Source organism: Oncorhynchus mykiss, chromosome 15, assembly GCF_057628025.1.
Source record: "Oncorhynchus mykiss isolate SJ-2025 chromosome 15, ASM5762802v1, whole genome shotgun sequence".
Lineage (NCBI taxonomy): Eukaryota > Metazoa > Chordata > Actinopteri > Salmoniformes > Salmonidae > Oncorhynchus > Oncorhynchus mykiss.
In genome coordinates this window covers 52,210,972-52,271,190 of record NC_143036.1, presented here as the reverse complement: position 1 = coordinate 52,271,190, position 60,219 = coordinate 52,210,972, and the positions used below count along the sequence as shown (strand labels likewise).

Sequence of the window (60,219 nt, the reverse complement as noted above, 5' to 3'; positions counted from 1 at the left end):
CCCACATTGTTCCAGCATACTAGTGCTGTTGCCTTAGGTCTTGGATTTCCGAGGCTACATTCAAAACACAGAGTGGAGATTTGAACCCACAACCCCATAATTGCAAGGCAACCCCAGAGCAACAAACTCAGGTAGGGATTCAATCAGATCACATGTTATAGACACTGCAGCTTCTAAAAGCAATGTTCCCGTGTTCCCAGAGATCCCATTCACAGTAAAAAAAAACTGCATGCTGGCTCAATTGCAAGTTATATGCCTATAACCCACAATCGGATTGAACCCTGGCCTCAATCTGGGTGCCCTATATCCTAAACAGCACAAATCCCAGATCCAGCACATCTACCTACCAGCCTTTCTCTCTCTGTCTGAAGCCAGCAGAATGGGATGGAAGTCTGTAGAGAGTCCAGTGTTGACTGGTAACCATCTCTCAGATTCTTTCTTCAATTCTCAGGATTACTGCTAGATGGCAAATGCTGGGAGGTGAAAATGCCTAATACTGTCAACTGATCATGAAAAAACACGAGACATTCACAACTCTATGATCATGAAAAAACACGAGACATTCACAACTCTATGATCATGAAAAAACACGAGACATTCACAACTCTATGATCATGGTGTTTAATGGCATCAAATAAAGGGTGAGATATTGGAACTAATCCACACTGGTTCTGTATTTGATTCTGGATAAAATGTAAACCATTCTAAAATGAGTTTCCCTCCCCAAATTAAAAATTAAAAAATCTTGTAACTTTTTTTCTCTTCACTTTTCTGCCCTGAGATGAATACCTCAATGTCAAAGTTGGGGTCAATTCTGAATTGAGTTGCACATCCTCTTCAAACTATTTGAAATAATTGCAGTGGTGTGAAATACTCTAAGATCGTGTTGTGGGTTGTCTATAATCATTTCCTTAACGTCTTTACATATCCGAAAACATTTCCCAGAATGCATTAGATCAAACACTAGTAGGAAAGGGAATTAGCTAACATCTCATGACAAAGAAAAATACTGGTTTGAGTTCTAATCAAACTAAAGCCTATATTCAATCAGATTAAGCGTTGACCGGCGATAGTCTCATTTGCATTAGAAATTCAGAACAAGAAATTGTAGGCTATATAGAAATAATTGAAAAATCATTTAACAAAATAATGACGATTTCTATCATCCTAATCGAGGTGTAGATTACATCTCAGTGTTCAAACTCGTAAAAAAGGCTTGACGGGATTTCTGTTAATGCAACGCCATGCAGCCAATGGCAATGTCCGCTTTAGGTATAATGCTGGGAGTCACTTGTTGATTTGGCAGTTCCACCTCCGTTGTCAAAACAACCGCTATGGAGAAGTCTGCTAAAGCGGATCTGATTGAATAGAGCCATAGTATTTGAAATGTTATGTGTATTATGTGGCATATGCTTTTTAAAAAATATTTGTCAAATTAAGAGACTTCCATGTCTTAGTATAATTGGTTTGAATTCAATTCTACTTCCTTCAATTCAAATTCTGCTTCCTGTGGGCTGTGGCAAATTAGTTTGAATTGAAGTAAATTCAATATTGACCACAACTCTGCTCGACGTATCATAAACCTTAATGTAAAACAAACAGAAAAAAGACAATTCTGAATAGCGGCCGAGCAAAGTAGACAGTTATTAAAAGTGGGGGTGTGACAAAGCTTCTCTCGAGCTTTCTCCGGTTGTTTTGGGCAATGGGGTGTGTCCCGGTAAAAATGCCGGTCTCGGAGTGCTTCCGGTGGGGATTCCAATTAGAATCAGGTGCTCTTGCCAGTGTCCACCTTCAGGTCCTTGGCCACCAGATTAGACGTCACTGGGTGCATGGCTGCCCGGTGGGCTATGAACACACGCACCGCCTCCTCGCGATACTTATCAAAGTTGTACACCTCTCTAAAAGAAAGGGAGGGAGAAAGAGCGGGATTAGATAGGCACCCTTTGTGTGTGTGTTCTAAGTAAGAGAATAGGACTTGTGTCTTTAACAAGATGCTGCCTAGAAATAATTTGATCCAGAAAGCACAACAACGAATGGCATCTCATAACAGAGATTGTCTCAGATAGTGGTGCCGCTGGTTACTTGAATAGCGGCCGTGTGAACTTCATCCTCCCCTGCTCTGTCGCCATCTTCAGCGCCATGGGAACGGCATCCTCCCACTTGGACTTGACACACAGCCGCAGCCACCTGGAAGAAAGGAGCCAACCGTGAGAGCCAATGACACACACACTTTGCCAGTACATACTGAACGATGGGACCCCAGAACAGGAACTCACCTGAAGCGGATCTCTGCGTTGTTGAGGGCGTTGAGTCGGTACACTTCCTGCATCCTCTTCACATGGCTGAGGGGGAGGGGATCCTAGGGCGAGAAGATAGGGGTAATTGGTCTGCTGAGTCCAATAGAACGATCACATGGCTTATGGAAGGTTGCTATGATGACCAGGTGAGTGCCAGTGAGGCGTGTCTACCTCTTGCAGGAGCAGAGACAGGAACTCTATAAGCTGGTGGGTGGAGAGAGTCTTCATATCCACTTCACTGAAATTCCCCAGATCCCCCTCTTTGGTCTAGAGAGGGAGAGAGAAATTAACATACAGTAAAACCTGTAAAAATGCTGTGTTCTACCATCATGAGGTTCTAGAACATACGCATTATCAATGTGGAGCATGTACCCTCACCTTCACCCATCTCTTACACAGCGCGATGCAGGCATCTGCCATGGTGGTGTCATATCTGGGGGGGGAGGGTGGCATTGATTTAACACACACACACACCTCAGATTGTGTGGACAGGTAAACGGTGACACAGACCCACAAACTAACAGAAGTGTGGCTCAAAAGGGGTAACAGGCAGCCACGGTGAGTGATTCTCGAGTGAAATGGTTAGGTAAGGTAAACCCACTGTGGTTTGACGGGGGGCATCCCAGGGGTGTGCATCCAGGCGTTCCAGTCCACCTTATTCAGGATGTCCACCTGAGATCGGACAGGGAGCGGTAAAGGTGACACAGAGACACGTTCAACAGCCACAGCTACAGGGCTTTGATAGCAGCTTGGTTAGGTGGAGAGTGGCGGTTACTGTACCTTGTTCTTAAAGTAGGTGAAGAGGTACTTCTTCCATTCCTCAGTAGTGACGCTGCTGTAAGCAAACATCTGGATGTACGACTTCACAAATCCCATAAACACCTCTGTAAGAGACACAGCCAATTAACACGAAGCAAGTGTCTTCAATACAAAAAATGGACTGAATGAAAATGTGTGTGTGTGTGTGTGTGTGTGTCTCTCTCACCAGGTCCTCCCATGAGCTCCTCCAGGTGGTATAGAAGAGCGAAACCCTTCTCGTAGGGGACAGAGGAGAAGGCATCGTCAGGGTCCACCTCATTCATGTTGGGAACCAGGTTGGTCAGAGGGTTGTTGGCCCCAAACGTGTTCACCTGGGAGACAGAGGTAACAGATCAGATAAGGTCAGGCATACAGAGTTACACACACACACACACGTAGAAGTGAACATGTAAGTGGTTTGTCTTTCAGTGAAGTCAGACATTACTTAAGCCTTGTTCACACTGCAGGCCTCAACGCTCAAATCCGTTTTGAAACACTGACTGTCCAGACAGCAAGTTACAAGTGACAGAATCGGATTTCTGTGGGTTCAGACAGGAGTCATTTGCTGACATGTCTACGTTAATTGTTATAGTAACGAAGGGTGTGTCCACAGTGGTGTAGGCTGATTGGCTGCGGTGCTCGTTCTTCCTATCACTCAGAAGTTAAGTAACAATCTAAGGGGACAACAATGCCTGCCATGGATGTTTCCTAGTTACTTTGAACGAGCAAAATCACAGCGTTTGAACACTTTTAAAGCCTCAAATGACGAGACGATTTAACTTTCAGAAACAAGTCCTTTTTGGTTAGCCACAGCAGTCAACTAGCTAGCTAGGTAGCTGTTTCGCTCTCTACCGCTGACTCACACATTTGTTGGTGAACAATTAACAAGCTAGTTAGCTACCACATGTTCTTGTGAAACTGTCAATAGAGTAGCTAGCAAGCAACAAGATATGCCAAATAAAAAACCACTTGAGAGCAAATTCATCCAATTTGACCGTTTAGACAAGTCGCATGGCCAGGAATCAGATGTATATCTGACTTCAAACCACCTACGAAAGTTGGTTTGAAATGTGACTTGAAATATCCGATTCCATGTGGTTTTTGGCTGTTCAAACTTCCGGAAAAATAACAGATTATATAAAAAAAAATGTGATTTGAGTCACTTCAAACTGCCAAACGTGAACAAGGCTTTGTGTACTAGTGTGTGTAACAGTGTTACAGTGTACTCATGCATGTGTGTGTGTGTGTGTGTGTGTGTGTGTGTTCTCTCACCGATTCCTGCAGGTCCTTCCAGCCGCCCATGGCCTTGAACTGTCTGAACTGTTCACTCTCCATAGACCTGCCAATCATTCTCTCAAGGTACACCGTGTGACCCTCGTTCAACCTGGAGAAGGAAGGGTCACACACACACTAATTATGAACTCATTAACTCCGGAAAGCGATCTGCCCTTTTCTATCTCTCCATCCCATAAGTCCGATACTCAGTTAAGGCTCATTTCACTAATTGACATGATATCATTCCCGTTCATTCAAGTGAGAAAAGAAAAATGGATAGAATGTTTTTTCTGTGCCATACCAGAAGTGCTCCCAGGTCTTGTTGGTCACCAGGTTGCCAGTCCAGCTGTGAGAGATCTCATGGGCTATGACCTGGAGAGAGAAAACAGGAGGACACAGGTTAACACACCCATTACACAGATATAAAACACATACTTGAGAAGACAAGTACACCTGTGAACTGTGTTTACTTACATTGGACAAGGATCTGTCTCCAGCCTAGAAGATAAACATAGGAACAAAGGAAGGTTAAAAAATGGTTGTATATATATATATACACACAGGCAGGTGGATTTGGTATTGTGATGTGTGTAAGGTGTTTCACCAGCAGTGTGGGGGTGGCAAAGGTAAGGCAGGGGTTCTCCATGCCTCCATACGGGAAGGAGGGGGGCAGGACCAGAATGTCATACTGGCCCCACACATACGGACCCGCAAGGTCCTCAGCTGTCTTCAACATGGTCTCTGTCTGAGAGGGTCACACACACACACACTTCAATATTAAACTCTGCTGATGTAGAATGAGTGGGACATAGACAAATCACCAACGTACCTCACAGATACACTAAATACTGAGAAACTCACCTCTGAGAACTCAAAAGCTGCCTTGTCCACAAACTCCTTCTCTGACCAAACACGAGACCTGGGCCCAATCTCTCTTGTAAAACAACAAGCAAACATCTATTACTAATATTTCACGGATCATTTATTAATTTAAATAATTAGTAGGAAAACAGGGCAATAGTTACATGTATGGGTGTGTGTGTGTGTGTGTGTACCTGCTCTCCAGAGCTCCCACCACGATGGCAATGAGGTAAGAGGGCATGGGCACCTGGGAGGTGTCAAAGGTCAACAACAGCGGTCAGACACACACAGCCATGCTCCAACACCAGTCTCTGAGAATGGGCTTCATTCAGATTGCAGGCATGCTACGACTGGTTCCTTTTGTTATCTGGCTGTTTCATCTCAACTTTCCTTGTAATTAACTCCTTATTGCTTGGTCAGCAGCTACTTTGGCAGCGCTGTACCTTGAACAGTCAAGCCAAAAAAGCAAGACTGGCAGCATTAAGCTATGGATGACAATGGACGGTTGGATGGAGAGATGGATAGAAAGTGATAGAGAATAGAGACACTGACTGGTTGTCTGAAGCGGTAGATGGCCCGGCTGCTGTCCTGGGGATCAGGCTCCTGTCCATCCCGTACAGCGCTCATCACAGCCACCAGCTCCTTGGGGACAGACACCTGGGCATAGTAGGTGTGTTTCATGGCGGGGGTATCCTGACAGGGTACCATGCTCCTGCAATGGGTGGCCTGGAGGGGTTTGAGGTGGTTATTAGCACATTGCTACATCAGCCACCTAATCTGGATTTATCTCCAAGAGGGGACAAATATACTTAATTGAAGTAAACAAAGACATATTGAGTGCAGTAATATAGAAGTCTGCTATCAATATCAGCGACAAAGGAGCCAATGATCAAGGTCCTCTCATAAAGCTTATCTGTGCCGCAGCGGAACACTGCACCTTTGGACACACAGGTGATACAGGAAGAAGAGGGAGAAGAGGGATGTATAATGGAGAAAGAAAGCAGGGGCGAAAGCAACCTCAACTGGCACAGGTTACGATCAAATTATTACATCTTCCTTCGGCTAAGAACTTCAAAAGAGCAGCACAGGTCTCTGTGTGTGACTACAATACAACTGGCCGGATGTTGCAGAAGATGGGGTTGGGAAAGTGTTCTTTTGTGATGTCTTTTGAGGCGGTCTTACAACTACTCTGACAGTTAAAATGACCGTTGAGCAAGACTGGCATCCAACCAAAAATTAAGACTTTTTATGTTTGTAGAAGTGCATTATTTGTCTCACATCCGGCACTGGTTATAACCATTTTACAGCACTTTTCCTCTGATAAGAACTTCTAGCTACAGAAGTGGTTTCTGTGCGTGATTACAGTTACACTGGGAAGATGTTGCGGAGGAGGTTGTGTAAACGTTCCATTTTGATGCCACAGCAACAACTTTTACCATGAAAGTACTGTTTGTGGCGCAGTCTTTTGTAAAAAAAACAAAACAATAAGACTTCATGTTTATGCATGTCCATAAACTCACACAGTGTGTGTGTGTGTGTGTGTGTGTGTGTGTGTGTGTTACCTGACACTGGCTGAAGAGGTAGGGGTGTTTCTTCCCAGCAGTCTGTTCAGGAGTGAGCCACTGCAGCGCAGAAGCACTAGGTGCAGTCTCATAAGTCACCTCCACGATCACATGCTGGCCCCTGAGAAACAAACACACACACTAAATATTACCCCTAAACCAGCATCCATCAGTTCAATGTCTGAGGGTTGAGTTGCCTGGGGTGCAATCAGTCATGTGCAGTCTTCTGAACGTTACAGATAGAAATGGAGTGAATGGAGAAGACACTATTCCCCTACTCTATATGACAAACAATCGTATATGTTCTACACAATCCATTTCTATCTTCACGTTCTGTAACATTACATCCGTCTGAACAGGCCCCTATGGTGTGGTTACCTGGAGAGGTCAAAGGGCAGTGTGATCTCCAGAGGGGTTCCCATGAAGCTGTGCTTGGGTCCCAGAGTGAACTTTGCTGCCTGTCCATTGGCTGTTACCTTAGAGACCTTCAGGTCCTTCGTGTCAAGGGTCTGATCATAGGAAGGATGGAGAGAGAGAGGAAAGAAAAGAAGTGGGGAAATACGTTTGGGTAACCAACTGTGTGTGTCAGCAACTACAAGAACCACATCAACCATCTACCCCCAGATTGTGACTGAAAACAGCTGTCCCCATAAGAAATACATAATTCTGTCTCTATCTGGCCCCAAGTCGCGGACTACATTTCCTACACCTGCTCTGAGAAACACAGTATGGACTCAGTTCTAAAGTTCACGTGCCTGGTATCACATGTCAACTCGACCTGTCAAAGTCTTACCGTCACTGAGCAGAACAGTGCCACAAAGAGCATATGGCTAGCTAGATATCATTCCTGAATTGACCCACTAATGATCAGATTTAAAATGAGTGATATTCAGACGTGTCTTGCAGCAGGGTGTGATACGTTGTGTCTGATAAACTCAACCAAATGCTTTGTAACGGTGTACTGAAACAAGTGAACTGAAACAAGGCTTCCAACTGAAACAACGTGTACTGAAACAAGGCACGTCAACTTTAGTAGCAACATAAAGGCATTTTCTAGGAAGAGTTAATGAACTTGGCTAGCTAGTTTAATAGCTTGCTGGCGAACCAGATTGAGAAATGAGATGAATACTGTACCAAAGACGTGAAATTATCCACTAAAACCTCCACGGTGAGCGCGACCTTAGCTTTGATGACATGGCTGTCAAAATCCACATGGTAGGTGAGATTCAGGTGCTTGGTAACGCACTTGGAGAAGGAGGAAAATGAGCAGGGGTCTGTAGCTGAAGCCATGTTCGGGTCCAGGATCATGAAGAGTGAGCGCAAAAAACTTGCATTAGCAATGAACTACAACCCGGCTCACCGCACGTCCATGTGACAGCGCCCTGCTGCATGCATTGTGGGGGTTGTAGTTTAGTCTGGACCTGAACGTGTTGAGTTTCTTTCTAAATTAATAATCAAACCACTACATGTACCAGAATGAGCTGGTACATTTCCGTTCCCTTTCAACAATCTATTTATTTGCGTTATTAAATACGTCGTGGGGAAAACATTTGAATCATATGAAAAGTGATGTAGATTTCAAAGCAGTCTTTGTATTTCGCTTGTTTTTTTAATATATATATTTTTAGCTTTTATCAGAACAACTATCTGTTAATACAGGACGGGGGGATTCAGCTGTCACTTCAAGCCCTTCTCACCGGAGAGCGAAGCAAATAGCCAACAGGGCAGCACAATAATTAAGGGCAATGAGGAAATGGACCACTGAGTCGTAATGGACCCTTTAGACAGCTCCGAATCGCGTCTTGTTGAGTCGGCGAATGCGGCAGAGAATACAGAATCGAGTTTGCCATGGGCCCGTTTCTCGTCGTGGCTGGAGTGTGTCTGCGTCGTTACCTTCGACCTCGAGCTCGGCCAAGCCATAGAGGTATTGTGGGGTTGCAATGTACTGTACTGTAGCAGGTGTTGTTGACATCCGATCTAGCTAGCTAGCGTGCTAATGTTCCTGTGTACAAAGTCTTGTTTGCTTGCAGAAAGAAATCAACATGATCCAAGTAACCTGGCCCACATCAACCTCTCATGTGTTTCATAATTTGGCCTGCCGGCGCATGTGTGGAATAGTGACATGACATTTTGGCACTTTCTCCTCTATTCCAGCTTGTGTACCCACACGATGTGAAACTAACTGAGAAGGAGGTAGGAAATTAGTGTATGCTCTTTTTGTGATTTCCCCCCCATACATAACAAGCTAGTTGCAATAATTGTGTATGTCCTTGATTGTGCTTCCTCTCCTTTAAACTCCAGAAAACTAGCATTTGCTACCTGTCCTTCCCTGACTCTTACTCAGGTTAGTGTATTAGATGACACAAACTATCGTCACAAAATACATTACGGTCATAGGCCCAACCCCAAATCGATCCAGGACCCTAAGCACTTGTGGAGATCTGACATGATTTGATGGTTTTTAGCAATATGGTGAAACTTCCACCGATCCTATCAGAAGTTGGAACTATTACCATATTGCAGGGTTCCCCAACTGGCGGCCTGCGAGCCGAATTTTGCCCACAGGGCATTTTATTTGGCCCCCAAAGTTTTCTGAGCAAAAACAAAAATAGTTTAAAAATGTTTTTATTTTAATTGCTGGACACAAAATACTGTTAAAAACACTAGCAAATCAGCTCCAAGTGACTTTAACTTTGGAAATCTGTTCCAAAGTATTCCCACACATAGTAGAGAGATACATGTGATCATATATAAATGTAAGCAAGGTTTGAAATTATTAGGTTTTAGTCAAATATTATATCTGTTTGGGCTACGTGCGGTCAATTTGCAGTCTACAAATGATTTGTAATCATGTTCCATCCCTCTGAGCATCTGCTCAAGAAAAGATCAGCCCGCGGCTGAATCAAGTTGATGATCCCTGCCAAATTGCTTACACTGTCAAATCCACTCAGATCTCCACGTGTTGGGTCGATTTGGGATTGGGCCAAAAATCTATATCAGTCACATGACCTGTGAGATGTGTTTCCCAGGATGCCTTGGAGACACCCAGTTCAGCTTCAGACTGCGTCAGTCTGTGGGCCGCAGGGGCTCCTGGTTCGGAGAGGAGGACGCCTACAGCAGAGACGCACCTGTCACACTACAGGTGAGCCCTCGGTCTGGCCCAATCCCAAATCACACTTTTGGAGATCTGATTAGATTTGACAGGTGTAAGCAATAGGGTAATACACTCTGATAGGCTAGGTGAAAGTTTCACCATATTGCTTATATCAACCAAATCCTCTCACATTGCCACAAGTGTGTAGGGTTTAGTCTTAGGGGGTGATTTGGGATTGGGCGTCTGTCATCGGCCTGACTTAATAAGTGGTCCAGGCCAGGGACAGTTTGGTTGCTTACCTTTTAGGGTTATGGTTGGTTCTTTGGTAGGGACCGCTAATCTTAAATCAGTGACTGGAGTGGAATATAATGTCAGCCACCACTAATTGTCTGTCATTGCAATAGCTTGACTATTCTCATCTTGCCCTTTCTCCCTCAGCGAGAGCTGGCCCATTTCTATGGCTATGTCTACTTCAGACAAGTCAAGGACGCCGCTGTCAAAAGAGGCTACTTTCAGAAGGTGAGAAGCTTAGGTTACAGATCTGATTCGTCATCAGAACCACAATGTATTCACATTTGGTTTTCTCTTTCATTCTCTTTCCTGCCTTTTCTCTTTCACTCTCTATCTCTCTCTAGTCTCTTGTACTGGTGTCCAGACTACCGTATGTCCACCTCTTTCAGTCCCTGCTGCAGATCATAGCTCCAGAGTATTTTGAGAAGTTGGAGCCTTGCCTTGAAGCAGGTGGGGAGATATAACTTCTTGTCTTTTTTTTTCCTTCCCAGTCTATCTTATTTCTAATTAATCTCCCATTATAGTTACCTAGGGCTCTAATGTACAGCCTGGACTCTACATTCCTAACCTTTTCTTTCTCACTCTCCCACCATGCAGTGTGCAACGAGATTGACCAATGGCAATCTCCGGTGCCAGGGCTGACACTCAACCTGCCTGTGATGGGCGTGGTCATGCAGGTCAGGATCCCATCCAAAAACGACAAACCAGGGGGAAGCCCGGAGAAACAGGCACAAAAGGAGGTTGGTGTAGCTTTCTATGTAATGGGCCACATGCCCATAAAAATATGACTTCTCCATGATGTTAGTAAAGTTGATGTTAGTTGATTGGTATCGCTGGAGGACTGTTCATCTAAAAAAAAAAAGTATGTTTCTGTTATATCAGAATCTTCTACCAGCCCCTATGATGCTACCGACCATACATGAGCTTGACCTGTTCAAGTAAGTGAAAATCTAAACTTCATATACTGTAAATAGTTATGTATCTGTTTGTGTTTATGTAAATTACATGGCTTGAACTTTAAGCTGTATTTTCAGTTTAATTTGAGGATGCATTGTATTAGTGAAAGCAGCATCCATCGTATATGAACTGACCTTTGCCCTCTGACCTGTCCAGGTGTTTCCAGTCCTTCCTGATCCACCTGCAGATGCTCTGGGAACTCATGCTGCTCGGGGAGCCTGTGGTCGTCATGGCACCCTCTCCCACTGTCTCCTCGGAAACCGTGCTGGCCCTAGTGAGGTAAACAGAAAATGCATGAAATATGCCATATGATGTATGACATTTAGCGTCTCGTGTGTGTAACGTGACTCAATGTAATTCGGGGAGTTTGTAAAATGAAATTCTTATTTCTCCCATCCTACAGCTCGATTGCGCCACTGCGGTATTGCTGTGATTACAGGCCCTACTTCACCATACACGACACTGAGTTTAAAGAGTATACCACTAGGACACAGGCACCGTGAGTAGGGCCTACTCTAAACACTGTTTATACACTATCATACCTGGGGGGCAACTCACCCTGCTCCCTTTATCTCTCCAGTCCCAATGTGATTCTGGGAGTCACTAATCCCTTCTTCATAAAGACCTTCCAGTCCTGGCCCCACATTATACGCCTTGGAGAACTCAAGATGTCAGGTGATCTGCCCAAGCAGGTGAAGGTGAAGAAACTAGCCAAGCTGAAAACACTGGACACTAAACCAGGTAAAACATCTGGAGGTATGGAGCCAATATGGTTTGAGAGAGTGAGTTATTAGTGTGTAAAAACATGTTCTCCCTACCTGTAGGTATCTACACAGCACATAAAATGTTCCTTCAAAAAGACAAGTCCCTCATCAAAAGACTCCTAAAAGGGATCCAGAGGAAGAGGCCGTCTGAGGTGCAGAGCGCCATCTTGAGGAGACATCTGTTAGAACTCACCCAGAGCTTCATCATCCCACTGGTGAGGGGACTGCTTTCCCTATCACACTAACATCCCACCCCTATATAGACTGTCTATCTGTCCTGCTGTGTGTCCCACCTGTCTCTCTGGTTGTCTCCCCCAGGAACGTTACCTGGCCAGCCTGATGCCTCTGCAGAGGTCTGTGACTCCTTGGAAGGTGGGTGATATTGATAACAAACCGGTTTCTATAGTATGGTGATACTGTTTGAATATGGTAATAACGTGTGTGTGTGTGTGTGTGTGTGTGTGTGTGTGTGTGTGTGTGATTCAGACCCCTCCTCAGATCCGGCCCTTCAGTCAGGAGGAGTTCATGGGGACTCTGGAGCACGCTGGACCTCAGCTCACCTCTGTGCTTAAAGGGGATTGGGTGGGCCTGTACAGGTATGTTCACCTGCCACCTCATCTGTCATTTCTAACTATTGTATCTTGTTGTGGCATATGTTTTTCTAAACAAATCATCCATAAATGCATTGCACTTCAATGTATGGCCTTGTAGGAAATTTTTCAGGTCCCCCAACTTCGATGGCTGGTATCGCCTGCGACACAGGGAGATGACCCAGAAACTAGAATGTCTCCACCTAGAGGTCGTCTGTGATGCTGTGAGTTGACCCCACAGCCTTCTTCACTCACACCTCAAGACATTAGTTTAACTCTACTTACAGAGCATCATGTGACCAATAAACTCAACCACACGACTCCACTGACTTCACTTCAGTTAGGAGTCCTTTCCCTACCCATAAGAGTTGATTAGTTTAATGTTTTGTTAATGGTCTGCTCGCCCAGGACCTGCTGGGTTGGACCAAAGACAAGTCAGAGGTGGAGATCGTGGACCTGGTTCTGAAACTGAGAGAGAAACTGGTCAGTAAAACCCATCAATATGTCCATTACACTCACCTCAACGGGTGCCATTTGTAACATTCTGTATTTAGTGTTGGGAAATGAATTCTGTGCCGCAAACCATTGCCTACTCTAGTCTCTGTCTGTGCCCCCCACTCCAGATGAAGGCTGGAAAGCAGCAGCTCCCGGTGAAAGAAGGAGTGCTGGAGAAACTAGAGGGATACCTCCAGACTGTCATCAGCTCTCTACCAGAGGACCTGCAGACTGTACTACACAGATACTGACGCTAACACTGACGCACTTCTGAACATATATATATATATATATATATATAACGTCTTTTTAATAACAACCTGAAACTAAAAGTATTGCCATCACCCAAACCACTACCCCCTCTGAGTAAGATAATGGAAGATTTATAACTAGAAGTGTAGGTAATATAAGAAACGTAGCTGTTTCATCATGACAGTAACATTAGGTCAAGTGGAATAGAGAGTAGTTGAAAGGTAGGCTTCATGAGATTATGCCTTCACTAAGTATCGTGATTGTTGCTGGAGGGATTGAAGCATATACCTGGGAAGAGGGACATGTGAGTATAGCCTTTTGCTCTAATCCAGATATTTAGATGTAACATGCATAGTTGTTAGCGTAAAATATAACTAGCATATGCACCTTTTACATTTTTATTTATTTGTCATTAAACCCATAAAAGGGGTGAATTACATCTAAGTGACTACATTTTGAGTCTTTCATCAATCTCAGTATTTTATATTGGTCAAGCACAAACAAATCACACTACATTGAAACACCTCTAAATATCCAGGTTACGAAAGCTTAGAATGCAGATTTCAGTTTAGATTTGTGTGTATGTATAAAAGTATGTGGACACCCTTTCAAATTAGTGGATTTGGCTGTTTCAGCCACACTCATTGCTGATAGGTATATAAAACCGAGCACACAGCCATGCAATCTCCTTCGACAAACATTGGCAGTAAAATGGCCCGTACTGAAGAGCTCCGTGACTTTCAACGTGGCCCCATCATAGGATGCCACCTTTCCAACAAGTTAGTTTGTCAAATTTCTGCCATGCTAGAGCTGCCCCGGTCAACTGTGCTGTTATTGTGAAGTGGAAATGTCTAGGAGCAATAACGGCTCAGCTGCAAAGTAGTAGGCCACACAAACTCATAGAAGGGAACCCCCCCCCTGTACTGAATCGTGTAGAAATCATCTGTCCTTTGTTGCAACCCTCACTACCGAGTTCCAAACTGCCTCTGGAAGCAACGTCAGCACAAGAACTGTTCATCTGGAACTTCATGAAATGGGTTTCCATGGCCGAACAGCCACACACAAGCATAAGATCACCATGCGCAATGCCAAGCGTCGGCTGGAGAGGTGTAAAGCTCACCGTCATTGGACTCGGGAGCAGTGGAAACATGTTCTCTGGAGTGATGTGGCTGTTCGCTTCCCCATCTGGCAGTCGGGCGGATGAATATGGGTTTGGCAGATGCCAGGAGAACACTACCCACTCCAATGCATAGAGCCAACTGTAAAATTTGGTGGAGGAGTAATAATGGTCTGGGGCTGTTTTTCATGGTTCAGGTTGGCCCCTTAGTTCCAGTGAAAGGAAATCTTAATGCTATGGCATACAATGACATTCTAGACGATTCTGTGCTTCCAACTTTGTGGCAACAGTTTGGGGAAGGCCCTTTCCTGTTTCGATATGACAATATCCCCGTGCACAAGCGAGGTCCATACAGAAATGGTTTGTCAGAATCAGTGTGGAATAACTTCACTGGCCTGCACAGAGCCCTGACCTCAACCCCATCTAACACCTTTGGGATGAATTTGAACGCAGACTGCGAGCCAGGCCTAATCGCCCAACATCAGTGCCCGACCTCACTAATGCTCTTGTGGCTGAGTGGAAGCAAGTCCCTTTTCCAACATCTAGTGGAAAGCCTTCACAGAAGAGTGGAGGCTGTTATAGCAGCAAAGGAGGCACCAACTCCATATTAATGGCCGTGATTTTGGAATGAGATGTTCGACGAGCAGGTGTCCGGATACTTTTGACCATGTAGTGTACTTGGTGCACAGTAGACATATGGCTGAAACTGAGCTTATTTATTTAACGTTATAGTGGTCAATGAGTGCATAAAAAACATGTAGTACATTATCTTGTGGGTATGTGCAGGTTGTTGTTTTTTTACAAGGTTGACAGTGCCAGTCCTAGCCAAAGCCACACCAGCTCCAAGCTAATTCTGCTTAGATATTCATCCATCAGCTAACATCTTTCCTAAACTACAACCACTCATTACATTGCAGGTTAACAGTGAATGTAAAACAAATGCAGCTGATCAGGGCTTCTACCTCACTCCCTTTTGTCTGTCTACAAGGCCTGCGTTTTACATAGGCAGTCCAATTATGATCATTGAACTAATTGGTCTTTTGATCAATCAGATCAAAAGATATGATTGGTCAAAAGACCAATTAGTGGAAAAAGATCAGAATTGAGCTGCCTTTGTAAACGCAGCCCTATTATTTCTCAAATAGGTACAGTATATGTGGTACTTAAGTTTTCAGTTTGTTTTGTGAAGTACTGTAAAGGCATTTGGTCACTAGGGAAGCAGTAAACTGCAGTTTGCAGATGAGTATTGATAATACTGATCTACTATTTGGATCCTGGTGTTTACTTATTTGTAATAACCTATAGTTTTTTTGTATATAAATAAAAGTTTATGGTTTCTGATGCAAATATACTGTTAGTGTTACAAATAAAAGTTGGCAACTGTGCTAAAAGATAACTCAGAGGCTGTGATACATCCATGCACCCACACGTTAAAAAAGTTTAATTTTCATGTTGAGGGAATCAAAAATATGCATTTCATCAATAAACATTGTATTATCCACAACTGTATACTAGAAAATACTGTAATTACCAACCAAAGTATTCTGTTTTTTTTATCATACAATTATGTACAACACATCTAGCATTAAAGGGATACTTCGATATTTTGGCAATGAAGCCCTTTGTTTACTTCCCCAGAGTCAGATGAACGGATACCATTTTTATTACTTCATTTAGGAAGTTAGCTCAGCGAGCCAATGCTAACTAGTGTTAGCGCGATGACTGAAAGTCTGTCATTGCGCTAACGCTAGTTAGCAACTTCCTTCAAACTGCAGACAGAAACATAAAAATGGATTCCATGAGTTCAGGGAAGTAGATAAAGGGGCTTCATTGCCCAAATCCTGAATAATCCCTTTAAAACTGATAGTAGCTCAATATTAAAAAGGAAAGATTTAAAGTTACCCATTTAGATGTTATCATATTTGTGCATCTCTGAGCAACGTTCTATCGATTCCCAGAGTCATTTCATGTTTATCGGAGCAATTCGACCTTCAAGCAGACAGAAAGAAATACAGTCGGTATGTAGAGTTTTACACATTTTTTTCCACTAATTGGTTTTATTTCAATATGATGCAAAACTCATCATACCCGGCTGTATTTCTGCCTGCTTGAACAGGGAATCTTGCCTTTAACGTCATTATGGCTGTGCTTACACAGACATCCCAATTATTAGTCAAATATCTGATCTGACTGGTCAAAAAAAATACTTGTAGAAAGATATCAAAATTGGGTTGCCGGTGTAAACGCAATCTATCTCATCAAGATCAATCGAAAATGTATTTTCAATACATGCAGAGGTATAGTTTATATATTCAAATAGAAGCAGGAGATCACTAGTGAACAAAGGCAGATGAGGAAACTCAGACACATTTTTTTGGGACCTGTGTTAGATAGGATCCTACTTCCTGTGGCGCACGTCCCTTGACCGAGATGGACAACCCAGGAGATAATCAGTGTTGTAATGAGAAAAACAACTCTCACACAGGTGATAAAGACTGAGGTTGTCAATAAGTTAGATTCTGTCCTTATTCCTCTGTAAGAACAGTCAATATTTGGTTACCTTTTGACAGAAACTCTGGAAACACAGATGTGAGCCTCATGCTATGATTCGATCTTATCAAAGAATCAAAACAACCAAACATGCTGCTTCACATAGTGACAAATACAAACCCACACTTCTAGAGCCACTCATTAGATTGCGAAATCCAATGTTGTGTGCTTTCACACATAAAAGCAATCCTTTTGAATAAAGTCTGGAGGAAAATAAAATGTAATCAACAGCGTCAAAGCTAAAATGTTGGTTGCCATTTCATTTGACACCACACCAGAATAAATAGACTTCATTCAGGAAAACTAAACACACACTTGTTGACTATCCGAGGAATGTTTCAAGTGAGTTCTCATTATTTGCAGAGTGAGGAGCTGTACTCATCGCCTCATCCCTGCCGTCCACCACGCCTGGTTCTGGTGCTGTTTGACCACCGCCTGCTTCTCCTGAGGGCTGAAGTGCAGGATGGTCAGTATGGCTGTGAGGGTCTGCTGACGCCCCCTAGTGTCCTGAAGGGTGAGGAACTTGTAGATTACGTTCTTGAGGTACTCCAGGTTGGCCCCCTCCCTGCCCTGGTCCCTGTGCCGTTTGTCTAGCTGGCCGCGGAGCTCAGCCACCTCCTCGTCGTAACGCTCCCCGTTGGCGATCAGCCTCCCCTGCAGCTGGTGCACGTCCTCCTCCAGCCGGTGCTTCTGCCGCCGCAGTGAGCCGATCTCCACCTCCTTTCTCGCCAGCTGCTCGGCGTACAGGAGGAGCGTGGGCTCGTTGGGCCCCGCCAGCCGCAACGCCTGGGTGATGATGTCACTCTCCTCCTGCGCCGGGTCGTCTATGTTGTTGGCGTTTTTACTCCTGCCGACGTCCGCAGTCGCTCTGAAGTCCGCCCCTGTGTCTCCTTCGTCGCTGTGGTGGCCTCTGTAACCAGCAAGACTGTAGCCGATAGACTTTAGCTTCTCCAGCTCCTGGTCCTTCTCTTGCAGCAGGGCCATAGTGCGGTCCCTCTGCCGGTGCAGTTCTCCCTCCAGCCTGAGGAGGCTCTCTCTGTATTGGGCCTCAGCCTGGTCAAGCTCCTGTTTATGACCCTGCTGCAGCATCCCTATCCCCTGCTGACACTCCTCCAGCTCCCGGCAGTGCTTGGCCTCCGCCTTGTCATCATGGATACGCAAGTTGATGTACTTCTCCTTGAGCTCAGCCAGCTGGTCACGGGCCTCCTCCAGCTCTTTGGCCAGGCTACAGTCTTTAGCGTTCTTGTTCTTCAGCACCACCTGCGCCCGCACCTTGTAGCGCTCAAACTCCTCCTTCAGCTGCCGCAGTTCCTGCTGGTAGTACAGCGCAGAGGCCTTCTCCCCGTCTGACGACTCCCCCCCGCTGCCCGTCCCCTGACCCAGCCGCCCCTCCATCTCATCCAGCTTCTCTATCTCAATGGTCTGCTCTGGATGGCTCTTCTGTGTGGCTAGCAGAAGAAGCCTCTTCACCTTCTCCATGCGCTCCTTCAGCACATTCACATCCAGGCTGGCCTCGTCCATGCTGAGGTCCAGCGGGGAGCCCCGGTTGGAAGCGGCAATGGCCAGGGTCTTGTTCTCCGTGTCCAGCTGCAGGATGCGCTCTCTCAGCCGGTGGGCGTTCTGCTGGTCCCTCTGCCGGGCCTTCTCGCAGGCCCCAAGCAGCTCAGACACCTCAGACACCCGCAACTCCAGGCTGGCCACACGGCCCTCCTCCAGCTGGGATTGCTCCTGTAGACGCTCCTCTGCCTGCGACACCTGCAGATAGAGAAAAGACAGGCACATGACAGCCATGAGACATAAATAGACAATGGAAGACAACAGTTCATGTTTTGTGTTTCTTCCTTTCCCTGAAAAGCAAGTGTCCTTATAATGCCATGTTATTCTCTGCCATGGCATTTATATTTGATCAAGATATTTCTAATACAAGAGGTCAAAGGTTGTTGAATACATTGTTAAAATTCAGATCATCAAATATTTTATATGTTCAAGTCATTCACCTTAATACAGGATGCCGGGTGAATCCATTTGAACTCAATCACTTTCTGACAGCACCCCTTTTGATTCGAAGGAAACATTTCATACATATTTACCCATTATGGAAGTGCTCAGAAAGTGATGTTTTGATACTGAATGCCAAAATAGTCGAGAGATATAGTTGATATAGTTGCTCAAAGTTGACCTATTTTGCATAACCCGAGACATCCATGTTTTCATCACTGGAAAATAAACTGTCGCGATTTATATCATTTAAAAGATTAAAAAACAGGCTTGTCAAAACTATTTCATAATTTCTTGGAGGATTTTTTAAAACATTTTTCTAAAAAATATATATTTTTCCTGAAACGTTAATTATATAAATATGCATAAACTCAGATATTTTTTCATATTTGCATACGTTGTAGCTTAGACCCTAATTTACATAATCTAAGGTTTTTGCGTTTTGCCCGCCATCGGTTGAGACAACATGCTCTTTAATACAGGGTGGGTGTCAAGTTTTGGCTGAAAAATGTACTAAAATGGGAATAACATTTTTATGTCAACTTTCAAATGATACCCAAAGATGGTTGGGGGTCCACACATCAGAGAATGTTGACTTGAATGGGAATATTGGTTTTAAATTAAACTTTCAATCCTCCATAGGAAATCTATTGAAATCATATAAATATAGATAATAGAATAGACATAACCATTTAAATTGACATTCGAGGGTGGGTGGACAGGCGGCCAGCTTTGTGGTAGTAATTAGTTCAATTGAAATGGTGTACCAGCTAAATTGCAGTGGTCTGAAGGGATAGGTCCATTCTATGAATTACATTTATGATTGGCCCCCAACCTGTATTCAAGAGCATGTTGTGTCTCAACCGATGGCAGGCACAACACAAACTCCTCAGCTGATGTAAAGTAGGGTCTAAGCTACAAATCTAAAAAATAAAAAAAATATATAAAATCAGAGTACACGTTTTTAGATAACTGATGTTGAAAGTTAATTAGATCATTTAAAGAAATGATCGAAGTTTAACAACCCTGTTTGGAAGCTTTGAAATGATATCAAACTGAATGTTTTACTGTGATGAAGACGTGGATGTCTAATGGTATGGGTATTTCCATCTTTAAATGGACACGAGCAACAACATGTGAAGTGCCGTCTTTCGGATGGGACGTTAAAAAGGGTGTCCTGACTCAATAAAGATCCCATAGCACTGATCGTAATAGTAGGGGTGTTAACCCTGGTGTTGTGGCCAAATTCCCCATCTGGCCCGCATACCATCATGGCCACCTAATCATCCCCAGCTTCCAACTGGCTCCCCCAGATTTCTGTGAAATTACATTTTTCAACCATTTTCCACCCTACAAATTAGGAATAAGAAAAGGCTTTGATATCTAGTCAAACAAATGGAAAAGGAGTCAGACAAAATCTACTAGAAAAAGTCTTAAAACACAATAATGTTGAAGTAAAGACCGCTGCCAACTAATATAAACATTTCATTTTGGATAAATTTGCCTCCTGTAAATTTAATAAGCATTATCTTCTGTAAATTTAATAAACATTGCCTTGTGCATTGTAATTCTGATATTAAGATATTTTTCAAATTTCTCTCCCTCATGGGGGAGGATAATGAAAGTTTACAGAACTAACAAGGTAGACCTACCAATTAGGTTTTTACTGATATCAGTTTGTTAATGAATTATTAAGTGATTCAAACTCGTTATTCTTTTACCAAATCGGTAATGGAATTACTGAAAAATCTGTATCAGAATTACTGCAATTGAATTGGCTACAATCTCCCGACTCTTGACACCTGCCCCCTTTCCATTAACTGTAAAAAGCATCCTCGCCCACTGAGCACCGACCACTGAGCACCAGATGTCCACAGACGTTGAAAAGTTGTTGAAATTTGGTCAGTCCGCCCAGGCCAGACCAAATCTGAACCAATCATAGACTTCTGTTTCACAAGTTTGGACAGTACAGAAGAGCACACAGTACAGTAAAGAACAGTATTATGTACTTCATTGTACTGTACTGAACTCTACTGTGATGTCCAAACATACGAGTATGATTTTTCTGGATTGTATAGATCAGAGACCGGTGTACAGTGCCTTGTGAAAGTATTCGCTTGGGGTATGTCTCTATCAGTTTTGCACATCGAGAGACTGACATTTTTTCCCATTCCTCCTTGCAAAACAGCTCGAGCTCAGTGAGGTTGGATGGAGAGCATTTGTGAACAGCAGTTTTCAGTTCTTTCCACAGATTCTCGATTGGATTCAGGTCTGGACTTTGACTTGGCCATTCTAACACCTGGATATGTTTATTTTTGAACCATTCCATTGTAGATTTTGCTTTATGTTTTGGATCATTGTCTTGTTGGAAGACAAATCTCTGTCCCAGTCTCAGGTCTTTTGCAGACTACCTCAGGTTTTCTTCCAGAATGGTCCTGTATTTGGCTCCATCCATCTTCCCATCAATTTTAACCATCTTCCCTGTCCCTGCTGAAGAAAAGCAGGCCCAAACCATGATGCTGCCACCACCATGTTTGACAGTGGGGATGGTGTGTTCAGCTGTGTTGCTTTTACGCCAAACATAACATTTTGCATTGTTGCCAAAAAGTTCAATTTTGGTTTCATCTGACCAGAGCACCTTCTTCCACATGTTTGGTGTGTCTCCCAGGTGGCTTGTGGCAAACTTTAAACAACACTTTTTATGGATATCTTTAAGAAATGGCTCTCTTCTTGCCACTCTTCCATAAAGGCCAGATTTGTGCAATATACGACTGATTGTTGTCCTATGGACAGAGTCTCCCACCTCAGCTGTAGATCTCTGCAGTTCATCCAGAGTGATCATGGGCCTCTTGGCTGCATCTCTGATCAGTTTTCTCCTTGTATGAGCTGAAAGTTGAGGGACGGCCAGGTCTTGGTAGATTTGCAGTGGTCTGATACTCCTTCCATTTCAATATTATCGCTTGCACAGTGCTCCTTGGGATGTTTAAAGCTTGGGAAATCTTTTTGTATCCAAATCCGGCTTTAAACTTCTTCACAACAGTATCTCGGACCTGCCTGGTGTGTTCCTTGTTCTTCATGATGCTCTCTGCGCTTTTAACGGACCTCTGAGACTATCACAGTGCAGGTGCATTTATACGGAGACTTGATTACACACAGGTGGATTGTATTTATCATCATTAGTCATTTAGGTCAACATTGGATCATTCAGAGATCCTCACTGAACTTCTGGAGAGCGTTTGCTGCACTGAAAGTAAAGGGGCTGAATAATTTTGCACGGCCAATTTTTCAGTTTTTGATTTGTTAAAAAAGTTTGAAATATCCAATAAATGTCGTTCCACTTCATGATTGTGTCCCACTTGTTGTTGATTCTTCACAAAAAAATACAGTTTTATATCTTTATGCTTGAAGCCTGAAATGTGGCAAAAGGTCGCAAAGTTCAAGGGGGCCGAATACTTTCGCAAGGCACTGTAGATCCACTTCACCTACTGTGGTTCAATAACCAACGTTTTTTTTTTGTTAAACTCAAGGTGTTATATCATAGCACGACACCCCATTCTTTCTGCACATCTTTGAATCTTAATTCAGAGCAGACATTTAACAGTGTTTGGAAAATGTTGTCGCATAAAAAAAATACAGCTGGGAGATTTTACTGTAATTCTGTTACCAAACTTTGCACAGTTCTTCCAGTTTTTGTGAAATTCTGTGTAAATTGTTCAAAGTAGTCCTTGTGCATCGAGTTGCATGGAATGTTAAACTTGGAAATGAACGGTCTTGTTTAGCATACATTTTAAAGTGGAACATCAGAGTCATAGCGTAATTCCATTACCATTGAATTGCCTGTATGAAAAATGGGTCACTTTGAGTACCTTTATCTCCTGAATGTTTTGGCATTCAGGGCCAAAGAGTCCCTTTCTGACCACTACTCCATGAGGAAACATACATGGAAAGTGTTGTTTAAATACTGTTAAAATGTGATTGAATTCAAATGGATTTACTGTACCGTCTTTCCTAATCATGACCATACCTTTCTGATCTCATGCTGCATCTGCTGCTGAAAGTGGTTCTTGAGTGCCGTCAGCTCCCTCTGCAGCTCCTCCACCCGGGGGTCTGGCTTGTTCCTCTCCGCCTCCGCAGTCTGCAGGCTCCTCCTCATCTCCTCCCTCTGCTGGGTCACCTCTTTTAGCCGGGCCTCATAATCGTGCCCTCGATCTGCGGCCTGTGTGACTTCCAGCAGGACCACCCTGGCGTCCTCCAGCCGAAGCTCGGCATCCTGCCTCTGGCCTCTCTCCTCCTGCAGCAATTTCTGGAGCTCTCTGAGCATGTGGGCGTGGTCACCCTGCTCCTGCTCTCTCTCATGTTGCTGGGTTATAACCCGAGCCTTGCTCTCCGCCAGCTGCTCATGCAAGGCATGGATCTCGGCTTCATGTTGCCTCCTGGACTCCTCCAGCCTCCCCTGGAGCTCATCCATGTCCTGCTTGATCTTCCGCTTGTCAGCCTGGAAGTTGGCCTCCATCCTGGACTTTTCCTGCGTGACCGTGGCCAGGGAGCTGGTCAGGGTGGTCAGCTGGGTCTTCAGCTGAAGAACCCTCCGGTCAACCTCCATAGACAAGGTGGGTGGGGGTGTAAGGTGCTGCTGAACCTCAGACCCTCCACTACTGCTGGAGCTGATACCACTCTCTGACCCATTAGCCTCCTCAGACCTCTGGGACACTGAGGGGCCTCCAGGCCCGGTCGCCCCCATCTCTCCTGGGCTACTACCCTGCACCTCTTCAGCCTGGTCGCCCTTGGTGCTCCCACTGGTAATGCTGGTAGCAGTGTCGGCGGAGGCTGCTGTGTCCAGACTGTCCTCGCTGTGCATGGAGCAGTGATCATCTTGTAATTCAGAGGTCAAATGGCTGCCACTGGCAGAGCCGTCATCTCCACGCTGGCTGAGGTCGACCTCCTGGGAGACAGTCAGTACCTTCAGACTAGCTTCCAGAGCCTCCTTCTCCTTCAGCAGGCTCTTGTAGGCCCTGACCACATCCTTGAAGCGTGTTTGATACTGGACCATCTGCTTTCTCTGAGTCTCTATGGTGTCCACAAGCTCCTTCTTGCTGGGGCCACCCCCAAAGCTCATCCCAAACTTCTCCATGGCTCAGTGGGTTTTTGGTTTTATTTTCAGTTGCTTGACTTCCAACTGGGATCCATGATTACTGGCTCAAACAAAAACCCTGCATGGAATATAGTAAGAGGAACCATTGTTAGACAGCATCATAAAACAGTAGCAAGCTAACGCTAGTGCCAAAGATACACTGGATTCAGAAAGTAATCATACCCCTAGACTTATTCCACATTTTGTTGTGTTTCAACCCAAATGTAAAATCGATTAAATCCCACCCCCCCATCCTCACGATCCCCCATGAAGACGAAGTGAAAAATGTTTAGAAATTTTTGCAAATATATTTAAAATAAAATATAGACATCTAATTTACATAAGTATTCACACCCCAGAATCAATAGTTTGTAGAAACACCTTTGTTGGCAATTACAGCTTTAAGTTGTCTTGGGTATGTCTATCAGCTTTACACATCTGGATTTGGGGGATTTTCTCCCATTCTTCTTTGCAGATTTTCTCAAACTCTGTCAATGGTCGTGAACAGCAGTCTTCAAGTATTTCCACAGGGATTCAAGTCTGGGCTTTGTCTGGGCCACTCGAGGACTTTCACATTATTGTTCTGAAGCCATTCCAGTGTTGCTTTGGCTGTATGCGTGACGTCATTGTCCTGTTGGAATGGAATTCTCCCCCAGTCTAATGTCAGTTGCATTCTGAAGCAGGTTCTCTTCAAGGATTTTCCTGTATTTGGCTCAATTAACGGGTGATGAGCTATGACTGGTTCTCTCCAGACACAGCACTTTGCATTCAGGCCAAAGAGTTAACGTAGTATCTCAGCAGACGACTGAATCTTTTGCCGTATGATCTGTGTCTTTCACATACTTTTTTGCAAACAACAGGCGTTCTGTCATGTGCCTTTTTCTCATGAGTGGCTTCCGTCTTGCCCAACGCCCAATTGGTGAAGTGCTGCAGAGACTGTTGTCCTTCTGGCAGGTTCTCCCATCTTAGTCAAGGAACTACGTAGTTCTGTCAGAGTGGTCATTGGGTACTTGGTCACCTCTTAGACCTAGATCATGGTCTTTCTTACCCGGTTGCTCAGTTTTGTTGCACGGCCAGCTCTAGGCAGTCTGGGTTGTTCCCATATTCTTGTCCATTTCCCCAATGATGGAGATCCCTGTGCTCTTGGAAACTTTCAACACTCTAGAAATGGTTCTATACCCTTCCCCAGATATATGTCTCATGACAATTCTATCTCTGAGATCTACATACAGTTCCTTGGACTTCGTGGTATAGTTTCTGCTCTGACATGCAATGTTAACTGTGGGGCCTTATATTAGGCAGGTATGTTTCTTTCTAAATCATATCCAAACAATTGAATTGGCCACAGGTGGTCTCCAATCAAGTTGCAGCGACATCTCAAGGATGTTCAAAGATATTTGGATGTACCTGATGTCAATTTGGAGTGTCATGCAAAGGGCGATGTCATGTAAATGAGCGATGTCTATATTTCATTTTCAATAAATGTGCTCAAATTTTCTAAAAAACATGGGTGACAATTATTTTTATTTAATACATTTTGAATTCAGGCTGTAACAAATGTGTAATAAGTCAAGTGGTATGAATTCTTTCTGAAGCACTCTGTGTTCGTGTTGTCTACTGGTCTGTTTACTTTACAAGAAATATTTCAACCGACATGGGCAGACTAGTTGCAAATAATAATAATGTATTATTCGAAAGCTAACATTAGCTATGCTAAACTACACAACAATCTGGAATGGTCTTCGCGAAAGACCTCTCTCTCGCCCTCCTCGACAGCATACAATTTGCAACAACCAGTTCGATACACCAATGTACAATCAAAATTACACTAATATAATCAGGATGTGCAATGTCATAACTTTAAAGTAAACTCACATTCGGAATACGACGTGTCAACAAATGACGGTTTCCAAGCTACTTCCTGTTCTTCACAGTGGGATTTTTTTTTTATGTGAAATTTCTTTTTACTAGAAGCAGTCTTTAAAAGCGGCCATTTTGCGAAGGTCGAAATAATCCCTTATCTGTCATATACAGAGAATATTATCTGTATTCAACATTCTCAATGAACGACTTCTGTATATTTTCATATTTTGATACTGTACACTATATGCATTGTACAATGAAAAGCTCAAAAAACGACAGCTACATGGTTCAAAAATGAAGGAGAGAGTCTGTGAATAAAGTTATGTGGAAGCCCTGACGTCATATATTCCGCGTTGGCCTGGACGTGGCATCTGAGAAGACTGAGAAAGGGAAGCTGCACCCACTCTCTGTCTGGTTACAATAAACACCTTTGGTTTTCTATTTTATTATCGTCACGCGGAGCTCTTTCACATCATGGGGCTCACAATTTCGTCGATATTTTCCAGGCTTTTTGGCAAGAAACAGATGAGGATACTTATGGGTGAGCAATCCTCTTATCAACCTGGCCAAGGAACTAGCTGGCTGCTAGTTAACGTTAGCTAGCTAGTGGGAGGGGGTTTCCATATCAGGGATGTACTTAGATTTTTGTGACATATTAGTTATAGTAAACTACCTGTTCACATGTCTTGTAACGTAAACATTACTCGTTTGAGAGCAATCGGAGTAAAAACACAGACGAGCTAGGATAACACTCCGGCTTAGACGGAAAATGGCTAGCTATTGCACAATAATTACTGAGTTTGTTCACCTAATACCAACAAATGGCTTAGCTACGTCATATCTCAGGTCTATCTATACAAGTTGGTAGATGTAGTGAACTTTTAATAGGTCTATAGTTTTCAATACAACGCATCTAGAATCGTGTCCATCCCTCTTGCCATAACGTGTACACATATGTGTTGGACAGCTTATATTTTGGGGTTGTGGATGCTGCTCCTAATTTGAGCTAAAGGCTCAGATTCTACCCTATATATTTATATACGTTGTCCAAATCATTGCAGAGGGATTTCATTTGACACGGAGACAGACATGTTTTGTAATAGATGCCTATCTCTTTCATGAAGTTGCAGTACAATACGTTTGTCTTGCTTGTTTTTTGGGGGGTAGGTTACTTATTTTCAATTTTAAAAAAATCGATATGGATTTATTATGATTGAGAAGTTTGACATTACTCTTTTCTTCTGTAGTTGGTTTGGACGCTGCTGGAAAGACCACTATTCTCTACAAACTGAAGCTGGGGGAGATTGTAACCACAATTCCCACCATTGGTAAGAAAAACTCTGGCTATGACCAGAGCCAAAGATGGATAGATCTCTAGCATACACAACCATATCTAAAACATGGGCCCTCTCAGCTCCTGGCAGACTGTCTTTAAAAGCATCTCTTCAGTAATCTGATTTAAATGGGTGACTTGCTTTCTCATGGAGCTTGTGGGCAAATGATTAAGATTTCTTTTGATGTCTTGTCCTGTGACTGATGTAGCATGACACACACACACTGAGCCAAATCTTTCAGGAATGTAGGCCTACCTTGTTTAATGTTCATGGAAATGGTCAATAAGGTCCATACAGAGCTGTGCACTCAACAATTCAGTCTTTCAAATTTCAGCAAAAAAAAAAAATTTGGGGACATGACAGTGAGGTATAGAACTGAAGCTGAATGGTTTTAAGCCTTGCATAACCATAGTTCTGGGACAAAGAACAGTAGATGGCTACACTGCCTCCATGCTCCAGAGCTGTTGGGGCTTGCTGTGTGAGTGGGCTCTTTTGATGGAGCAGATTGGTCGATAAGTGTCTAAACTCCTAGACAAAATAAGTAGGGAAGAAAATAATGGTTTGTCACACCTGAGATCAGATAGACAGAATTGGGTCACCATTCCATCGTTTTTCAATTTGAGCTACAGGTAATAGTTTACTCCTATTGCAAAATTGGTTTTAATTAGCTTACCATTTTATACATAAACTTATTTCTAGCATAATGATCTAGATCGGAGCTGTTTATGCTGGTAGAGGTCAGACTGGTGACTCTGGATCTAGTCTCTGTGAATTCCTGTTGCTGATGCGCTCTCTCGCTCTTTGGTGACTGAGCAGGTTTTAACGTGGAGACTGTTGAGTACAAGAACATTTGTTTCACCGTGTGGGATGTGGGCGGTCAGGACAAGATCCGCCCCCTCTGGAGGCACTACTTCCAGAACACGCAGGTATGACACACCTGTGACAGCAGTGATGTCATCATAGCATATCTTTAATATCTTAATTCAACTATACAAATAGTGCTAGAATCCATATGTGTCAGAATGGACCCTGTTAAAATAACCCTTGTTTATCTTAATAGCTAGGTGAATATATATAGAGTAGACAAAGTACATAACAGTAGCCTGACTCCCCTGTGAACCTTGACTTCACAGGGCCTTATCTTCGTAGTGGACAGCAACGACAGAGAGAGAGTAGCAGAGTCGGCAGAGGAGCTGTCTAAAATGGTAAGTGTTGCATACATGTCTATTTATAAGATACTGTTTTTGGTCAAGGAACAGTATGCTTTTTGTGTTGGCATTTACCATATTACTGTAAAAAGGAACCTAAAACTGAGCTCATGGTTGACATGGGAAAATAAACAGTAATTCAGTGGTAAGTAATGCTGTTATTTATATAATTGCCATTGTGACTGATCATTCATCATCCATGTTGAGACACACAGCCTTCTGTGGGCAATGGTTTCCCATTGACAATGGCTGCCTCCATAAATGTTTTCCTCACCCTTGTTATCCCTACCAATTTTCTAATATATTTATCTCTCTCTACAGCTGCAGGAGGATGAGTTGAGGGAGGCAGTGTTGCTGGTGTTTGCAAACAAACAGGACCTGCCCAACGCTATGGCAGTGAGCGACCTCACAGACAAACTGGGCCTGCAGAGCTTGCGCAGCAGAGTTGTGAGCATATCTCTCTCTCATGCACACACACTTTAACAGTCCTTCCAAAGAGTTGTACAGTAAAATGTATTTCTGACCAGATAAAAATGTGATCCATTTAGTATACACTGGCAATGCAGAGTTATTCATAAGTATGACATTACTGGCTTTTATGTACAGCAACTCATTATGTGTCTCTCCTTCCAGTGGCATGTCCAGGCTACCTGTGCTACCCAGGGCACTGGGCTATACGAAGGACTGGACTGGCTTTCCAACGAGCTGTCGAAACGCTAAAGAATGGAGAAATCGCAGGACCGGAGCGAACGAGATCTGAACACGTGAGCAAGAGAAGGGGTGCAGGCTGAGCATTTCATCAATGGAAGAAGAAACAAAACTGCAACTTTTTTAAAACGATCAGTGTGTCTGTCTGGTAAAACTTGCAGTTATGGACTTTGTGATCAGTTCCTGTTCTGAAGCCTTCTTTCATCATTCTTCCCTTTTATTCCCATTATTGTCAAACCTGCAGATGTCTCTTAGACTGTTTCTTCCTTTATGCCCCCCAACTTCCTCAACAGTAAAATTATTTTAAGTTGCATGTTTTTAAAAAAACAGATTCACATGATGGTTGTGTGCGGATGTTGATCGTTGAGGAATGGAAGGGTGGGCCACTAGGTTTTGTTGGTTGGGGTGGGGGTTATTTGGATACCGGGAATTTGTTGGAAACAGTATATGGGGGAGGGGCGGGGTTTTGAATGCAAAACCCCTCTGGCCTTCCCTGACTGAGTCATTCCAGGGAGCTGAACCTGGAGGCCATTTCCATTCCTAGACAATGTGAAGAGAGCAGGACCTTCAGTCATTTCAAAGGCCATTATGATGCAATAAAATGTTATTTTTCTTTTCTCAACTGTTGAAACATTGTCTTCTGAGTGCGAGATGGGACATAGTTGGTCATGAAGGAATGGAGAATCTTGAGATGTGGCCCTGGTTCAAATAGTGGTGAATGTTTCATAACTTTAACCTAACAACCGGTTCAGTTTTAGTTTGTACGTTTTAAGCAAAGAGAGCAGATTCTTAGGTTTATCAACAACAGTTCCATGCCAATTTACATTTCCCTCTTAATTTTCAGATTCAAATCCTTAGATATTTTCATTATGACTTGCTTTGAAGCTGCAATGTGTAACTTTTTGTGAACCTGACCAAATTCCGATGTAAGTTAGATATGTAATTCATTGAAAGCAAGCCTAGTTAAATAAAAATAGACAAGTCAGTTAAGAACAAATGACTTACAATGACGGCCTACCCCGGACGACGCTGGGCCAATTGTGCTGCCTGCCTATGGGGCTCTCAGTCACAGCTGAATGTGATACAGCCAAGACGCAGTAGATTTGTTCACTTTCTATGCTTCACCTTCCATTTAGTTTTTGCATCTTACTTTCAGTTTTGTACAACAGCTGAAAATATATTTTTGGGTTATGGAAAAAATATTTCAAGTTTAAATGCTACAATGATTCCCCACCCTATGCTTTATGGTTTTGTCACAAACTGAAATTAGGCAAACTATTACAATTTTAGCAACCAGGATATGGCAGAGTGATTTCAGCATAGTGCAACTTTAAAAAGGCATTTATAAACAAGTTCAAAGCATGTGGATGTTTATAAGCAAAGCTTTATTTGAGGTAATCAAAATAGTAAAAACCAAGGTATTTCATTTAGAGAAGGACCCTAAATATTTCAGACAATTTAACATGCAATGACAGTAGCTCACGATAAAACAGTCACTGCATGTGTATATACACACATTAGTACTGATAGCAATTACATATAAACATACAGGTTAGGAAAAGAACAGCAGTCACCTTGAAAATATCATTTTCCATCAAGCCACATTCCGTAGGGCATGACATTAATACAAAGAAATGTATAACAGACATACCTCAGAGGTATTTAAAAGATGTCAGCTCTGTCCATGGTATTTCTATCTGCAACATTCAGTATGTTAAACAAAACCCTGCTGGGTTATTAGGGAGCATTCAAACTAAATAGCATGTGCACAGATACTATAAACTGAATAGATTGAATTCCAGTCTACCTGCCACACACAAACCAACAATTCATTATCACATCCTGTAGGGACTAATAAACTACAGCACTATTCTGTTCCATTTCTCATTACAAAGTTACCAATTAAGATGACATGCAGTTTGACATGCATATTTTGTCCCATTCAATGTGAATTCTTCAATATCTATACTGAACAAAAATATAAACTTAACATGTAAAGTGTTGGTTAAATGAGCTGAGATAAAAGATCCCAGAAATTCTTTATGCACAAAAATATTATTTCTCTCAAACTTTGTGCACAAATTTGTTTACATCCCTGTTAATGAGCATTTCTCCTTTGCCAAGATAAGCCATCCACCTGACAGGTGTGGCATATCAAGAAGTGTATTAAATAGCGTGATCATTACTATAGCGTGATCATTACACTTGTGCTGGGGACAATAAAAGGCCTTTCTAAAATGTGGAGTTGTCACACAACACAATGCCACAGATGTCTCAAGTTGAGGGAGCCTGCAATTGGCATGCTGACTGCAGGAATGTCCAACAGAGCCGTTGCCAGAGAATGTAATGTTCATTTCTCTACAATAAGCCACCTCAAATGTCATTTTAGAGATTTTCACAGTACATCCAACTGGCCTCACAACTGCAGACCACGTGTAACCACGCCAGCCCAGGACCTCCACATCCAGCTTCTTAACCTGCGGGATCATCTGAGTAGGGGAATGGGGAGTGTTGAGGAGAATTTCTGTCTGTAATAATGCAATTTTTGGGGGAAAAAACTCATTCCGATGGGCTGGGCCTGGCTCCCCAGTGGGTGGGCCTATGCCCTCCCAGGCCACACCACTGCCCACTTATGTGAAAACCATAGATTAGGGCCTAATGAATTTATTTCAATTGACTGATTTCCTTCTATGAACTTTAATTCAGTAAAATCTTTGAAATTGTTGCATGTTGTATTAATATTTTTGTTCAGTACAACTTCATATGTGCTTTCTTCTGTTGTTCTAAAACCTTATATAACTAGGAATGGAACAAAACAGTTCAGTGGATTACAGAGTCCCTGTCCTGTGTGAATTGAGTGATGTCCTCCCAACCCATCTTCACTACACGGTTCTACACCACTACAGGTTCCCTCTTGCTGTTCTGACGTTTCACCACAAACACCTTCTGACCAGACACGGTCACGGTGTACACATAGTCCTCTAGCATGACTGTGAAGAAATAGAACACAAGGAGATCTGGTTAGAACAGCATGTTGGTAACAGCAATACTGTGTGTATGTGTGTTCGAGTGAGTGACCCTAGGTCCCAGGTGTGTTGTCTGACTTACCTGACATGCGTTTGAAGGGTGGCTCAGCAGCACCCTGCAGTCTGAAGTGACATGCTGTCCGCACCATCTGCATTATGACCCCAGCTGTGTGCTCATCATTCTCCAGCTCCCCCGCAGACTGAGAGAGGGGGGTAACAGGGAGTCAGATGGAGTGGAGGATAGGCGTGCTGCAACCTGGGCTTTATCTAAGCTGCTACCAGGGCAGGACATACATGTACGCATATTTGTGTGAACATACTGCCAATACGCCATCCTCACTGATCACCAAATATCCCAGTTGATCGGGGATCCTCTCCAGACCCTGTGTCAGAGCGCTAGTAGTCTAAAACACAAACAAATGACATACATGGACACATGTTCGGATCTGTGGCAGAGGTACAATTACCTGCCACCAAACACTGTGTTCAAGGCTCAAATGAGATTAACTTTGCATCAACTCTGCTTTTGTCAATAGTAGAAGTGGCCACAAAGAATCAGTGTTTACAGCTAGTTAGCGAGACATCGGAGCCAGAAAACTATCACGCTCACAAAAGTACACACGAAATAGGCTACAATGTAGCTGACGCAACAGTATGGACCACCGAATACGTAGCTTTTACACAATACAACGTCACAGAATATCAGTAAAGCAGAATATAAGAGTTTATACCATTTTCACTTGTTTTGCCCGATGAGGAAGCCCATCTGAAGTGTTTCCTCTTTTTTCACGTAACTTCCTGACGTGACGTCACGTCACTCCGATATAGAATGATTTTATCCTTTGATGAGGCATAAACCCAAAACCACTACTTCGTTTACAAAACAATTGAAAGCTATTTAAGGTATTGCATTGTCATTGATAGACAGGTCATGTTTTCCTGCTCGCCATTTCGTGATATGGAAAATGATATAGACCAGTAGATGGCGCTATCTGCGTTTTGTGACAGCTGACATCTCCAAAGCGCTCACCAAGAGCGGAAGTACTGGTCAGCTGACAGTTTCGTGATTCAGAGAAGGAAAGACAATCCAGTCATTGCTTGTTTTTTGCAGTTTTATCTTGTAGAATTTAATCATGGCTGGGCGAGGTAAATTAATTGCCGTTATTGGTGATGAAGACACGTGTACCGGGTTCCTACTCGGTGGCATTGGCGAGCTGAATAAAAATCGTAGCCCGAATTTCTTGGTGGTCGAGAAGGAGACAAGCATCGCAGAGATAGAGGAGACCTTCAAGTAAGTTATAGCCAGCTATCTACCAAATGTTGAGATCGAAGATAAATAGCTAAAAGCAGACAAACTGTGCGCTCGTTTGCGCACAGGGTGAAGACAGTTCATGCTCCATTATGTTTGTAATTGCATTGGTAAAATCGAAAATTAGCGGGGGGGTATAAATAACATTATCTGGTGCTACAATCTGTAGGTAAATGGTATCATGACATCTGTATTCCATTAGGCCTAGTTGCGCGATTTGATTAATCATATCACCTTGAAATACTACTAGTATCTATTTCAATCCATATAAGTTACTACTGGACAACATACCTTGTTTTTTGGTGCTTAAAGACCTGCACTGTAATGTTCACAGTCATCTTCTCTCTAATTTACTTACTTCTGTTATGCTCCCCCCTAGGAGTTTCCTGACCCGCAATGACATCGGCATCATACTGATCAACCAGTTCATAGCAGAGATGATCCGTCACGCCATCGACCAGCACATGGAGTCCATTCCTGCCGTGCTGGAGATACCCTCCAAGGAACACCCATACGACGCCTCCAAGGACTCAATCCTACGCAGGGCCAAGGGCATGTTCTCCGCTGAGGACTTCCGATAACCACACAACACGTACCCAAAGATGCAGGGACAGAGATGGAAGAGGGGGATTTTGGAGACTGTCATGATCCTAAATGAGTTATCTTGTGTAATACCATGAAAGGATGTAAAGAATGAATTGGCCTGGTGGCAGTTTCATATGTTATCCATATTGACATGAGGCCATATGTGGTACCTACAGTCCCACTCTCATCTCTTGCCAGGGTCTTGCTCCATCCAGCCGGCAATGCATTTTCTCCAGACCCAATGTTGAATTGTTTGATGTAATATTTAGTTTTTCATTCCTTTGACTGGAACATTATGCTATTAATATTCATTGACCACATTGATGGTTGAATTGTTTTGCTGTATGCCTTTCCGGGTTATTCATGTTGTACGAAATCTTACGCAGGTACTGTATCTTGTGGTCTCATCCAGTCTGATTTTCAAATGCTTGCTTCATTTTGTCAACCTTGGGGAGAGTATGCTTGCATAAGACCCCCTCAGCAAAGAATCGTGGATGGTCATCTGCAATTCAGGGAGTGTAACATTTGTCAGATCATGCATGTGACCATGGCTGTGTCTGGTTTAACGTCGCATTTGTAATTTATGGAAACATTCCCTATGTGTATCTTAAACTGTAAAGTAGTATTTCATCATCTGGTGACATGTACCCTGTGGATTGGGGAATAGTACTATACATCTCATCAACAGAAGATCCACACAAACAAATGTCACAGCTTGAAACAACAGTGTTGAGCAAAATGTCGTGATGTATTGCAGTTGTGACAGTTTTAACTTATACCTGTACAAAAATAAAAATTATTCTATCCCAACCTGTTCTGTGTAAGCTATTCATGTTAAGACCAGCTTAAATGTTTGACATTAGAAGTCAATCACACTATTCACAATCTCACAAAAGCCAAAACAATTCCCTGTGTGTTAGCTTGGAAGACTTCATTATTTCATACTGTACAAAATCTTGAAATTAGATCCAGCAGTCCTCCATGCTGATTCTAAGGTCTTATAGTGCTAGCAGCCTGAAGTAAGACAAGAATGTTACATGTCAGTCATGAAACCCCACTAGCAACTATGCCTATCTCCAACCCTGTCTGTAAAAGAGAGACAAGCTTTCCTGATGATGTGACTTGACCAGGTCATTTCTTTTGGGAAGTAGGGTAAAGTTCACATAAAGCCACCGTTTGTTTAACATCTCGCTGCATAGTTTAGGCAGAAGTGAAGTACTTCCCAGCATCTCTGTGCCAGTGGCGGAAGACAAGCTTCAATCACTGATTTTTTTTCTCCAAAAACCTTAAAGCTCAGTATATTAACCCTGATAATAAATCTGATTCAGAGTGGTTCCCATGATTAAAGCCTGATTAAAGCCTGACCCTGACACTGAACCTGATGTATTACAGTATGTGGGGGCCTGCACACACGGATGCTGTGAACCAACTGGCAAATATTTGAACAACCTTGTGACGGGCCTCATCATTTATCTTGGTGGACGTGTGAGTCCTTCAATTCTCCCATGTTCTTCAGTGAACCAAGGACAAACACCAACACACAAACACAGCTCTGTTCTACTACCTGCACTTTATAACGAGATGGAAGTGTGGCCAAGAGGTGCTCAGGAAGCTATATAAGAGGTCTTCCCAGAATGAACCGGTACCTGAACACTGGGGATTTTTCACGGACCTGACATCCCTTCCGGAGAACAGATGATCCCTGCCTGGTCTCTCGGTGTCCTCCTCCTGGGCTACGTCTTTGGATTCCCAGTCCCCTTCAACAGCACTCAGAGGTAAGATATCTATCTATCTGTGGAAATAGGAGATTAGAGGTTGTATGGATGGATGAATGAATAGATGGGATGTAGTTGTAACCTGTGAGGCATGTGCATTTTTTTCCCCCTCTGTAGACAATATGAATATGAGACTCTTCTTCAACTCAACGACACAGTGGGCAAATCTACACAGTGAGTGTTGGGTTCTAATACTACTAAAAACTAGGAAGTGTTTGACTAAATGTGAGAATAGTGAGACCAACATACTGCTTTGCTCTTTCAGACCCTTCATGTCGAATGAAACAGAGATTCCCTTCCCCTTTCAGTGAGTATATTTATGCGTTTATATTTGTATTTTGTTGAAACCAAATGTTGTAAACCATTTAGAAGAAAAAACAACTACATTGCATCTCATGTTGGGCGGCAAGTAGCCTAGCACTTAGAGAGGCAAGCCAGTTTGAATCCCGGGTCTCAAATCCTAGATGCCATTGCCTACCGGTATGCCCTTGAGCAAGGGACTTAACCCCCCACAACAACATCTCCCTGGACGTCCAGTGTGGCAGCCCCCCGTACCTCCCCAAAATCATGTGTGTGTCTTTTCGGAGGGGTTGGGTTAAAAGTGGGAGTACAATTTTGGTTGGACCTTGTGTGCAATTGACCAACAAAGTTATTCTATCTTGTTCTATTGTTACAGAATTATACTTCCTATGGAGAATATGAGTCCATTATTGTAAGTCAGCTCTTCAAACTCAGCATGGCCCCTGAGGGCCAAACACATGTACTTTAGCTGTATAAACACGATTGACTCTTTTCAATCTTATTTTGCCAGATGTTGAAAGAACAAGTTTTATGGATTCACACACATTTTTCAAAAATATCTCATATTTTTACGACCATGCAATACCGTAAGTCTCCCTAAATGTAGGCAAGTACAATGCGATTGAGTGATTTGACTGAGCACACGAGCCTGTGTGTGTGTCCAACTGTTGTGTGTCCAACTGCACTTAAAGTAATAGGGCATATGCATAACCTTAACTGTTTCTTTAGCAGCAGCGACACGGTTATTCCCATAACACTCCAGACTAACCTGATTACTCCCCTCCTTTCAATCCAGAGGCAGTGTGTCTCTCTGCTATCTTCCCACCTGCATGAACGCTAATCTGGGGTCAGCCCTGCAGAAAGGGGACGAGATAGCGGGCGCCTCCACCAATGACCCCCATGGGATAGGCAGAAAATGACACTGACACAGGACAGCTTGAATTGGCACACCGTTTTTTAATAACATGTGTTATCCCATTGGTTGCAGCATGACTTTGGTAATAGGTGTTGTGGCTCTCTAACAAACAAAAAAATGCACTACAACTATTTCTGCACCAGAGTTGAAGTAAATTGTGAGCATGAAAAGGAAACTGTAATGCTAGGGGGGGGGGGGGGGGGGGGGGGGCGTTTTAAAGTAGATTAACTATTGTAATAGTTCATAAATCACATTCAATCTGTTGAGTACTTTATGTCAAATACTTACTTGATTTGTTTAAAGTGACTAAACCTAATATACTTCACTTCTTTTGTACGCAAATAAAAAGCTTTTTACAAACCAGGAGTGATGCAATAAATGCCTGCTTTTCACATAGAAATAGAATCATAAATGTCTATCTGCACTTTCCTTGATTCAATCCACACTCACTCTGGTTCATAAAAAAATGATAGGCATTACTCAACCATGAATATCTAGTTGAGCAGAATCACGCAAAGGGAAACCAAGTACAGACAGACAGAATAACTGTTAAAGTGATACTCTTCTGTTGAATCTAAAGGCCTTGATGTGTGTGTGTTTTATATGTATACTGTATGTAGGCAATGAATCCCAGCTGAGTAAACAAGAAATGTTCTATAACTTGAAGTGACAGAGTAGTTTAACTCACTACTGATATCCCCTGTGAATCCACGCAGGCTCTGTGTTCTTTGGAACAGCACTGACACAGAGTATGGCTCAACGTGAGGAAGATCGTTGGTGGAAAGCGTTGTGGGTATGCTATAGAAAATATATACTGTTACAGTTCAACTCCCACTCTGTTGTTGCTCTTTTGCCAACAGGCCTGAGGAGTTGATGCAGAGTCAGAACGAGACAGATAGCAACTCAACATTAACTACGTGAGTTCCCTTATTCTATTACTATAAACAGGCATCTACCCTTTAATTTTGCACATTTTCCAATATGTCATTAGTCATTTATTTCCCCTCGACTGCACACCGACACAGGTACAACGGTCCTCCTTCCGTTAAGAATATAAGGGAAAGAAAACTTGCATTGTAAGTATGTGTATTCAGTCACTCATCATACATTTTATCAGTAGGTGGCGCTTTATCTCTAAAGGAGGGAAGACAAAACAGCATTGCAAAACTGTACATCGTTGAAGTGAAATCTCTGTTTCCTGTTTCCTTCTTGGCAACTCTTTTTAGGCACGGATATGTAGTACCTCCTCCAGGCTGCGTGGTGAGTCTCTGTGCCCTGATTAACCTGGGCCATGCACTGAACCAGGGCGGGGACGAGAGTGCAGGCGGGGCAACCAGAGACCCACATGGCAATGGCAAGAGATGAAAGGAAGAGGAGTGGAGGAAGATGAGAAGAAGTGTGATGTGGGGCCTCATACTGGAGCTGCTGGCTGTGCTCTATTTGTCTTAAACTATTACTTTTCTTTGTCAGCTTTCCTTTGTCACTACTGATCTGGAAAGACAAGAGGATTGAGAGAAATGTGGAAATATTGTAGTCACTCCACCGGCCTATTGCTTATGTGCAGCACTTGGTGATGGAGGAGAGGACACAATAGGAGAGGAGTTGTACAGAGGGTGTAATTTGTGTGGTAAACTGAAAAAGTTGCTATTTATTAAAGACAGATTCTAATTATTTGAGATGATCCACTTTTAATAAAGAAAATGATCAAATATTTGTCATTGTGTGACACAGGGCCTGCTTGACATAAGCGGTTGTTTAGGGCCCCCAATCGGGTTCTCAACAGTTGAGAGTTAGAATATTAGAATACACAAGATGCAAGTTTGAAATGTGATTATGCAGTCACTCAAATAGTCATGCCAGCTAACAATTTTTAGATTGGTAAATGAGTCTAGCCAGTTATCTAAACTTGTAGTAATCATGTCCGAATAGCAACCGGCCACGCAGGGGACGTGGTCAGGGGCCTGTATTCCAGGGGGACCCCACTGATTTTGTTAGTCACTCTCACTCAGATATCATTAGCATGGCATAAGTCATGGCAAAATGTGTAGAATTGCAGAAATGTAGCTTTAAAACAGCATATAGCTTACCATATTTCTCTCTGGCCCATGGCAAAATGAGTAGAATTGCAGAAATGTAGCTTTAAAACAGCATGTAGCTTACCATATTTCTCTCTGGCCCATGGCAAAATTAGTAGAATTGCATGAAATGTATTATAAAATTGCTAAACATTCTCTCTGCCCCAAGGCAAAATGTGTAAAACTGCAGACAACTTGCTTTAAAACTGCATCATTGTCTCAACACCACATGGCAAAATGTGTAGAATTGCAAGAATTTCCCATTAAATGTACATTTTTTGTCTTCAATTTCAAGAGGGGGGGGGCAAAAAAATATTGACCGCTTGGCCAATCAAATCTCGCTTAGGGCCCCCCAAAAGGGTGGAACCGGCCCTGGTGTGACGAAATAAACCTATTGTTACGCAAACGTTTGGAGAGGTCTCACGAGCGCACACATTTTGGTGATGGAAAATTCATTCCTACACCTCGTGCAATTTCTCTTGCACATTTAATGTGATGGGGATTGTATTGGTGCTGAATGTATCCAGATAATAAAAGGATATTCCAAATATTTTATTGCTTTGGGTGACAGTTGTGCATAACCTGAACCCGCAAGAAGACTAGCTGGCTTTTGGGAAGAGCAGCGGACATGGATTCTCAAAAACAGGAGTTTTGGAAAGAGGCTATTTTGAAAGAAAAAATTGTCAGACTAAATTGGTTTCGAGATAACTGGATCAAACCTAAACTCGTCAAAAAGGTGGGTGAAAAACGAGGGATGAAACTGCCACAAATCAACGAACCTCAACGTGAAGCGAAACCGTTGAAAACGCTGACCAGAGATGGGGCGCAGGTCAAAAGTAGAGATGAGAAGGTCCTTATTGATGTGATGCGGCCGGTTTCGGGAGAGACTCGCGATGTGCTGTATGATGGCTTTTCGTTAGAGGAGACTGGACGCTACAAATACCTCCTCCTCAGGAAGCAAAAGGATCCTGAGGTCAAGTACCTCTACCCTATAACCAGCAACTGGCAGTATGGATGGGGTCTGGGTAAAAAACAAAAACATTTTTTATTTTAAATTATTAGGCTTAATTGTTGAATAACCAATTAAACAGGCATTCTATCAACATAGTAAAACCACTCATGGATTTGGAATGTTTAAAGTATAAATAGCCTAAATTAACTGGAACATCACATGCAATGGGGCATATAGTAGAAAAACTATTCAGGGGGTGCCATCATGGTCCTGCCCAGCTTTTAGCTCTACTACATTCCATGTCTTATCTCCAGTTGTCATGGTAACTGTCCCTGCTGCGCCCCATTTTTGAATACAGGTGATATGAACAAGGCCTACGTCCCGATGTACGCACTCAACGCCATTGTGAAAGAGAGCTTTTTCCGCAAGAACGGCGTCTTCCCTCGCTCCGCCACCTCAGACACCGTGGCGTGATGGTGCCTACCGGATCGCACAGGACTCAACTGACAATACAGACCCAACACCTGCACATGGTTTTGTGAAGACGAAAATTAAGCTGATAAATAGAATGTGTAAAATAAAAGGGTGTTTCTGGAAACTTGTACCACTGGCGTTTGAGATGGATATTGCCATGTTGGCCTAAGGCCATGTTGCCCCCCCCCCCCTTTCAACACACACTGTCTCAATTCTAAGTAACTAAATTATCAATGTGAAGTAATACACCAGACACTCAGGCCTTTGTCCCCGTTGGCTATGAGGCTATGGCCTAATGTCATGAATCATTCACCTGCTGGGTTAGTATCGTATTAAGCCCTGCTTTTCACAAGTGGGCAGATCAGCTTCCTTTCACCTGGCTGCCACAGGTGGGCAAGGAGAGTTGGTCTGTAGTCAGGGATGAGTGAACCAACGATGAGCCCGGAGAATAGAGTGGATTCTGTTACAGTTTGCTACTCTGGTAACAGCGAGAGGAATTGAGGGCCAGACACAGGTGTCTGAATGTGTAGGGAAAGAGGCATGCCAACCAGCCCCCTTACCTCACTAAATTAGAGAGAGATAAATATATCCCCTCACCACAGTTTTATAGGTAGTAGCCTATTAAAGACAGACTATTCTGATGTGTCTAACATACAACATAACAATGCGTTTCCTCTTTTCCTTAACGTAATTCTATTTCTGCCTGTTCAAACAGCCCTAATGCAGAGAGACCCAGTAAAGCTCTGCTGTGAGTCTATTTGTACAGTCACCACAAGGGGGAGCCCACACCTCACAATAGACAGAGCAGTGAGCATGACAACGCGATATGGCAGCTTGGTCGAAAGGCTCTCTGAAATTACATGAATAGTCAGTCAAAGCAATGTACTGTAACCCAAGGGACAAAGGCTGGCATTTATGTGAAATGCAACTACCCCAATTTATTACCTACTTATGTCAGTCAAAGATTCTACTTGAATCACAGCGTTGACCACCAGACAACACAGGGGAGAATGACCTCCAGAGAGTGCCACTGTTTTTTCATAGACAGATCAATGCCAATACTCTATTGTAACAGAGAGCATTAGAGGAGATATTGTCAAGAAAATGTGAGACGTGCGATGGCAATTCACTCCATTGGCACTTTAGCTATCAAACAAATAGGAAATTACAGGCTCCTCTTATTCCTAGTCTGATGATGCTCTCTCATCACAGGGCCCCATCAGGACAGCAGGCTGTGCTCTGTCAGATAAATAGCTCTCATTACCCACCCAGACACTCCCATAGAGACAGCATTAGCACAGGCAGCCAAATGTCACCACAGCCAGATTCTGAAGCACTGTGATGGGAGCAGTGAGAATAGAATATACTAAACAAAAAAAGATAACCCATCCACCTGACAGGTGTAGCATATCAAGAAGGTGTAGCATATCAAACAGCATGATTGTTACACAGGTGCACCTTGTGCTGGGAACAATACAAGGCCACTGTAAAATGTGCAGTTTTGTCACAAAACACAATACCACAGATGTTTTGAGGAAGCGTTCAGTTGGCATGCTGACTGCAGGAATGTCCACCAGAGCTGTTGCCAGAGATTTGAATGTTCGTTTCTCTACCGTTTCTCTGCTGCCTCCAAAATCGTTTTAGAGAATTGTGAGAATACGCCTCACAACGACATACCACGTGTAACCACGCCAGCCCAGGAACTCCACATCCGGTTTCTTCACCTGTGGGATCATCTGAGGGGGTGCTGAGGCATATTTCTGTCTGTAATAAAGCCCTTTTGTGGAGAAAAATCTATTCTGATTGGCTGGCCCTGGCTCCCCAGTGGGTGGGCCTGGCTCCCAAGTGGGTGGGCCTATGCCCTCCCAGGCCCACCCATGGCTGCGCCCTTGCCCAGTCGTGAATTGACTGATTTCCTTATATGAACCGTAACTCAGTAAAATCTTTGAAATTGTTGCATGTTGCAATTTGTTTAGTATATCATTACTAGAATGGTTGAAGTGCATCAGGACATTGGCAATGTTTCAGGCTTCTTAGAAGCTGATTATTCTTCCAATCAGTGAGTGAATCAGCTTGTCGTTTTCGATGAATAGAGCTCCTTGCCAATCAAATTAAATAACCAATATCTTCCCGGTCGATGGCCTATTACTTGATTTTCAAAATTGGTCCTGGATTATTTTTGGGTTGTTTCATAGATAAGACATTCACAGCTCTAGTTCCTCCTGGAACACTTCCACAGCACAACAGCACTAACGGGGGAAAAAAATGAATCCATCTCTTTGAGACTCCGAAGGGATATTTACAAAAGTTTTAACCACCCACTTCTATCAATAGAGATGCATATATGCAATTCAAATTACACCAGTTCCTCTGTTAATCCTCTCCATCATGACTCATGGTGTGTGTGTGTGTGTGTGTGTGTGTGTGTGTGTGTGTGTGTGTGTCTGTCCGTGTGTTGCGCTGATCTGCAGACTAGTTCTTTCATCCTATCCTGTGACTCACTGCTGCCATCTTCATCTATAACAGGGGGTCAACCCTGCTACACTTCTCCCACCCACCTCTGGCACATCACACATTTGTTTTTAATGAGTGTGTGTGCCCGTGCGTTTTATGTGCGTGTTGCAATAGAGACAAACTGCACACTTGTCAGTTGAGTGATGGAAGGTCTTGTCATCCTAACCCAGGCAGAACTGATCTCTGGCACGGTTAAACAATTCACACCTCCATCTATGACTGTTATCACCTGCCCTTTCACCATTGGACAGATTATGTCCATACAGGCGCGATACCGGTCTCCAATTGGGCAGGAAACGAAGATGGAAGATTTGACACGGACCCATAGATCAGTGGCATGGCTAACAGAATTTAATGAGTCAGAGTAGACTGTAAAGATGTTTAGTTAATGGTTACATATCGGACCTCCAGCCTTCATTCTTCATATGAAGTGGGTTTTAATGAGCGACCACTTTCAACCTACTCAGCGTCCGCCAGCGTTTAATGGAGAGGAATAATCTCTCACACGTTTGAGTGATTCTGAATAAAACGCCAAAGGTTAGCTAACCTCGGTCTGCTGAAAACTTTGCTTATGACCCTTTCCCCCAGCATGCCTTCTGTCCTTGAGTTGTGGGCTAAGTACCTGTCTCTGTTTAAACTATGTAGGCAGATTAATTACTCATGCTTACATGCCGTGAACGCTGTATGGCTAGACAGGACACGCATTAAGTCTTCCTTAATAATCAAGTATCTTCACCCTTTTTCTTTTCCTTCCCTCTCGCTTTCTTTTTTTTGTTGTCCATACTTCATTCTGGTTCAGTCTCAAAGAGATGAGGGTGTCACTACCAAGTTTGCTGAAAAGGTTAGTTTTCAATGCGTCTTCTCTCTTTCTCTGTCTCTCCTGCTCTTCTAACCGTTTCCAGCTGTCCCTCTTGGTTTTTGTTTCCTCTCTCTCTCTCTCTCTCGGATGTATGAGGATGACTGTGATCTCTGTGCCAGTGTTGGGGGAGCATATTTTGACTTCTATTTTTGAGTAAAAACAACACCTGCCATTTCACCTGCAGATATCAATCCTGCCAACAGTTTATTTCCCCAAAGTCATAACCGTCCAAGAGTACAGTGGTCCAAATATGATCCAATCCCATTCAAGTCTCGCAGCGATAACATGTTTTTCTGTCTGTGTTCTTAGCCTCTGTTTACTTTAGTAATTATATCAGTAAAAAGACCAATCCAATCCCGGAGACAAGAAAACACAATCCATGACATCACATTCCATTTCTCGCGTTGGTCGTATACTCATCAGTGCATCAGAGAGAGGGAGAGGGTTAACTGATTGGGAATGCAATCATACCATGCTGCTGCTAGCTGATTAGATAATTATATCGTAGGCTGGGCTGCTCTTTGAGCAATCAAACATGGCAGCGAGAGACACAGGAGCAGGTGTGTGTCACAGCTCTTTGTCTAGGCATGTGTGGCTGATGCAGGGTGAACACAGGGATGGAATACAGAAACAAAAGCCCGGGGAGGAGAGAGTGACGCAGAGAGACATAAAGAGAGATGCGGAGAGAGAGAGACCGACAGAGAGAGAGAGAGAGAGGCAGAGAGAGAGAGAGGCCTTCTGTTCCAGGGGATCCTGTCCAACTGGCGACTCAGTGGTGCGCGTGGACAGCGCTTCAACTTTTTCATATAATACCAGTGTGTAGGCTGCCACGAACACAAACACACACCCACTCATAATAGCACACAGTAAGCATTAAGCACACACACACAAGTAATGACACATGCACGTGCACACACCAGTGGAGGCTGCTGAGGGGAGAACGAATCATGATAATGGCCGAAACGGAGCAAATGGAATGGCATCAAACACCCTACCATGAGCCCATTCTCCCCAATTATTGTGCCACCGATCTCCTGTGGCACACACGCACACAAACACACAAACATCGGGCCATTTTGTTAGTGTGCTGTCAAACCTGATCCGTTTTAATAGTCGCCACGATGGGGGAGGGGTTGCTTGTACGTTCACATCACTCACAGCTAAATGGATTGACCTGGAGGAGCGATTGACAGGCACAAGCACCTCTTTATGGGTTTGTCAATATTACAATTGTTTGGAAGAGGGCTAATGGACAGAACGGGTGGGGCGGGGGATGGTTACAGGCTGCCCTAAATGGACCATGGAACTCACTACTCCATGATATATACAGTCGTGGCCAAAAGTTCTGAGAATGAAACAAATATTTTCACAAAGTCTGCTGCCTCAGTTTGTATGATGGCAATGTGCATATACTCCAGAATGTTATGAAGAGTGGTCAGATGAATTGCCATTAATTGCAAAGTCCCTCTTTGTCATGCAAATGAACTGAATCCCCCAAAAACTTTTCCACTGCATTTCAGCCCTGCCACAAAAGGACCAGCTGACGTCATGTCAGTGATTCTCTCGTTAACACAGGTGTGAGTGTTGACGAGGACAAGGCTGGAGATCACTCTGTCTTGCTGATTGAGTTTGAATAACAGACTGGAAGCTTCAATAGGAGGGTGGTGCTTGGAATCATTGTTCTTCCTCTGTCAGGTTACCTGCAAGGAAACACGTGCCGTCATCATTGCTTTGCACAAAAAGGGCTTCACAGGCAAAAAATATTGCTGCCAGTAAGATTGCACCTAAATCAACCATTTATCGGAAAATCAAGAACTTCAAGGAGAGAGGTTCAATTGTTGTGAAGAAGGCTTCAGGGCGCCCAAGAAAGTCCAAGCGCCAGGACCACCAAGTTGATTCGGCTGCGGGATCGGGGCACCACCAGTACAGAGCTTGCTCAGGAATGGCAGCAGGCAGGTGTGAGTGCATCTGGGGTAAAGTCATTTCCGAGAGCAACTTCTCCCAACCATCCAGGAACAGTTTAGTGATGAACAATGCTTTTTCCAGCATGATGGAGCACCTTACCATAAGGCAAAAAGTGATAACTAAGTGGCTCGGGGAACTAAACATCGATATTTTGGGTCCATGGCCAGGAAACTCCCTGGACCTTAATCCCATTGAGAACTTGTGGTCGATCCTCAAGAGGCGGGTGGACAAACAAAAACCCAGAAATTCTGACAAACTCCAAGTGTTGATTATGCAAGAATGGGCTGCCATCAGTCAGGATGTGGCTTAGAAATTAATTGACAGCATGCCAGGGCGGATTGCAGAGGTCTTGAAAAAGAAGGGTGGGTCAACACTGCAAATATCGACACTGCATCAACTTCATGTAATTGTCAATAAAAGCCTTTGACACTTATGAAGTGCTTGTATTTATACTTCAGTATTCCATAGTAACATCTGACAAAAAAATATCTAAAGACACTGAAGCAGCAAAGTTTGTGGAAATTAATATTTGTGTCATTCTCAAAACTTTTGGCCATGACTGTACATAGTTACATATATAGGATTAGGATTTATCTTATACTGTCCCGGCCGATAAGCAACAGGGTCTCTGTGGTAGGGCAAGGAGTTGCACTATTGCACAAATACAGTATATTACACCCCCTTTTCTGTAATCCGGTCCTCGACGTGAGAAATAGTTCTGATTTTCATTCTTCTTCTCTAATCAGAGGTTGATTCAGTCCTGGGACACCCGGTGAGTGGACGGTCCTGTAGTACTAAGCGATAAAGCAACATAAACATATTTTTTTTTATAAGTTATTAATTAAACAACTAATTGACGGAAGTCGGTTCCATTTAGTTAGATTTTTTTGGGAGCCCAACATGCAATTTTTCTAGAAAGAAATCAAATAATTCACGACAGGAGAGAAATCAAGTCAAGAACTATGTGGGACGCTGGGCTGAAGGGAGTTTTCATTAAGCAAATATTCAACCCAGTTCAGCTCAGAAACATGTTTATTAACTACAACGACCATAATCCATTGCACCTGTTTTTTTCTGTCCCCGACAGAATGAGGACGAAGCAAGAGGTTTCACTCTCCCAAAATCTGTCCAAAATAACCCCAATGCTTTTGTATGGGCTTATTGTGGACCTAAGCGTGTCGTCTTCCTACCAGCCTTTGGGACAACGACATCTATTGTTAGGGTGGAGACATGAACATCTCTTCATTATATTCAGATCTCTGGACGGATACACTTTTACGCCTGATACAGTACGTTAGGTTACATACACCCGGAGAGAGAGAAAATGTAGCCTACACCACACAACGACGACACGGACAGAGACAGTTTGTGAAAGTATGCCTTATCTAACTAGAAGAACTAGTACAATGATTTTGTCAGACAGCTCTGCAGCATACTGAGGCAGGCTAGCTATATAGGATGACTACAGACAGTACAGTATGGGTAGAACATAGACAACTGGCTGGCTGACTGCTACTGCCTGAACAGAGATGAGATGACTTTAATAAGGAATGAAACATAATAAAGTCGTCAAATAAAACTAAGTAATATATACAACTGAAATATTGTAATATTTCAAAGTAATTTCCTATTGATGTCTACCCAATGTGGACCTGACAGAGACCATTTAAAAAAAAAAAATGGGCAATTTAATGTTTACTATTTTGGGCTTTGGAATTTCCATTAAAAAGCTCTAAAATCATTGTAATGTCATCATTTGTTTAATTTTAGAAACTCGTGATCATTTTTTTTTTTAATAATCGAAACGAAACCGAACCGACCTCAAAAAGCATTAATCGCTCAGCACTACTCACTGGCTAATCAGTGATGTCAATCAATCACTTATTAACTTCCAGAGAGAAAATCAAATCAGAAGTATTTGGGGCTCACAGTTGAGTACCCCTACACTACATACCCTAGACTCACATACCAGGCCTCTAGGCTTGCCACCAAGAAGCAATTACGAAACCAGTTAAATCAACTCCTTTCTCTTTGACTTAAAAACCTTTAAAAAACACTGCATTCAAGGAGATGGTCATCTGCACAGAAGTGATCTAGTTGTTGTAATGAAGTCATGGATCACTGAGGTCAATTGAGGCTTAGACCTTGGTGACGTCCAAAATGGCCCCCTATTCCCTATGTAGTGCACTACTTTTGACCAAAAGCAGTGCACTATATAGGGAACAGGGTGCCATGTGGGATGCAGACTTGACCTGGAAGTTACACAAGAAGAACATCAACACTTCTTGATGGTTCGATGAAGGGGTAGTAAGACTGCCATATAGCCTTATATCTAAATATATAAAGATTAGCTTAGCTTCAGAGACAAGACAGCATTGGGATGCAGGGTGGTATTCTGCTGGTAGACTCCAGCTAGGAGGGCAATTGCAGTAGATTGACTTAATTTATCCTGAGCACAGCTATGCAGCATTTGTGATTGGTAGCAAACTCTTTAGTGAGTGTTTATAGGCCTAGAGCTGGTTGGGGACAGCCTGTCCTCTTTTAACAGATGTTAGATCAGGTGGTATTTGCAAACAGTCTAAATGTAATGAATTCCTCCAGTGGCAGGCCAGAGCCAGGCTTATTAATGTAATTCCTCTTTAATTAAAGCTAAGGACTGTCAGGCACTCTGCTGATACCATAGCCCTCTGTTAGCCTGCTTGCTCATCTCTCTATACCCCTCCCTATATCACCCTCCCTCGCTGTCTCTCTCTCTCGCTGTCGCTCTCTCTCTCAAACTATTTCTATGTCACCCCTCTTTTGGTCCCCCTCTCTCCCCTATTTCTTCCCCTCTTTCATCCTTCCCTCTGCCCCACTCTATATCTCCCTCTCTGTTCCTGTATTTCTCTCCCCCTTCGCAAACTTCTCCTCGCACACTATCAGGAAGTGTTACATCACTTACGTGAAGTGCCGTGGTGGTATAATAAGGAATCACTTTAGTCTAGCCTGTAAAGTGAAGTCAAGTGAAGACCGCACACTGCTCAGATGGAGTAAATCATGCTGTTTTACAATAGGCTGCCATTTGTCATTGTTCCTGACAATAGTGTCTGGTAAAAGTTGATTGAATATAAAGCTCCTTGGTGAGAGTTTTGATCTTCACACAACGGCTCTCCTAATATGAGCCGACTAAGAGCAGACTGAAAATAAAGAAGGAGAAAGAGAGCGAGAGAGAGAGAGAGAGAGAGGGAGGGGGAGGAGGTGGATAGACTGCTTTTAACCTGTCAAGCTCACTTCTCACCAATTCAATCATCTCAGACAGAATAAATAACCCTGGAAAGGGAATGATTTATAAAAGGTCACACGCACGCACGCGCACGCACGCACGCACACACACACACACACACACACACACACACACACACACACACACACACACACACACACACGTACACACACACACACACTACTTAAACATGCACCCACCCTCTCTCTAAATTGTAGCTGTTTTTCCACATTCGGACATTCAGTGCATAACAGCATTAGACATGACATTCACTCGGGAAAAGCTCCTTGCTTATCTAAACTGCTTTGCTTTCAAACGGTGAGCACTCTCTGTGTGCGTACAGATCTCCCAGTGTTTAACAACAAAGACAACAGCAATTAGGATGATGATGGTCATGTTATGGTAACAATCCCTCCTGGACCTTTTCTACAGTATTTCTCTGAATGGGTTTGATGTTCTTCAGAGGGCCCTTCAGCAGAGAAGGATGGAGCACACACAGCCCTGATTTCCTTTCACCCAGGTGACTGACATTTATTCTGAGACAGTAAAACGACTACAAGAAAGGCACACAGAAGATTTCTGTGATATCTCATCCTTAAAAAAACTATGTTTTTTATATTGCAGCCGTATTGCAACTGTTTCCACTGAGGTGTCGTTTGAACGCTTGAGCTGGTGTTTACTTGTACAGTGCAAAATGAATAACTAAATTACATCTAAAACGGATTGTTCTAGCCTTAACCTTAGATCCACACCTGAGCCCTTTACTGTTTACTTAAAGGTGTGTTAAAGCCTTTGAAGGAGTAGCGTCTGTTTGAAATCCCTTCTGGTGCTGATGAGTGATGTTCCTATCAGGTATCAGGGGGAAGCAGGCCATCAGCACAACACACATGGGACAGGTGAGAGCAGACTTGGAGCAGTCAGGGGATTAAAGACAGGCCAGACAGCACTCAGCCCAGCAGGGGAGATGGGGTCTGGGGGGGAGGCAGGGGCACGTTAGTGGGTTCAGCTGGCTCTGATCAACCAGAGAGAGAAGTCCCTATTTGACCACCTGTGGAAAGGAGGAGGCGGGTGAGGAGGGAAGGAAAAGAGAGATGGTTGGTGAAGGTGAAAGAGAATAGGAGAGTAGGAAAGAGAGGACGATGGTGTAGTGGATTATGGTGGGGAGAACAGAAGGAGAAGACAAGGGAATGGTGATAAAGGAGGAGGGAGAGATGAGGGTTGGAGAAAGGGTGAAGGTAGAGGAAGATGTAAGGATGGGGACGAAACAAAGCAAGAACGTTACACTTGAAGGAAGCTATGAGAAAGGAGGGTAGAGAAGGAAGGGGGGATCTATGTCCTCAATCCCTCCCATACCTTTTAAATATGAACAGAGTCACACTCTGATGCATAAACACAGACAGACAGACAGACAGACAGACAGACAGACAGACAGACAGACAGACAGACAGACAGACAGACAGACAGACAGACAGACAGACAGACAGACAGACAGAGACTTGATGGTAAGAGATGGTTAATGGTAAGAGGAAAAGGGAAAGGTGTCTCGAGCATATTTGTTCCCTGTATCTTTTATGGGGGATATAAAGAGAGAACACATAGGTATTTTGAAGCAGACAATGTCAGAGTGGGAGACATCCGGCTCAGGCATACACTCAGAGGAAGCAGGAATGGGAGGGAGAGGGGCTAATAGCCTCCTAAAATACGCAGTAAAAGGAAGTGGCCACAGTCATGGCCCTCATAAAACCCATTTTCAACTGATCCATGAAGGATCTATTGTCTAGAACAGAACACTCCATGTAATCCCATTAACAAGGAGACACAGCACAATCACACCCAGCCACAGACACACATGTGCTGAAAACGCGCACATACACGCACACCAGTGGAGGCTGCTGAGGGGAGGACGGCTCAAAATAATAGCTGGAACAGAGCGAACAGAATGTCATCAAACATATGGAAACCTAATGTTTGATATATTTGATACCATTCCACTTATTCCACTGCAGCCATTACCACGAGCCTGTCCTCCACAATTAAGGTGCCACCAACCTCCTGTTAAACACACCCAACCACATACAAACATACACTATATTTACAAAAGTATGTGGACACCCCTTCAAATGATTGGATTCGGCTATTTGAGCCACACCCGTTGCTGACAGGTGTATAAAATCGAGCATATGGCCATGCAATCTTCATAGACAAACATTGGCAATAGAATGGCATTACTGAAGAGCTCAGTGACATTCAACATGCAACTGGCATCAAATGGGTTTCCATGGCCAAGCAGCTTCACATGAGCCTAAGATCACCATGTGCAATGCCAAGCGTCGGCTGGAGTGGTGGAAAGCTCGCTGCCCTTGGACTCTGGAGCAGTGGAAACATGTTCTCTGGAGTGATGAATCACACTTCACCATCTGGCAGTACGACGGACAAATCTGGTTTAGTGGATGCCAGGAGAACGAATGCTACTTGCCCGAATACATAGTGGAGGAATAATGGTCTGGTGCTGTTTTTCATGGTTTGGGCTAGGCCCCTTAATTCCAGTGAAGGGAAAACCTTAAAGCTACAGCATACTATGACATTCTAGGCGATTCTGTGCTTCCAACTTTGTGACAACAGTTTGGGGAAGACCCCTCAACCCCATCAAACACCTTTGGGATGAATTGGAACGGCAGCTGCGAGCCTGGCCTAATCGCCCAACATCAGTGCCCAACCTCACTATTAATCTTGTGGCTGAATGGAAGCAAGTCCCCGCAGCAATGTTCCAACATGTAGTGGAAAGCCTTCCCAGAAGAGTGAAGGCTGTTATAGTAGCAAAGGGGGGACCAACTCCAAATTAATGCCCATGATTTTGTAATGAGATGTCCGACGAGCAGTTGTCCACATACTTTTGGTCATGTAGTCTATATGCGCAAAGAAGACTTGCCTAATTAAATAAAGGTTAAAATGTTTTAAAAAGAAGACTTTCCTAATTAAATAAAGGTTAAAATGTTTTAAAAAGAAGACTTTCCTAATTAAATAAAGGTTCAAATGTTTTTAAAAAGAAGACTTGCTCTGCAGCGTCTCTCTCTCTCTCTCTCTCTCTCTCTCTCTCAGTATAGGCTGACAGCCATCCTCGCCTCTCGCTTGGCTCCTCTATTTCCCATAATGCTGGGTAATAAGGCAATCAGTGCCTAATTGGAATGGAAACATTCAGCTGTGAATGTATCATAATGCTGGAACAAAAAGCTTTTGTCAGGCTTTTAACAACATCACCATCACCAGCACTGGGCCCGGGTCCAGATGACGAATCATACACAGATGGAAGTTTAAGTACTCTCTCATTGTAATGTTAACACTTTTTTTGTAATATCTGTAGTTATTGTTTCCACCAGGCAGTTACCGCTCAAATTAGCAATAAAATACTTTTAGGGTGGTAAAAGGGGGAGATGTTGCCAAAAAGTAACGTAAAATATGTCCCCACTAGAAATTCTCAACGGGACCTTTAATTTCCACTACAGAAATGTCCTTTATACTTCAAAACGTCTGTGATTATTCTCTCAGAGGGAAATGCAGAGGTCACGGTTGTGTTTTTATGTCTTTTTTTTCTATAAGAGAGATAGGAGTCCATTGTATCCGGGCCGGGCTCAAGTCTAAGGAGTGGGCTGTCTCTGGAAGCTGCAATGCCATAATTGAAGTCGGTGTCAGCTTCATAGCTTTTCACTTTGTCCTTTCTTCCAGACCCCAGGGGCCAAAAGTTTTGGAATTCCCACTTTAATGGTGAAATATTATTGGCAATCCACCTCCCGCTCCTCCTACTTATGCATTTAGTACTTCAGCCACGTTCACTTTCATTCCAAGAAATGGTAATATAGCTTTTAGTATGCAGCCACTTGACTGGCTTGATTAAGTAAAACCAAGAGCAGAAAATAAAATAAAATTACCCAAAAATGCGTACACCCCTACAGACTGACACACACTCACATACACATATTGAGAGCTGGGGACTAGAAAAAGACGATTCTGAGATAATTGGCTTCAACGTTCCGAACCCTCATTGGTTTGAATGGTGTCAGCAATTTCGATTTTGTATTCTTTTTGACTTAACATGAATTGGGGTATTTCTAGTACTTTCTAGGTAGACAACATTGAACAGAACAAGGCTATGCCAATAATAATAAATAATCATAACAAAAAATGCAGATAGAACCTTATGCCCTCCAAATATCAAATGGCAGTCTATAACTTTGACCTGTATTCTATTTCATAAATGTCGTAATATAGTCCACTGTAATAATGTCTATGGCCAATACAGCACAACATACTTCTCTAAATTCAGAACAGAACTGATCTTCCCCTCTGTGTCTCTTCCAGCCCGAAACCACCATTTGGAATTCAATTATGAGAAGTAGCCGGAACCACGCAACCTAAAGAGGTCCGTCATTTTAACGTATTGTCAATACTGCCAATAAGTCTCAGTTTTACATCTTATGCAGGTTCCTGTAATGTTTACTGCCCTGTTTGAGAAGAAGGATGGATGAAGGGAGAAGAGCCAGCCCTGTTGGGATAACCCCAGGGTTTTTACATTACTGAGCACTTTCAGTGAGGTCTTCCGGAAGAGTCTCTTAGGGGACAGAGGCATCAAATTAAAAGGGACCTGGTGAAGGAACAGGCATCAGGGAAAGATATAAAAAAGGACTTGGTGACATCCCCTCAACTCAACCACGGGCCACACAAACAAACAAATGTCTTCTGAATATAAATGAATGTGGCTGTAAACACATACTGTCGGCACACAATGACCACACAACATAGGCACACAAAGATAGAGATACACGCACGCACACACCCTCTGGTCAACCCTTCTGTCCTCTGCTGCTTACTAGCTGCTTATTAAATCGTCCATGCATACAGCATACATCTCCTTGGGGCCCATAGTGTGGGCTTTGAGGTAATTTATTGTCACACACATCGCACGCACACACACACGCACACACACACACGCGCGCGCACACACACGCACACAGAGTCTCCAGACAGAACATATGCGGAGGCTACGTCAGCAGGTCCCAGCCTATCTTTTCTTTCCTCTCTTTCTCTCTCTCTTTTCATCTAAGAATCTCCAGATCGCTCACACACTCTCCCCACACAGTCACACTTGTTCTCTACACTCATTATTGTCCTATTCATCCTTCCAAGTACACACGGGAAAAAGCCGCTGTCTCAGTACTTTGTGAAAATAATACAGATGCATAGTTCGAGGAACTGTTTTGTCAAATGCGGATTCTGAGAACCGTATCTCTTTTCGTGGCATGACAAATGTTACAGTGCATTCGGAAAGTATTCAGACCCACATTTTGTTACGTTACAGCCTAATTCTAAAATGTATTAAATCGTCCACCCCCTCATCAATCTACACACAATACCCCATAATGACAAAAAATGTATTAAAATTTACATAAGTATTCAGACCCTTTACTCAGTACTTTGTTAAAGCACCTTTGGCGATTACAGCCTCGAGTCTTCTTGGGTATGACGCTACAAGCTTGGCACACTTGTATTTGTGGAGTTTCTCCCACTATTCTCTGTAGATCCCAAGCCCTGTCAGGGTTGGATAGGGAGAGTCGCTGCACAGCTATTTTCAGGTCTCTCCAGAGATGTTAGATTGGGTTCAAGTCCGGCCTCTGGCTGGGCCACTCAAGGACATTCAGAGACTTGTCCCGAAGCCACTCCTGCGTTGTCTTGGCTGTGTGCTTAGGGTCATTGTCCTGTTGGAAGGGGAACCTTTGCCCGAGTCTGAGGTCCTGAGCGCTCTGGAGCAGGTTTTGTTTTATCAAGGATCTCTCTGTACTTTGCTCTGTTCATCTTTCCCTCGGTCCTGACTAGTCTCCCAGTCCCTGCCACTGAAAAACAGCCCCACAGCATGATACTGCCACAAACACGCTCCACCGTAGTGATGGTGCCAGGTTTCTTCCAGACGTGACGCTTGGATTTCAGGCCAAAGCGTTCAATTTTGGTTTCATCAGACCTGTTCACCAAAAGTGCCTTTTGGAAAACTCCAAGCAGGCTGTCATGTGCTTTTCACTGAGGAGTGGCTTCCGTCTGGCCACTCTACCATAAAGGTCTGATTTGTGGAGTGCTGCAGAGATGGTTGTCCTTCTGGAAGGTTCTCCCATCTCCACAGAGGAATTCTAATTATGGGGTATTGTGTGTAGGTTGATGAGGGGGGAAAACAAATTCAATCCATTTTAGAGTACGGCTGTAATGTAACAAAATGTGGAACAAGTCAAGGGGTTTGAATACTTTCCGAATGCACTGTATGTTTGGTTGATCGTGTTTTCTGAGTGCTGGAAGGAAAGATCCTCTATTTATTGCATGACAAATGCACATATCATTTCCAGCCTCAGTCATGCCGTTCATGGCACGCATTTCTACCTTCTTAATGCCTAACAATGACAGGCATGCCATAATTACAATCATATGGAGTGTGCAGAGTGCAGTGTGTGCTGGATGAACCCTGATGCGCACGCTGTGAATTACATTCTTTCTGTATCAGCCTGCTTGAAAAAATCAGCATATAAAGAGGTACTGTACGTGTTCTTTTATGACACTAATAGTGGCCTTTTTCACTGTGCTGTAACAAAATGTATACATTCAAAGAAGAAAGGGATGGTGAGAACAATACAAGACCTCAGGGACATCATTAAAAACTGAGGATTGATCAGGTTTAATAGCCTCACCCGTTGGTTATGGGGCCTCGGGTTGTAGACACACACACACACACACACACACACACACACACACACACACACACACACACACACACACACACACACACACACACACACTGGACCCCAGGAAGAGTAGCTGCTGCATGAGTAACAGCTAATGGGGATCCTAACAAACACACACACACACACACACACACTGGGCCCCAGGAAGAGTAGCTGCTGCATGAGTAACAGCTAATGGGGATCCCAACAAACAAACAAACACATACACACACACACTACACATCTAACATTACCATCACTCCAGTCTCCTCATCATCTCTCTGTATTGAAGCAAGAGGATGGCTGTATCTTTAATAGTTAGTTGAGTCCCATTAAAAACATAATGAGCAACTGGACTTCCAAGAACTGTAAAAGCAGGTTAAATTCAATGAATTCTAAAGCATTACTATGAGAATAGTATGACAACAAAGGAAGAAAGACAATTAAATACAGCACATAATGCTTTCATAGATGTGGTTGCGGTGGGGGGGGGGGGGGGGGGGGGGTCCTAATTACACCAACTAGGTGTCACACGCTGATCTGTCTCTCCTGTCTTTGTGTTTGTCTCTACCCCCCTCCAGGTGTCATCCATCTTCCCCATTCTGCCTGCCCTGACCCTGAGCCTGCCTTTCTGTACCTTGTAACACCACACTTGATTATTGACCTCTGCCTGCCCTGACCCTGAGACGACCTGCTGTTCTGTACCTTTTGGACTCTGATCTGGATTAGTGACCTCTGCCTGCCCTTGACCTGTCGTTTCGCCTTCCCCCTGTTCTAGTAATACACTTTTGTTACTTTGGCACTGTCTGTAATCTGGGTCTTCACCAGAACGTGATACTATGGCTGTTTTTTAAAGGAAGAAACTTCTATCAAAGTTGTCTGTAATTGTCGCTAACCTCCTACAATAAGCGTTCAACTCCACATGCTTTGAAATCAGCATTATACTGTACTGGACTGGCATCACACAACTTGATTTAATGTTGAGACATTCCAGGTTGTCATAATAATGCTGTTGCCTTATTACCTTTCATTGACTCACATTAATCTCCAAAGCATTATGTCGGCTATGGTGCCAGACTCCATAGGCATTGCGGCTAAGGAAAGAGCCTCCAGGCTTAGAATTGTGTCTCTACTAAGCATTCATTCAGCATCGACAGAGAAGCAATATAAATGCAACACTGGCATCGTGTCTTTTCTGTCTCTGGGCTGAATTCGGCTGACTTTCACCCTTCACCGGGTCTCCACTCACCTGTAAATCACAGTGGGACACTATGTGATCAAGCTCGCGTGTCACTCTCGCAGACTATTCTTACACCTGTGGGTGAAAGGGGAGGGGGGTCCTGTACATTTGTGTGTGTTTGTGTGAGAGAAAGAGAGAGAGAGAGAGAGAGGGAGAGAGAGGGAGTGTGTATATATGCGGAATAACAGTGCCGATGTGTGACTGTATGTATTGTGTGGGAGGACGACACGTGTAAATATGTAAATGTGTAAGTGTAGTCCTGTGGGCAGTTGAACCTATTCAAGCTAGTCCCATTGCACCAACGAAGCTCTGTAGAAACAATATTAATAATGCCATGTAGTCTTGAAACGTGACATGTTTTGAATGATCAATTTATCCTAGAGCCAAGAAAGTTTCTCAGCCTAAACAGGGAAATTGTCACGTTCAATGCAAGGTTTTTCTATGGCCCTTTCCCTCTAGGTTGGATCATTCCCCTTTGTCTCAGGGGTCTTGATAATAAGCCATTCTCTGTCTGCAGTCCTATGGGCCATGGTCAAAAGCAGGTTAGCGTTTTTCATCATGAACATTCTGGTTCTGGAGGTAGCTCTGCAATGTGGTCACTAGCTGGCACAGCCACAAAGTTGTACAAATCTGACTAAATCTAACCCGAATGGTAACCCCACTTTTAACCATGATTCTTAACCCTAACCTTAAATTAAGACCAAAACTATTTTTTTTGCCCCCTTTGGCCAAGCTCCATGTGCAAATCGCCCCTCTGTCCACTTCACTTCTCTTCATTGAATGGAGCTCTGTTGTTTCATCGCCCCCAAAATGTTCAAAGAATCACTTCCCAATACTGATTGACAATGCCGCAACAGCCAAAGCTCTATGGCAGTGATCACCAATGTTCCCTCTAAGCTGTGGTGTGCAGTAGTCCCTGGGACTACGTGATCAGTCCATGGAGAGAAGCACAAAAATAACTATCTGTCCATGGAGAGAAGCATGGCATTTACCTTTCTAGAGTTTTTCCTGTCAACACTATCAACGTTTCCCTTTTCTGTGGCAATATTAGCCACTTTCAATGCAACACAGTACCTATCAGGTGTGAAGGTAAGACCTAGATGCAGACCACGTCGAATAAACAATTGTTTAATAATCCAACAGAGGCAGACAATAGACAGGTCAAGGCAGACAGGGGTCAATAAACCAGAGCTGGGGCAAGGGTACCGGGCGGCAGGCAGGCTAGGGGTCAGGGTAAGGCAGAGTCAGTAATCCAGAGGGGGGTAAAGATACAGGTCGGCAGGCAGGCTCAGGGGCAGGAAGAGTAGTCAGGCAGGTGGGCTTGGAGTCAGGACAGGCAAGGGTCAAAACCAGGAGGGCGAGAAAAGAGAGACTGGAAAAAGCAGGAGCAAGAGCTCAATGTTGGTTGACTTGAACAAACAAGATGAATTGGCAACAGACAAACAGAAATCACAGGTATAAATACACAGGGGATAATGGGGAAGATGGGTGACACCTGGAGGGGGGTGGAGACAATGACAAAGACAAGTGAAACAGATCAGGGTGGGACAGTACCACCCCTCTAGGGGTGCCACCTGGCGGCCTACCTGGGCGCATACCTGGTTGACCGGGGTTCTGGCGGGGGAAGTCGGCGATGAGGGCTGGGTCCAGGATGTCTCTAGCGGGGACCCAGCACCTCTCCTCCGGGCCAACCCTCCCAGTCAACCAGGTACTGGAAACCCCAGCCCCGTGGTCAAACACTCAGGAAACGTCTCACCATGTACGCCGGATGGCCATCGATGACACGGGGAGGAGGGGTGGGTCTGGAAACAGGAGACAAAGGGCTGTGAGACACGGGTTTAACACGGCACACATGAAAGGTGGAGTGTATACGATGAGGGCTGGGTTCAGGATGTCTCTAGCGGGGGGGACAACAGAAGATGAACAGCAGAGGGACTAATAATTTTAGAGATAGGAAACGGGCCAATAAACCGGGGGGAGAGTTTGCAGGATTCCACCTGGAGGGGCAGATCCCGGGTGGATAGCCATACCTTCTTCCCGAGACGATACCGGGGTCCGATGGCGATCCGCTTGTCGGCGATACCTAGAGGTGGTCTTGAGGAGGACCGACCGGGCTCTCCTCCAGGTACGATGACAGTGGCGGACAAACATCTGGGCAGAAGGTACGCCGACCTCTCCTCCTGCTCGGGGAAGAGCGGGGGCTGATATCCCATGGAACATTCAAAGGGCCCGTGGCAGAGCAGGGAAGGGTGTTGCGTGCGTATTCCACCCACATCAGCTGCTGGCACCAGGTGGTGGGGTTGGCGGAGACCAGGCAGCGCAGGGTGGTTCTCGAGGTCCTGGTTGGCTTGCTCCGACTGGCCGTTAGACTGGGGGTGGAACCCGGAGGACAGGCTGGTTGATGACCCAATGAGGGTGCAGAACGCCTTCCAGAACCGGGACGAGACCATGTCCACGGGCAGTCCGTGGATCCGGAAGACGTGTTGCACCATGAGCTGGGTCACCTCCTTGGCAGAGGGTAACTTGGGGAGAGAAATGAAGTGGGCTGACTCGGAAAAGCGATCCACCACGGTCAGGATGGCGGTATTGCCATCAGACGGGGTGAGACCCGTGACAAAGTCCAGAGAGATGTGAGACCTCGGGTGATGAGGGATGGGCAGAGGTTGGAGGAGGCCAGCCGGAGCTTGTTGAGGGGTCTTGTTCCGTGCACAGACCGTGCAGGCGGCGACAAAGGCGGCAACATCCGCGTCATCCTTGGATCTATTGGGGTGATATGCAAATTGCAGGAAGGTCTAGGGTGTCAGGTAAGGTGGAGGTTGATCCTTAACTAGCATCTCAAAGCACTTCACGATGACAGAAGTGAATGCTATGGGGTGATAGCCATTTAGTTAATTTAAAATAACTTTCTTGGGTACAGGAACAATGCTGGACATCTTGAAGCAAGTGGGGACAACAGACTGGGATAGGGAGCGATTGAATATGTCTGTAAACACTCCAGCCAGCTGGTCTGTGCATGCTCTGAGGACGCAGCTAGGGATGCAGTCTGGGCTTAAATATCTTATGTCGG

At 43.8% G+C, this 60,219-nt stretch overlaps 8 protein-coding genes across 13 annotated transcripts; 5 read left to right on the top strand and 3 right to left on the bottom strand.

Moving 5' to 3' along the window:
- Positions 1-607: 607 nt before the first annotated feature.
- On the bottom strand, positions 608-8,713 carry LOC110490205 (leukotriene A-4 hydrolase). The gene is made up of 18 exons (XM_021563458.3): positions 7,928-8,713; positions 7,172-7,302; positions 6,794-6,914; positions 5,784-5,957; positions 5,426-5,478; positions 5,232-5,304; positions 4,975-5,115; positions 4,845-4,868; positions 4,672-4,742; positions 4,368-4,479; positions 3,283-3,427; positions 3,078-3,181; positions 2,899-2,969; positions 2,676-2,730; positions 2,469-2,564; positions 2,277-2,359; positions 2,083-2,187; positions 608-1,898 (listed from the first exon to the last, which is right to left on the bottom strand). The coding sequence occupies exons 1-18, from the start codon at positions 8,099-8,101 to the stop codon at positions 1,766-1,768; spliced, it is 1,866 nt and encodes a 621-aa protein (XP_021419133.2). The 5' UTR covers positions 8,102-8,713; the 3' UTR covers positions 608-1,765.
- Positions 8,282-15,749, top strand: dennd6b (DENN domain containing 6B). Of its 2 annotated transcripts, XM_036944483.2 has the most exons (17): positions 8,282-8,717; positions 8,948-8,986; positions 9,095-9,137; positions 9,823-9,935; positions 10,326-10,406; positions 10,523-10,628; positions 10,776-10,918; positions 11,061-11,116; positions 11,292-11,414; positions 11,539-11,634; positions 11,716-11,876; positions 11,960-12,114; positions 12,218-12,271; positions 12,386-12,495; positions 12,611-12,713; positions 12,898-12,972; positions 13,113-15,749. In XM_036944483.2, exons 1-17 carry the CDS (start codon positions 8,565-8,567, stop codon positions 13,233-13,235), a joined length of 1,734 nt encoding a protein of 577 aa, XP_036800378.1. In that variant the 5' UTR covers positions 8,282-8,564; the 3' UTR covers positions 13,236-15,749. The 2 variants fall into 2 exon arrangements, with proteins under 2 accessions (XP_036800378.1, XP_036800379.1); XM_036944484.2 differs by lacking the exon at positions 10,523-10,628 and having other exon boundaries at positions 8,577-8,717.
- Positions 15,750-15,785: 36 nt separating this feature from the next.
- Positions 15,786-26,035, bottom strand: LOC110490204 (GRIP and coiled-coil domain-containing protein 1). Its single transcript, XM_021563456.3, has 3 exons — positions 25,908-26,035; positions 22,926-24,111; positions 15,786-18,658 (listed from the first exon to the last, which is right to left on the bottom strand). The coding sequence occupies exons 2-3, from the start codon at positions 24,030-24,032 to the stop codon at positions 17,282-17,284; spliced, it is 2,484 nt and encodes an 827-aa protein (XP_021419131.3). The 5' UTR covers positions 24,033-24,111; positions 25,908-26,035; the 3' UTR covers positions 15,786-17,281.
- Positions 25,982-29,767, top strand: LOC110490207 (ADP-ribosylation factor 4). Its single transcript, XM_021563463.3, has 6 exons — positions 25,982-26,436; positions 27,143-27,223; positions 28,046-28,155; positions 28,363-28,434; positions 28,759-28,884; positions 29,071-29,767. Exons 1-6 carry the CDS (start codon positions 26,370-26,372, stop codon positions 29,155-29,157), a joined length of 543 nt encoding a protein of 180 aa, XP_021419138.1. The 5' UTR covers positions 25,982-26,369; the 3' UTR covers positions 29,158-29,767.
- A 744-nt stretch (positions 29,768-30,511) lies between these two features.
- On the bottom strand, positions 30,512-33,199 carry LOC110490209 (ragulator complex protein LAMTOR4). Its single transcript, XM_021563465.3, has 4 exons — positions 32,903-33,199; positions 32,492-32,575; positions 32,254-32,371; positions 30,512-32,135 (listed from the first exon to the last, which is right to left on the bottom strand). The coding sequence occupies exons 1-4, from the start codon at positions 32,903-32,905 to the stop codon at positions 32,038-32,040; spliced, it is 303 nt and encodes a 100-aa protein (XP_021419140.2). The 5' UTR covers positions 32,906-33,199; the 3' UTR covers positions 30,512-32,037.
- On the top strand, positions 33,187-34,875 carry atp6v1f (ATPase H+ transporting V1 subunit F). The gene is made up of 2 exons (XM_021563464.3): positions 33,187-33,462; positions 33,860-34,875. The coding sequence occupies exons 1-2, from the start codon at positions 33,305-33,307 to the stop codon at positions 34,059-34,061; spliced, it is 360 nt and encodes a 119-aa protein (XP_021419139.1). The 5' UTR covers positions 33,187-33,304; the 3' UTR covers positions 34,062-34,875.
- A 686-nt stretch (positions 34,876-35,561) lies between these two features.
- Positions 35,562-38,765, top strand: LOC110490202 (uncharacterized). 5 transcript variants are annotated; one of them, XM_021563453.3, is made up of 7 exons: positions 35,649-35,840; positions 35,958-36,014; positions 36,106-36,147; positions 36,517-36,552; positions 37,917-37,973; positions 38,082-38,132; positions 38,283-38,765. In XM_021563453.3, exons 1-7 carry the CDS (start codon positions 35,761-35,763, stop codon positions 38,419-38,421), a joined length of 462 nt encoding a protein of 153 aa, XP_021419128.2. In that variant the 5' UTR covers positions 35,649-35,760; the 3' UTR covers positions 38,422-38,765. The 5 variants fall into 5 exon arrangements, with proteins under 5 accessions (XP_021419129.2, XP_021419128.2, XP_036800372.1 ...); XM_036944477.2 differs by having other exon boundaries at positions 38,048-38,132; XM_021563454.3 differs by lacking the exon at positions 36,517-36,552 and having other exon boundaries at positions 35,562-35,840.
- Positions 38,766-39,538: 773 nt separating this feature from the next.
- LOC118938891 (protein SPMIP1) lies at positions 39,539-40,687 on the top strand. The gene is made up of 2 exons (XM_036945546.2): positions 39,539-40,156; positions 40,442-40,687. Exons 1-2 carry the CDS (start codon positions 39,760-39,762, stop codon positions 40,555-40,557), a joined length of 513 nt encoding a protein of 170 aa, XP_036801441.2. The 5' UTR covers positions 39,539-39,759; the 3' UTR covers positions 40,558-40,687.
- The last annotated feature ends 19,532 nt before the right edge of the window (positions 40,688-60,219 follow it).

Coding starts and splice junctions, on each gene's coding strand:
- LOC110490205 (XM_021563458.3), bottom strand. CDS start 8,101: ATGATCCTGGACCCGAACATGGCTTCAGCTACAGACCCCTGCTCATTT. Junction 4,869..4,974: donor TTGCCACCCCCACACTGCTG/GTGAAACACCTT, acceptor TTTATCTTCTAG/GCTGGAGACAGATCCTTGTC. Junction 3,428..4,367: donor GGAAGGACCTGCAGGAATCG/GTGAGAGAACAC, acceptor TCTGTCTCCCAG/GTGAACACGTTTGGGGCCAA.
- dennd6b (XM_036944483.2), top strand. CDS start 8,565: ATGGACCCTTTAGACAGCTCCGAATCGCGTCTTGTTGAGTCGGCGAAT. Junction 9,138..9,822: donor CTTCCCTGACTCTTACTCAG/GTTAGTGTATTA, acceptor TGTGTTTCCCAG/GATGCCTTGGAGACACCCAG. Junction 10,919..11,060: donor AGAAACAGGCACAAAAGGAG/GTTGGTGTAGCT, acceptor CTGTTATATCAG/AATCTTCTACCAGCCCCTAT.
- LOC110490204 (XM_021563456.3), bottom strand. CDS start 24,032: ATGGAGAAGTTTGGGATGAGCTTTGGGGGTGGCCCCAGCAAGAAGGAG. Junction 18,659..22,925: donor TGCAGCATGAGATCAGAAAG/GTATGGTCATGA, acceptor CTCTATCTGCAG/GTGTCGCAGGCAGAGGAGCG.
- LOC110490207 (XM_021563463.3), top strand. CDS start 26,370: ATGGGGCTCACAATTTCGTCGATATTTTCCAGGCTTTTTGGCAAGAAA. Junction 26,437..27,142: donor ACAGATGAGGATACTTATGG/GTGAGCAATCCT, acceptor TTTCTTCTGTAG/TTGGTTTGGACGCTGCTGGA. Junction 28,885..29,070: donor AGAGCTTGCGCAGCAGAGTT/GTGAGCATATCT, acceptor CTCTCCTTCCAG/TGGCATGTCCAGGCTACCTG.
- LOC110490209 (XM_021563465.3), bottom strand. Junction 32,372..32,491: donor GTGAGGATGGCGTATTGGCA/GTATGTTCACAC, acceptor CCCCTCTCTCAG/TCTGCGGGGGAGCTGGAGAA. Junction 32,136..32,253: donor ACCCTTCAAACGCATGTCAG/GTAAGTCAGACA, acceptor ATTTCTTCACAG/TCATGCTAGAGGACTATGTG.
- atp6v1f (XM_021563464.3), top strand. CDS start 33,305: ATGGCTGGGCGAGGTAAATTAATTGCCGTTATTGGTGATGAAGACACG. Junction 33,463..33,859: donor GAGATAGAGGAGACCTTCAA/GTAAGTTATAGC, acceptor GCTCCCCCCTAG/GAGTTTCCTGACCCGCAATG.
- LOC110490202 (XM_021563453.3), top strand. CDS start 35,761: ATGATCCCTGCCTGGTCTCTCGGTGTCCTCCTCCTGGGCTACGTCTTT. Junction 35,841..35,957: donor CCCTTCAACAGCACTCAGAG/GTAAGATATCTA, acceptor CCCCCTCTGTAG/ACAATATGAATATGAGACTC. Junction 37,974..38,081: donor AGCAACTCAACATTAACTAC/GTGAGTTCCCTT, acceptor ACACCGACACAG/GTACAACGGTCCTCCTTCCG.
- LOC118938891 (XM_036945546.2), top strand. CDS start 39,760: ATGGATTCTCAAAAACAGGAGTTTTGGAAAGAGGCTATTTTGAAAGAA. Junction 40,157..40,441: donor GCAGTATGGATGGGGTCTGG/GTAAAAAACAAA, acceptor TTTTGAATACAG/GTGATATGAACAAGGCCTAC.